The sequence below is a fragment of the Pagrus major genome, chromosome 9 (assembly GCF_040436345.1).
Source record: "Pagrus major chromosome 9, Pma_NU_1.0".
Classification (NCBI taxonomy): domain Eukaryota; kingdom Metazoa; phylum Chordata; class Actinopteri; order Spariformes; family Sparidae; genus Pagrus; species Pagrus major.
The window spans coordinates 3,085,618-3,157,706 of NC_133223.1; the positions used below are offsets into that span (position 1 = coordinate 3,085,618).

General features: G+C 40.6%; 3 protein-coding genes across 3 annotated transcripts; all 3 read left to right on the forward strand.

Moving 5' to 3' along the window:
* The first annotated feature begins 12,060 nt into the window (after window positions 1–12,060).
* On the forward strand, window positions 12,061–17,325 carry cnga4 (cyclic nucleotide gated channel subunit alpha 4). The gene is made up of 7 exons (XM_073474031.1): window positions 12,061–12,118; window positions 12,218–12,324; window positions 13,403–13,986; window positions 14,087–14,332; window positions 15,321–15,486; window positions 16,521–16,866; window positions 17,286–17,325. The coding sequence occupies exons 1-7, from the start codon at window positions 12,075–12,077 to the stop codon at window positions 17,323–17,325; spliced, it is 1,533 nt and encodes a 510-aa protein (XP_073330132.1). The 5' UTR covers window positions 12,061–12,074.
* Window positions 17,326–19,355: 2,030 nt separating this feature from the next.
* trappc10 (trafficking protein particle complex subunit 10) lies at window positions 19,356–47,837 on the forward strand. The gene is made up of 23 exons (XM_073473578.1): window positions 19,356–19,512; window positions 27,322–27,403; window positions 28,829–28,964; window positions 31,610–31,809; window positions 32,279–32,474; window positions 34,735–34,846; window positions 36,276–36,523; window positions 36,880–37,026; window positions 37,257–37,371; window positions 37,951–38,027; window positions 38,236–38,327; window positions 38,890–39,030; window positions 39,581–39,690; window positions 41,683–42,212; window positions 42,444–42,585; window positions 42,870–43,028; window positions 43,398–43,627; window positions 44,207–44,307; window positions 44,516–44,639; window positions 45,030–45,194; window positions 45,430–45,610; window positions 46,823–47,017; window positions 47,341–47,837. The coding sequence occupies exons 1-23, from the start codon at window positions 19,452–19,454 to the stop codon at window positions 47,586–47,588; spliced, it is 3,792 nt and encodes a 1,263-aa protein (XP_073329679.1). The 5' UTR covers window positions 19,356–19,451; the 3' UTR covers window positions 47,589–47,837.
* Window positions 47,838–52,490: 4,653 nt separating this feature from the next.
* gdf3 (growth differentiation factor 3) lies at window positions 52,491–57,156 on the forward strand. The gene is made up of 2 exons (XM_073474088.1): window positions 52,491–52,858; window positions 56,095–57,156. Exons 1-2 carry the CDS (start codon window positions 52,570–52,572, stop codon window positions 56,946–56,948), a joined length of 1,143 nt encoding a protein of 380 aa, XP_073330189.1. The 5' UTR covers window positions 52,491–52,569; the 3' UTR covers window positions 56,949–57,156.
* The last annotated feature ends 14,933 nt before the right edge of the window (window positions 57,157–72,089 follow it).

Consider the following 72,089-nt stretch of genomic DNA (forward strand, 5'->3'; position numbering starts at 1 on the left):
ATGTAGAGCTTGTGTCGAGCAATGTAGAGCTTGTGTCGAACAATGTAGAGCTTGTGTCGAACAATGTAGAGCTTGTGTCGAGCAATGTAGAGCTTTTGTCGAGCAATGTAGAGCTTGTGTCGAGCAATGTAGAGCTTGTGTCGAGCAAGGAAGAGCCAAGGAAATGCCCAAAAAAGCCTATTCGGGAGGCCCCTACAGACCTTGCCTATTTTGGAGGTCCCCTTAAGTGAAACTAAAATGGGCAACATTTGGTTTGCCTAATGCAATTTCTGCTTTTACTAATATTAGATTCATAAATTATTGTCTACCCTCCCAGATTGATGCAGGTACACCAACTCCTTAAGGATGACTGTCTTAGATCTTTTTTGCACAGTTAAGAGAAGAATTCATGTTTCTGAACACAGACTTTTTCAGATATTTTGAATTAAGAGACTTCTTAACAAAACATGGTATAAAGTTGTGAAGCCCACTCTGATTGAAGAGTTCTTGGAAAAAATACAGAGAACTGGGATAAGAAACTTATAAGTTTTATTTCTTGGTATGAATTTGAATAATACACTACAGGTAAAGGGAAGATGGTAAACTGAAATGAATCTGGACATACCACGGGACACGTGGGAAGAAATATGCAATGAAGCACATTTTATAACCAATTCAAATACAGTATATGGCAGGAATTGAAGTGGAAGGTAATCATGAGATTTTTCCGAACACCAGAAATAAAAAAAAATTTGGCACGACACATACAGGTAAATGTTGGAGACACTGCAGTACACAAATTGGTAACCATATTCACATATTTTGGCCATACCCGAAACTGAAAATATTCTGAAAGGAAGTGTTTGAAACACTTAAAGTATTTCACCAAAATATCACAACAGATCTGAAGGTGGTGCTACCGAGTCTAATACCAAAAGGCATTGATGGAAGAGCTAAAAGATAGCTTTTTTTTTTTGTAAACAGGGTGAAAACATACATTGGCAGCATATAGAAGTTATTTTACACCAACATATCCCATTAGACCCAAACGTCCCTTGCCAAATCCCATCAAAGACATCAGTTAGAAGGTCCACGTTGGCAAAAGGGAGGGTATGTCACATTATACTAGCTCCATTCACCCTCTAGTTCAGCTTGATTCTTGAAGTCAGAAATGAGGGGTTGCCAGTGATTGAAAAACTTTGCAGTTGAACCCCAAAGGGTGAACTTGATCTTCTCTAGGTCCACCTCAGAGACAATTTAAAATAATTTATTCCAATAGTCAGCCATCTTTGGCCATAGCCAAAACATGTGAGTAAGATCACAGGGTGATTGTGATTTACTGTAATGTACCCTGTGGAGTACCTTAAACTGAATAAGCTGGAGTTTTGCACAGAATGAGCAAGCATTTATTTCTTTTAATGCCCGCTCCCATAACAAGTCTGAAATACTTATAACTTTATGTTCGACCCACCCCCTCCAAATACCAGATGAATTCCCCTCGGCTTTTAATGCCACCGACAGAGGTTCAATGGCTATTGCAAAAAGGAGGGGAGAGATCAGACATCCTTGGCGCATTCCACGCGCGAGGGGGAAGAATGATGATTGAATTGAATTGGAAGACACGCAAGCTTGCGGGGAAGTGTATAATAACCGAACCCAGGAAATGAAAAACTCTCCAAAACCAAATCTTTTGAGGCAGGTGAACAGGTAGTCCCATTCCACTCGATCAAAAGCCTTCTCCGCGTCCAACGATATAACTTCTTCAGGGACCGGAGAGGATGATGAGGAGAGCATAACATTTAGGAGACGGCGTACATTTGAGAAGGAATGGAGGTTCTTGATGAATCCAGTTTGGTCCTCCGATATAATGCTGGGCATAACAGTCTCCAGCCTGCGGGCCAGGATTTTTGCTAGCACCTTCACATCTACATTGAGGAGAGAGATAGGCCGGTAAGAGGAGCATTTGTCAGGATCTTTATCCTTTTTCAGTATTAGTGATATAGACGCCTGAGTTAGGGTGGGGGGTAAATTACCATTTTGCAAGGAATAGTTAAACATGTCTAAAATTAAAGGGGTTAGTTGTTCTAAGAATTTCTTGAAAAATTCAATTGGGAAGCCATCTGGCCCCGGTGATTTGCCGCTTTGTAGCGACTTGATGGCTTCTGTGATCTCCGCTATCTGCAATGGGGCCTCCAAGCTATTTTTATGTTTAATGGGTATTTTAGGAATGTCAAGCTCTGAGAAAAAAATATGCATTGCAGAGGGGTCTTTTGGTTGTTCTGAACTATAGAGTTTGGAGTAAAAGGAAGCAAAGATCTTGCTGATTCCGGATGGGTCAGTGACAACTTCACTAGAGCTGTTCTGTATTTGGGATATCATCTGTGATGCTAGTCTGCTCTTAAGCTGGCTTGCTAGAAAACGCCCCGCTTTATTACCGTGTTCATCAATCATGCCTCGCGATTTCAATAGCAATTTCTCTGCCTCACAGGTTGAGAGAAGATTGAACTCTGTCTGTGTTACGTTACTGTATCATAATAACGAGACAGAGAGCGGCATGCAGTCAACTGTTTACTTCCGACTTGGTAGAACAGTACACCATGACGTCACGTCCGTATCACCTACATACCAACAACCAGCCCTCTGATTGGCCGAGGCATTAACATGCCCATAAAGTAACTGTTTAGATTAACCTTACACAACATCTCCCCCTTTTAAGTAAAGAACATTATCATTCAAACATTCTAAACAAATTCTTTTTTTTTTTCCTCATGTGAACATTAACAATCACAGTCCAGAACTCCTTTTAACTTGTCAAATCACAAATCCAATCTTCTAGGCGGACGTGAGTGTCTGCCTGAGCTTGTAACATATGTAGCATCTGGCTCTGCTACAGGTTGGTCTGCACTATCTGAGTCAGTGTCCTCTCTGTTGGTAGAATCAGGAAGTGGACACTGGGTTGCTCGCAGGTGTGTACGGTTTCTCCTCAACAGCCCATCCTCTGTTCTGACAAGGTATGATCTTGGGGCCGCAGTCTGCTGTACTACAGTCCCTTGAGAACTCTCTGTGGTGATCCATACACTCTGGCCTGGATGTAACTCCGGTTGATTGAGTGTTCTGTGGCGTTTGTTATAGTATTGCTCTTGTTTCTGTTTGTTTCTTGTCTCTGTGCTCCGGAGCTGTTTGATGTTTGGCCAGCGTGGACTCAGTGTTTTGGGCACCTGAGGGAGTGTGGTTCTTAACTGTCTCCCCATGAGTAGCTGGGCTGGAGAATATCCGTTCTCCAAAGGGGTGGCTCGATAGCTGAGTAGCGCTTTTGCATAGTCTCCTCCCTCTTTCCATAAGCCTTTGACAGTGGCAACTGCTCGTTCCGCTTCGCCATTGGCTTGTGGGTATCGCGGGCTGCTGGTCGTGTGAGTAAACCCATACTCACTGGCAAAGTCTGCGAAGAGAGAAGAAGCATACTGCGGCCCATTGTCTGACATGAGCACCACTGGAACTCCATGCCGGGCAAAGATGTTCTTCAGAGCCGATATGACTGTTTCTGCTGATGCGGCATGGAGGTGCGCAACTTCAATATAGCGAGAGAAATAGTCTATCACTACAAGGTAGGTCTTCTTGTCCCAGGTGAATAAATCCGTTCCGACACGTTGCCATGGTCTCTCCGGTATGGGGGTTGTCAACAGAGGCTCCCTCTGTGTGGTCCTGTGTTTGATGCATATGGGACAGTTTCCCACTTTTCTCTTTATTTCAGTTGAGAGCCCTGGCCACCAGACCGATTGACGGGCCCTGGCTCGGCACTTTCCTATCCCCTGGTGACCCTGGTGGAGGATGTCAAGCATCTCATCTTTTAAGGAGCTGGGGATGACGATCCTCTGTCCCTTTAAGAGAAGGTCTCCAGCCATGGACAGGTAATTTCTCACATACCAGTAGGGACCGATATCAGGTGGCAAGTGTGCTCTGTCAGGCCATTTTGTTTGACAGTACTGTCTCAATGTACTGCAGACTGGGTCATCTTTCTGCTTCTCTGCTAGCTGTCGCAGTCTTGCTTCAGTGGCTGGGAGAGACTGACTGATGGAGTCCACAAAGATTTGGACATCAGCCTCCAGCTCTTCCTCTTCCCGTGTCGCTGTGTGACCCACCGGAGCTCGTGACAGCGTGTCCGCCGTGATGAGCTGCTTTCCTGGCACGTGTACAATGTTGTATGTGAACTGCAACAGTCTTAGTCGAAATCTCAAGACACGAGGAGGAAGCTCATCCAGAGCTTTGGAACTCAGCAAAGGGACCAAGGGTTTGTGATCAGTCTCGATTGTGAAGCTCATACCTAGCAGATATGATTGCAGCCGTTCACATGCCCAGGTTGCTGCCAGTGCCTCCTTCTCAATTTGAGCATAATGTTTCTCAGCGTCAGATAGTTGTCTGGAGATAAACACCACTGGTTTCCAGTCGTCACTCTCTGGCTGTTTCTGGATCAAAACTGCTCCAATCCCGAACGACGATGCATCAGCCGACACACGCGTCTCTGCATATGGTGAGTATACAGCCAGGACTCTGGGTGAACTCAGTTCTGATTTTAGCTTCTGAAAAGCTTTCTGCTGTGGTGTTCCCCAGCACCATTCTGTTTTCTCTGACTGAAGAATCGTTAGGGGCTGTGCATATGAGGAGAGGTGAGGCAGGAACTTGCCCAGGTAGTTAGCCATGCCCATCACTCGTCTGACATCAGCAACGCAGGTGGGCTCTGGCATGTCCAGTATGGCTTTAACTTTACCCGGGTCGGGTTTCACTCCTTCTGTCGAGAGGCTGTGACCAAGAAACATGAGTTTACTTTTAGCGAATTCACACTTTTCCTTATTCAAAGTCAGCCCCTCCTCACTAAGTCTCATCAGCACCTGGTGCAGTCTTGTATCATGCTCATTCTGATCTTTGCCATACACCAAAATGTCGTCTGCATGACACACAACGCCCTCACAGCCCTCAAGAAGCTGTGTCATCCGACGCTGAAAGTGTTCTGGGGCTGAGGATATTCCAAACGGCAGCCTGTTGAAACAATAGCGGCCGAATGGAGTGATGAAAGTGGTCAGGAGAGCGCTGTCGTCGGTCAGGGGGATCTGCCAAAACCCTGACGTGGCATCTAATTTGGTGAAGATCTTTGCTCCTGTCAGCATCGCTAGTGAGTGATCCACATTTGGCAGGATATGTCTCTCCCGTTTGACCCACGCATTCAGGTGTGTCAGGTCTACACACAGTCTGAGTTTTTCCTTTGATTTTGGTTTCGGCACCACCACGAGGCCAGCACACCATGAAGTGGGTTGTGTGACTTTAGATATCACCCCCATAGCCTCCATCCGATCCAGTTCTGTCCTCACCTTGTCGCGTAGTGGGAGGGGAACTCGACGTGGGGCAGACAAAGCATATGGTGTGGCACCTGGTTTCAGTTCAATTTTGTACGGTGCTGACAGTTTCCCCAATCCTTTTAAAACTGTGGGGTAACACTTTATGAAATCTTCTCCCACTTGGACTGTGTGCACTCGCTTTACAAGAGTCAAAGCCTTAATGGCTGGAAGCCCCAATAGTGGTTTTGTTAGTTTGTTCACCACATAGATGTCTTGTTCAGTGTGTTTGTCTCTCACCTTCAGTTTTCCTCTGAAGTACCCTTTTACCTCCAAGGGCTGCCTGCCCGGGCCATACAGGGGTATCTTGGACAGCAGCAACGTCCCATGTTTATCTGTTGAGTAGTGGTGGGCCGGGATTGCTGTAACTCCTGCTCCAGTGTCTAATTTAAACTCTTTTGTTTCTCCATTTAATTCCAGATTTTCTGTCCATTCATTTTCCACACTGTCCATGTTGATGATCACTTCTCCGAGAAAGCTGAGGTCATACTCTGCAGAATCCTCTGTGATGTCATGGATGCCACCAGCTGAGCGACATTTCCGGGCAAATGTCCTTTTCTTTTGCATTTGCGGCATTCTGCATCTTTAGCCGGGCAATCCTTCCACTGGTGGCTTGTCGTATTTCCACATCGTCCACAGCCCGTGGCTCTGTCCTTATTTCCTGGTTTGAGACGTGCAGTGCGGTTGTGTCCGTCTTTTGGGCCCCACTGGGTCTTGGGCCGTGTATTCATTACATCTATATTTTCAGACTGTCTCTCGTTCATACTGCCACGCAGCACTGGCTGCTGCCTCTTTATTTCTTCACTGTGGCGCACTCTGGATATTGTCTTTTCCAGCGTGAGATCAGGGTCCATCTGTAATGACTCGGACAGCTTTGCATCTCGTAGTCCTACGACAGTCCTGTCTCTGATAAGCTCCTCTCTTAGCGCTCCAAACGCACAGTGTTCAGCGAGGCTATGGACCGCAGTGATGAATGATTCTGCACTTTCTCTTGGCTCTTGATTTCGTCTGTTAAATCGTGCACGCTCAAAAATGACATTTTTCTTGCTCACACAGTGGTTCTCAAAGGCTTGTTTCACATCTGTATATTTCTTTTTCTGCTCACTGCTTAATGGCAAAACACTCAATATGTCTTCAGCTTCATCTCCCAGAGTATACATCAGTGTATTTACTTGATACTCTTCAGACTGTTTATCCAGACCTGATGCTATTCTGAAACGTTCAAACCTTCTTATCCACTTTGGCCACTCATTTGCATTACTGAAGTCAAAGTTACCAGGTGGAGCCAGTTGGACACTGCTTGTTGGCACTGGAGGGGTGTCTGCCATCTTTATTTCACTCCGGTTTTATTTTAACTGCTCCTTTGTTTATTTTCCTCTTCTTCTTTTCTTTATCTGCTGCTTACTCGCCTGTTTACGTCTCTCCCGACGCACGTTCAGCTGGGTCCACTCTCCACTCTGTCCGTTTGACTGTTAGCCTAGCGTTAGCCGCTTTTGTTTTTGTTTTTGTAGCCGCTAGCGCTAACGTCGTCTTACGTTCGTCTGGACAACTTCACTCTTGGAGGCGCATTCCTCTCCAAACTTCTTACAGGTTCATTCTGACACCATGTTACGTTACTGTATCATAATAACGAGACAGAGAGCGGCATGCAGTCAACTGTTTACTTCCGACTTGGTAGAACAGTACACCATGACGTCACGTCCGTATCACCTACATACCAACAACCAGCCCTCTGATTGGCCGAGGCATTAACATGCCCATAAAGTAACTGTTTAGATTAACCTTACACAACAGTCTGTAACTCAATTTTCTCCTTAAACAACTCTGGGGATGGTGAAAGGGCATAGCGTTTGTCCAGGTCAGAGATAGCTTGTAGTAGTTCAGTATGCCACATTTTCTGTACCTTTTTAATATGTGCGGTGTAAGAGATGATCCTCCCCCGCAAAAAGACCTTAAGGGTCTCCCATAGTAGGCTAGGGCTGACACCTTCAGTTCTATTAGTTTCAAGAAAATAGGTAATTGATTCACTAACAACAGTACAAAATTCAGAGTCCGATAGGAGAGTGGGATCTAGTCTCCAACTCCGAAATTCCTTTGGCTGATTTTTGAAGGTGAAGTTGAGGCTGACAGGAGGGTGATCTGAATTAACCCTGGCCAGATATTCAACTGAGGTGACTGATGGAAGAAGGCTCTTATCAATGAAAAAATAGTCAATACGTGAGTGGGAGTTGTGAACGTGTGAGAAAAAGGAGAATTGTTTGTCGAATGGATTTAAAGCTCTCCAGGGGTCAATACAGCCACATTGGTTCATAAAGGATAGTAAGGTCTGAGCCATTTTAGAGCGTGGTGTAGTTTTTGGATTAGACTTATCGAGTTGGGGGTCTATCACTGAGTTAATATCTCCCCCAAATATTAAATAATGAGAATGCAATTTTGGTATCAAGGATAAGAGTTTCTTCATCAAAGCTTCGTCATCAAAGTTTGGGGCATATATGTTCACTAGAGCAACTGGAAATTGACAAAGTGTGCCAATTACAATGACATAGCACCCATTCGTGTCATAAACAGCTTCGGAAAATTTTTTCTTAACGAGAATTACTACACCTCTTGTTTTAGTGTTGAATTTGGAATGAAACGTTTCACTGATCCATGGCCTGCTAAGTCTGTGATGGTCTGTGACACGCAAATGTGTTTCCTGCAAGAAAACAATGTCAGCCTTGAGATCCTTAATATGGGAGAAGATCCTCGCCCTCTTGACAGGTCCATTAAGACCATCTACATTCCACGATATAAATCTAATTGGGCGTATATTACCTAGATTTGTGTTTTGGTTAGTAGCCATAATAACTACTTAAGGGGGAAATTTGACACCACTCTGCCTGTAGACCTCTTTAAACTTAAAGGTGACAGTAAGTGACAGCAATAACAGCAAAGAAAAGCAAATAATGAACAAAAAACAAGTAAACAAAAACAAACAAACAGAAAAACACACACATATATTTAGAATATAAAAAAGAGCGACAGCCAGCCCACCCACCCACCCACCCACCCAATGTCTGCTCTCAACAGGGCAGACTGCGGGTAACATTATCCACTTCAACTTCTAGAGGAACACAACCAACGAACTCACCCATCTCAGCCTAAACCACCTAAATTACCAAGATTAGTGGAAGCAGTGACATGAGCAGGGGTACTGTAGTCATCTGCTCTGAGACCCTGGAGATCTGGCCAAAACAGTATAGAGCAGTCAACAGTTTAACACAGCCAGATGTTAGTAAATACAAGATGACCGGAGCTAAGCAGAAGCTTACCCACCACTGCAGTGGCAGATAAACAATATTTAACTTAAAGATGTGGGTATTAGAGACTGAAGTCTTAATGTGTACCGCTGAGTTAGCCACTTATACTAAATTAAAAAGTAGAGAGAGACTATAACAGGCAACTGCATCAAGCTTTGAATGTTACCAGTAACTGCAGTTAGTTCTCACCATAAATGGATTGATTTCAGTCCCATTTATTGTCCAGCCAGGTGTTGTGTGAAAAACTTCTCAGCGTCCTCTGCGGTGTGGAATCGGAGCTCCCTCCAGCATGCTAGCTCCAGTCGCAGATTTACCTTTTTGAGAGGTTGCTTTGTTTTTTCCCGACATAGCTGGGACTATAACTGCCCTAATGTTTGCTCACTTCCCTGTGGCTGCAAATTTCAACACTTGATGGTATACTTTTGGACAAATATTTAACTATATTCAGAGCCACTCTCCGCACGTCCGTCCTAGTCAGTTGCCATACTGGAAGCCCTAAAAGATAGCTTTAACAAATATTGCTAACAGCAGCGATTAAATGTTTTACATTAAAATGCTCAAAACCTGACCCCCCAACATACAATATTTGGATGAAGAAGATTTGGACAATTTATCAGATGGAACAAATAATATACTCCTTGAGAATCCAAAAAGATATATTTATTAAAACATGGAGTCTTGCCCGGGTTATAATAGTACAGTGAGGTCATTTGAACACTTACACACCTTCTAAATCAAATATGTATTTTAGTCTCCCCTTTTCATTCTTCCTCTTTGTGTATATATACACATGCTCACATCACTTTGCTCTTTATTTGCTTCATTTATATTTATTATATTTTCCCTGATGTCTACCTGTGTTGTATTCCAACCATTTGAGTTAATACTTTCTGCTGAAGTTTTGTTTGTTTTATTTTCTTGTGTTTTATCCTTTCTATTTTCATTATATCGTTTGCTGTAGAATGAAAAAAAAAAAACAGCTGGGGAAATTGTGAATATGATTGTTTAAGTGGCGAAACTGCAATAAAACTTTAATTTTAAGGTGACTGGACCCTTGTTATATAGCCAACTGTAACTCTTTTCTTTTCTCTCTCTCTCTTTGTTTTTGGTAGTTTTCACAATTGAAAAAGAAACTATAAAGGAATATACAAAAGAACATGATAAAAAACAGTGCACCTTTTAAATCTTAGAAATAGGTTGTTGTCAGTTTGATTCTCATAAATTCCCTCAGGTTGAACAGCCTGGGTTGAAACTTTTTAACTTTTTTGTGCTTAGCGAATTAACAAATAAATGGGCCAATTAGCCTACTAAAAATGAGCAAAGGGCTGGAATTTGATTGTTAAAGTGCTGCCATTAACTCTCCAGGCTGAGATGAGATAACCCTAATGTCTTACTATTGACATCATCTGGGTTATTCTTTCAAACTTTAGAAAGCACTGTCCAGGGCCACAGAAGGTATCATGGATAGTACTACTAGACACAAACTGAACTTCATGTGTAAAATCAATGAAGTTCACTGCAAAAGTTAAAGTAAAAAATTAAAGTTCACTCTTGACCTTGGTAATAAGCCTAACTCTAAACTGTGTGACATGGTTGAAAGCAAAAAGTTAGTAAATTGACCTTGAGTTGGGATTGAAGTGTTTCCTGTTAATTGATAACATAGGCGTTAATGCTTTTTGCACTGTGATGCTTCAATCTCTTTGGTCAATACAGTTAATCTGGGCAGTTAGACTGATCCAGCTGTAAAACAATGGTAGCAGAAACACATATACAACAATATACAGTTAAAAAACAAGTTCTGCATTAAAAAATTCCCCTTTGTAAAAGAGGGCCGACCAGCTAAATTATACAAAAGCTTCAGTCTTGTAGCTAGTTGAGTATAGAATAGGTTCAGTGTCAAGGTGGATCGGATTTTAAGAACTTAACGTAGCCTTAATGTTGGATAGACTTAGGCCCCTATATTATATATCACAATACATGTCATAATGAAGCATCAGCCCAAATGAAAAAATGTGAATAGAAAAGAGCAAAATGAAAAAAGTTGCATTTTCAGTTTAGACGTAGGCTAATTAAAGTTTTTCATTTAAGGTAAATTTACCTTTTCAGTCTAGCACTTTAGTTTGTGTGAGGTTTTCCTTGTTTCCTTTCCAGGTTTTTCATATTTTAAACATTTTAATTTTGGTCAGATTTTTATTGGAATAAAAAGATACTAATTTATTTTTTCTGTTATTATTCAGGGATTTTCTCTCTAGTTCTGCTTTATACTCCAGTTAGTGTTTTCCAGGAGCCTCTGGGATGAAGGCGGACTGCTCTGGTTTTCAGGGGAAGAAGGGATCCCCAGGGGACACATTACATGTGTTGTGGTTTCCTTCCATAGATACCTGCATCACCAGGCAATGCCCTGGTAGACCTGGGTTGTTGTTATGTGAACCACGCAGTACTTCCTGATGCAAGTCAACAAGGTTGTTTGAGTTATTGTCCAAGAAAGTGCAACGTGCCTGCAGGAAGGAAAAAGAGCAAAGATCACCATCATTTAGAAACGTGTTAGTCTGAGGCTACACTTTGGAGGATGGATAAACACGGAGATGTTGGTATTAGAAATAACCAGTGGCAGCGACTGCTCTGGTGGCATCGGGGGCAGAAAGTAAATGTAGGAGAAGATGGAGTCAACGATAAAGGGAAACGTATCAGTTTGGATCATAAGCTAAAAGTTAAGTGAGTATTTGATGGTTGGACTATGCATTTTTACAAAAAGAAGAAAAAAAGACATATGATCTCTATGAATATTCTTTATCATTGAGTTGATTGGATATCTAGTGGGAGGCATTTAATGTTATTAAATTTAGTATGACAACATTTACCCATTTATTCAGACTTTATCACTTCTGATTTTATGAAAAACTGACAAACGTCTTGGATGAGAGAATGAATGTCTCAAGTCCAGCTATTGTACAGCACTAGAAAGCATTTTCATCCACAACAAGAGCTTTTCTCTTCAAATTGTACATTCTTGTATTTGCATTTCAATTTGTATATTGTTCAATTTAAAAAAAAAATCTGCAAAATCTTTGCAAAAAATTATCCTTTTTATGTTGCAATATAAGCATTCAGAATTAGTTGATGACAAGTTAAATCATGTTCATCCCATATAAGCTGATGCTTTACAACCGCATGGCCTATATCTTTCCAAAATATGTTTAGGTATTTAAGACATTATGCTGTGATATAGTTTTGTATCATTTAGCCATGAACAACAATTGTCCTCATATTACACTAACAACATATTGGCTGATCAAGTTATGAAACCTCATTTTCCCCCTTCTCCTCTCTTCATCATCATTTCCCTCCTAGCTGGAAAGAGTTGACAGTTGATCCAGCAGAACAGTTTTATTACGTCTGGATACAGCTCATGATCTTGCCTGTTGTCTACAACTCAGTGATCATCATTTTAAGGTACAAACATGGAATACGATGAATATAGGATAGTTATAAGCATATAACTTTTAATCACTTGGTATCCCTTAAAACCCAGTCTTATCTGTCATTTCTCAGGACGTGCTTCACTAAAATTGCACTGAGCTACCTGCCTGTGTGGCTTACACTGGACTATCTGTCAGACCTCATGTATATGGTTGACATGATCATCACTGTTCATACCGGTAAATATTTGATTTTGTACATTTTGATTGAGTCTGGAATATAATTCTTCAGATTTTAATTGGTTACGTACACACTATACAGAAACAAACATATATGATAAAGAGGCGGTAGAAAAATCTGACTCTTGACTATATAGACAAATTTTGTAATATACTAAATTTATCCTGAATAGTCCAATCAGAGCCTTCAACCAATTTTCATAGAAGTAACCCCTTTTTAATTGAGGTGAGATTTCTTTATACAAGGTCTAAAACGCAGTATGATGACATTATGTTAAAATGACACACGCACATTTAGACAACAACACTTTAAATTACAATGATATTTGAGTAATGCTAGTTATTATGGGGTTTGTCCTGTGGTACTGGGAAGTAATTTAGCCCTGCACAGCCTGATATGTTCTGTGAGTGTCGGCTAAAAGAAAAACAAGTGTTTATCCAAATGCACCTTTGGTATTTGTTTTAAAGTTCAGGCTAATTCAAACCCACAGGTACTGATAATTTTAAATTTATTTATATTTCATTGCAAAACACAAAGGATTTTCACTTATATGAACAGAAGTAAGATAATTTGCTCAAAGTTATTACCTGTGAACTAAATAATAATTTGAACAGTAACAAAATGTCAACCTAGTTTTAATGAATTGAACAGGCATCATCAGCCATATCATTGATGGGTTAATGCCACATTCATGTCACACTGGAGTTCAAAGTTGTAAATACCATTCATGTCACCATAAAAGTTGTACCTGAAAAAGCAAAAAGGCAAATATATAGTTCAGCAAAACTGATTAACAATCAATGGATACAGTTGCAGTATGTTAACCTACTCATGAGAAACTCAATCAATCAATCATCTCAAGTTGTCAGAAGGTGAGAAAGCTCACAAATCATAAACATGGGTATCTTTCCCATGACTACATTCCATTCATGATGTGAAAGCATTATTAAATCTTGCAAGTCAGACAGCTTTGATACGATGCTAATCGTTAGCTTCTAACTATGCTTTGACGAGGTAATTGTATCAGTGTATGAAGTGTACCCTGGGCTTTTTAAAACCTTGTCCTTCTCTCTCCAGGCTACTTGGATCAGGGCATCCTAGTCAAGGATCTAACTCAGCTGAAAAAGCACTACCTACACTCTAAACGTTTCTTAAGGGATTTGGCTTCCCTGATGCCCACTGACTTTCTCTACTTTGTCTTTGGCATCCAAACTCCACTGGTGAGGATCAATCGCCTACTGCGTATGCCACGACTCAATGAGGCCCTGGATCGCATGGAGACGAGAACCTCCTACCCAAACACCTTCCGCATCTCTAAGCTAATGATCTACATCTTTGTGTTGATCCACTGGAATGCCTGTCTCTACTTTGCACTGTCTAGCTACATTGGCTTTGGCAGTGATCGTTGGGTCTACCCCAACATCACCAACCCAGAGTTTGCCTCCATGCGTCGTCAGTACTTTTACTGCTTCTGGTTCTCTGCCCAGATTTTCACCACAGTAGGAGACACTCCGCTGCCAAAAAGGGAAGAGGAATACTTGTTTATGATTGCAGACCTGCTCATTGCCGTTTTGGTGTTTGCATCAATTGTTGGCAATGTTGGCAATGTCATCACAAGCCTGAGGGACCGTGATAATGTCTTCTTCCCCAACCATGAGCTGGTTAGTTGGAAGACTCTCAGAAAGAAGACTTCCCCATGAAAATTTCAGAAACTGAGAAAAAGTACAGTGATGGCTTAGATTCTTCCTTTTTCTATTTCAGGTGAAGGCATACCTGCGTAGCCATCACATCAGCAAGGAGCTTCGACATCGTATCGACAACTGGTACCAGCATCTTCACATCAACAAGAAAATCATGCGAGAGAATGAGATCCTCCAGCAGCTGCCTGTACACCTGAGGACTGAGATCGCAGTCAGCGTTCACCTTCCCACACTCTCAAAAGTCACCATCTTCCAGAGCTGTGAGAAAAGTCTACTGGAGGAGCTGGTGCTTAAACTAACACCTCAGGTCAGGGGAAAAAGATGGTGGTCAAAGGGTACAGGTGGCTCAAGGCAGGCACTGGGGTGTAGCAGTGTTCTGAAAGGTGTTCGGAACATAAATAGCACTACATTGATAAATCGTAAGGAGCTGTGTTGATGGTGGTGTGTAGCCATGAAGGTACAGATACGTGTGAGAACATTAAAATGTAATCCAGGAAGTCTACTTTGCATCAATGAGTTTGAAGGGTTATCAGACTAAAACAACCACAAAGCAGTCTATAATACAATAAGACTGTTTTAGACTTTTACAGTTCTGGACATCAATTATATCTTCCATTGTGGTTGTGATCTAAAGGGTAGAATTAATTACATTGTTAATGTTACACAATTATCTGTTATATATATTTTTTAAATATTTTTTGGGAGATACTTGCATTTTTTGAATAAATATATGGAACAATTTATGACAGGTAACTTTGTCCACTCAGATTAATTGTGATAGCTGTCATTTAATTCCTATACCTATAAGCCTATATTGATACTGACTGCAGTCCTGTTTAGGCTCCTTTGTGTAATTGAAAAGGTTAAAGACTGGAGAAAGAGAGAATCTGACTTCACCATTTGATTCATATGCTGTAGCAGTTTGAGCATAGGGTCATGATAATGTGATTCTTTGCTCAACCAGAATTGAGAAGATTTCAAGTAATTTGACTGTGTAGACCTACACCTAAGAGAAGTTCAATGTAGATTCAAAGGTGGGGCTTTGAACTTACATTGAACCTCTGTTAGGTGTAGGTCATTATCATTTGAATATTTTCAAATGATGCCTATGGTGTTCTTTAGATAAGAACTTTGTGAAAGCCAACTTGGCAAATTATTATTCAAGATCGGGAGTAAAGGCATGGAGATAGGATTGGACAGGATTAGCTAGTCCCTTCAGAAGCCACGTGGCAGGTTGTGATATAAATAGGAAATGTGTTAGGCTGTGGAGTTATCTCATACCTTTTGCCTTGCAGGTGTTCAGTCCAGGAGAGTTCGTCTGCAGGAAAGGGGATGTAGGCCATGAGATGTACATCATCAAAGAGGGAAAACTTGCAGTTGTTGCAGATGATGGGGTCACAGAGTTTGCTGTGCTGAGTGAAGGGAATTTCTTTGGGGAAATTAGTATTCTCAATATCAAAGGTAAGTAAAGTGTCAATTGCACATGTTCATGCTCTGTACTTATGAAGCAAAGCCCCCCGGAATTAAGAACCTACTGTGTAAAGATTGGTCCAGACTGGGACATTTGGTAGGTTGTTTTTTAGCTCAAATTTAGTTCAACTGACCTTAAATTTAGGGTCAGTTGGAGTCAAAAAATGTGCATGGAAAGATCCTGTGGATGAAGCTAATGCAAGGACATTGTCCTCTGAAATGGAACAGTGAGGCTAGAAAGCCAGAAAGTAGTGTACGATACCTTTAAAGTATGATGGAGTATGAAATAAGCAAAAATAACATTGATGCAGTGTGGTCACACTCTTATAGTTGGCACTCTTTTGCAAAAATCTGTGGGAATATCCATGACATGTGGAGTCCCACAATCAGATAAGACAGTTTTGTGGTTACTGCTTCCAAATGTAATAATTCAAATCTGGGCCAGAAACAATCTGTATTTATCTATGTGCTGGATGTATAGCGGGACATCATGCACTAATCCACATGTCTGTTATTGTGCCATTGTTAACCAGCTGGCCAATTTTCAACTAAAAGCAGCATAACATTGATTCAATAATATGATAACATCCGTTATTCACTGCAAAGCAAGAAAGCGCAAGCAATAATGTTAGAAAACTCATATTGCACATATTATTCATGCAGAGTAGCTTTAAACATTAAGACATAAAAAAAGTACATCATTAACATCTATAATATTAATCCTAAGAAAATGTTAACAGAAAGACTGTAAAAGACTGTAAAATAATACAGTCAAACTCAACACATAAACCATGCACTGCAGCGTTGAGAGACACAACTGTAATATTTTAATATTTATTATACTGCTGTGATATTTTTTTACATGTAAGACATGAATATTTCCTTAAAGTTCATGTTAATTCTGAAATGAGCTTTCATTGGATAATAGAACATGGTTAGGTAACATCAGACCCTTTGTATTGAAATTAATTTGTTTAAAAAAAAAAATCTCAGCAAAGTTTTAAAGAAACCTTGTTTCCTTTTAGGTAACAAATCAGGCAATCGTCGTACTGCCAACATCCGAAGCATTGGCCACTCTGACCTGTTCAGCCTGTCCAAAGAGGACCTGACAGATGTGCTATCTGAGTTTCCTGCAGCCAAAAGTCACCTGGAGGAGAAAGGCAGACAGATCCTCACTAAGATGGGCATGTTGGAGGAGAATGGGGAGGGAGAGGAGGAGGAAGCAGAGAAAGTTGATACCAAGATAAAAAGGCTGGAAAGCAAGTTGGAAATCCTGCAAACAAAACTAGCTCGACTTATGGTGGAATTAGAGTCCAGCAACCGCAAGATGCAGGCCAGGGTGGAGCAGCTGGAGTCGGAGGTGGCAGCGCTGTCTCAGCTGCTAGAATGTGGGGAAGAAGGAGAAAGAGCACAGGGAAGAGGTGAAGGGGTGGGAGGGGAGGTTGGATGGGAGCGAGAAGAGGCAGAAGGAGAGGAAGAGGAGGGTTCAGATGCAGAGGTACAAAAACAGAGACAGAGAGAAGATGGTAATGATGTGACCAAAGAAGGAGATGGAGAGAGCACTAAAAGTACAAAAGAGGACGTGGAAAGGATGGTAGAGGGAGATAAACCTGGGTCGAAAGATGTAGATGATCAGGAAAAGAAAAAAAATGAAGGAGAGAAAAAAGAGAAAGTAGATGACAGACTGGGAAAAGGAGATGGAGCTGAGATTGAACCTGAAGATGAGAAAGAAAGGAAAAGGGAATGGAGAGAATCTGAAGAGGAGAGAGGAAAGGCTGAAGAAGACTCAGAAAAAAGGAAGATGGAACAGAAAGAAAGGCTGAAAAATGAATAAAAAACATAAGAACTGAAAATGAGATTGAAGTTCTTACAATCCAAATGTACATCTTTGTCTGTAGGGGCTTGTCTGTGTTTTATTAATAAAATTATTGAAAACCTCAACATCCCATTGACACACTTTCTGCAATACATCTTTGTACCCCTGGATGGCAGCATTGAACCCCCACCATAGATTGATGTGAATCATACGGAAAAGAACAAGGTGCTGAAATGACATAATAGATGTTTTTGAATTTCTCATTTATTTACACCTTTTGATGTTGATTTGATAATATACTTCATAGACATTTTTGTAGGTTGAATGCTGGCAAATTGACTGCTTTTTAAATGAATTTAATTTGAATATAAATTTTACATGGTGGTTGTACCATATGAATATTGTAAGGGAAATTCTCCTTGTTGGAGTTTGAGAGTGCTAATTCTCTGAAGAATTACGGACTTGGTGTGATGAATCAGATCTCTTTAATATATGCAGCATGGAGAGAATATTCATCTTGAGTCTATTTTGGGCTTAAAAACATCTAAAAATATATTTTATTTAGTAAGAGCAGATGAAAATGTTTTATTGAAACATTGAATAAGCAGTATTTTGTGTTAATATTCATCATTGTTTTTTATGGTAAAATGGTCTTCAGTGTTTCCCCTGTTCTTTCACCTGCCCAGAGTGGAAAACATTTAGATCAGCACACAACTCTCCACTGAAAACTACTGAATTAAAGTTACTAGGGCTTAATAAGTTCTTACTGGGACAGTGACAAATTGCAATTACATTCTAGAACATTACAGCTATGAATTTTATATTGTTTATCTATATTTGTCTAAATCCGTCAATCATGTATTTTCTTTTAAACTGAATGTGTATTATACTATTCCCTGTACATTGAGAGCAAATTAAACACAGTCAGATTCCTTGTTTGTGTACACATACTTGGCCAATAAAGCTGATTCTGATTCTAATCATTTTGTTTTCTGGAAACAGTATTCAATGTGCAAAGAAATGCAATGCAATTATGTTTATAGATATAATTTTTTTGTAATCCCTTTACCCAGTTGCCATAATTACTGGGTACTGGGCATTTCAGCAGGCCGCAGATAGGCAATAAGGGATTTTTTTGATCACACTTCTATCAAAGGTCAACACTAGGGCTGCACGATATGGTCAAAAAGTGATATTGCGATTATTTTGACAGATATTGCAATTGTGATACAATTCATGATTATTATGGATGATAACATTTTACATCAAAATTTTCATTGTCATTGAAAAACAAGTAAAATCATGATGATGTGGCATTTCTCCCGGTCTCTGCCAAATGAACATGTTTTATTATATCTGGAGAACAAGCTTTGTAGGCCAGAGCATCTCTGTAGCACTACAAAATTTCATTAAAACACTGTTTTGTGGCATATTTTACCTTCAAAAAATAATTGCAGTTCTTTGGATATTGCACTTAGTCATATTGTGATTTAGATTATTTTGCGATTAATTGTGCAGCCCTAGTCAACACCAATTTTAAAATCTTTTCAAATAGTCTTACCTCTCTAAAGTGTAATTTAGAAAATGATTGATGTAGGGTAATTTAACACATATTTTCCTGTATTTTTACATGTCAGTCCCTCAAACATTATTAGATGAGGTCATGTCATGTGACACCAGTATGAACATTTTTGTTGCTGTGTTTTACTTTACATACATGTTGTAGGTAAAACCTCAATATCTAACAATGTATCACTGCCAGGAGCTATTCTTCTCTACGATGACTACTTTTACTTTTGGTAGTAGGCTACGAATGGCTAATAATACTTTTGAGATACTTAAATAAAAAATTGGAATACTGGACTTACAGTTGAACCTACTTTTACTGAAGTAGGCCTAACGGTTCTGAATACTTTTTCCATTTCTGTAAGAAACACCACCAGCTTACTTTTACCTCTAATACACCTGTAACGTGTCACAAAAAACACAGATTGGCCCTTTAATGACGCACAGTTTACGTACTTCCCGGAAGTGCAGAGGGGACATAGGCCCCATCGATACAACACAATTGCATACATAAGCACTTACTAAGAAACCTCTGTTTGTATGTCATTTTCATGGAGTACTACCGCTAACACATATGGAGTGTCAAGAGGAAAAGCCTATTATCTACACTATGGAAAACAAGCCGATTGTGACATGTGAGTGTTTCTTAAAATGAGACGTTGTTATTTTTTATGGTCTTGACAGTTAGCAAGCTAGCTATTTTCATTAGCTTGTTTTGGCTAAGCTAGCTGGTACCCTTATATATTAACAAGCCTCGAGACGCTGAGTATGTGTGTGTGTGTGCGCGCACGCCTGTGTACGTGTGTGTGTGTGTGTGTGTGTGGCGATTGGTGGTTGAATTTCTTCTTCTCAAGACTATAATATTTTCATACTTAGATACTGCACTGCTGTCGGTTCTAAATGTTATCGTGAAAACGGTATCTCCTTCCAGTTAGCTAGTAGCTACAATGATTAAAAGGCCTAATGTTGGCTAACGACAAGACGTCACGGCTAAGTGCAGCAGTTTTGGTAAGGATATCACCTTGTTCCCTACTGGACAGACAACAACTACCTCTGTTGGCACCTCAGACAGTAGTCGCTACGTGATGTATCGGCCCTCGGGGTCAGTTTGCCATTCATAAATCCCATAGAATCTTATGAAGGCTTCTTGGAGAGGTTATTTTAAGAACCGGATCTGGCAGTGGCGAGCACCTGCTCCATTTTTAGGACAGAGTGGTCCAAAAGTGCCCCATGACCGGAGTGGACAGAGGCACCGTAAAGTCGGAATATACAGGAAATCATAATTGTGACAGTTAACCAGCGGGATTTGTTGATGGAATCAAAAACTTAAGTCGCATGTTACCCCAAGTGGGATCCTGGGTTTCCTGAGGGGTTATCTGGTGTCCTAACTCGGGTGTATGTGTCTGAAATAATCTTGTTACATGTGTGACATTTGCATTGATGATTAGATTCAGAAATAGGCATCACTTACAAGTTCCGTAACAAACATGAGCGATTCTTAGGCTATACCCATGGTCCCCAAAGAGTCTGCAACCAGTGATGCCGAATTTGCCGAATTTCTTTAAATCCTGCATCATCTGACTTGAGCAAAGATAACAACTGATCAACTTAACATCTTTTCCTGTTGCAAACTTTGTTATGTCAAGTAAAAATTAAAAATTCCAATCTGCTACATTGCAGAGGAAATATATATTTTTTAAAACTAAAGGCAGAATAGTCTTTTTTTTTAAAAAAAAAAAAAAAAAGATTATGAACATGATGGATTAAGGTTTTATTGCATTGATAAGGAAACATTTTTCAAACAGTGACTTATTTCTGAAAATTCTCAACTGTTGAGTTATTAAATGAGAGACACAAACTAGGGCTGAGGTAAAAAAGAGTACTTGCATGTAAGAATATGCTGATTCTAATATTAGGGAGTGAAAAATTCTGATATCGACATATTGGCCATTATACACACATTTTTTTGCGACTATCCAAAAGTTTAATACTGCCACATGTCGGACAACATATACACCAATACAGATGTATCTGTGATAGGCCAATATCGGCTGATAATATCAGCTTCGGAATATATTGTAAGGTTCACTGTGTAAGTCACCAGTTGCCTCAAGTTGGATGCAAAAAACACCAGTCAGTCAGAGTTCTGTGAGGAAGGTTACAGATGTTAGGTGTCTATGAATGACTATGAATGACCTCTCTTTATGTTCTCTCTTTATGTTAATGCTGATTGCGCTGGGAGATCATTGATTTAAATCACCTGCAGCTTATTCGAAAGACATTAGCATACACTGAAACATTGTTTATGACTAAAGAGCTTTCATCATTAATTATGAGTATGCAACTCTCTGCTCCTTCTGGTTTTACTGGGGATGAGCAGTGTTGTATATTTACTTTAAAGGTTGAGTCACACAATCACAGACATCAAACAAATGTTAACTTTGCAGGGTTGTATTTGATAGCAGTTTTTGATAGCCTTTGTGAGCATCCAAAGTTCAGTTTTGTTTGTAATATACAGGAGCTTTGAGACCCTGGAAAGATTAATGAGATAAACTAACCCGCACATTAACTAAATGTGTATGTTGCTGGATTTTGACAATGGCATTCAGCTTCCAGTTTCACATCAGAACACAGAATCACTCAGGACCAAACAAATTGAAAAGACCACCAAATTACAGTGTTTGCTGGAAGCCATGAGCTATGAAGGAGATCAATTCATATTTTTTTCAATCAATCAATCAATCAATCAATCAATCAAAGCTTTATTGTCATTTAGCTGTTCCAACAAAAGCAGTGCAGCAAAAATGAGATTGCGTTTCTCCGGGATCCCACAAAAGAACACAATAAATACACACAATATATTACAATAATAATTTAAAATTAAAACTCTGACTAAGGCTCATGAAGTGCAGTAGTGCACATGCTCCAGATCAGCAGTTCAACAATCTAACAGCTTGTGGAAGGAAGCTGTTGATTAGTCTGTTTGTTCGGCCTCCGGAACCGTTTTCCTGATGGGTGCAGTTCAAAGAATGTGTGGAGAGGGTGGAAGGGATCCCTGACATGTTCAGTGCCCTGCTCCTGCAGCGGCTTAGGAAGAGTTCTTGGACAGAGGGAAGGGAAACTCCGATGACCCTCTCAGCTCCTCTAACTATTCTCTGCAGGGCTTTTTTGTCTGACATACTGCAGCTGGAGTACCATGTTGAGATACAATATGTCAGAACACTCTCCACCACACCACTATAGAAGGTCCTGAGGATGCTGATGGGGAGAGAGGCTTGTTTCAGCTTCCTCAGGAAGTACAGTCTCTGCTGGGCCCGTTTCGTGATCCCTGAGGTGTTCTTATTCCAGCTTAGGTCCTGCGAGATCTGCACTCCGAGGAACTTGATGTTCTCCACTCTCTCCTGTGTGGAGCGTTCTCGGGCTGAGACCTCCGGAAGTTGATAGTCATCTCCTTCGTTTTGTCCGTATTGAGCACCAGATTATTTTCTCTGCACCAATCCTCTATGTGTTTAACTTCTTCTCTGTACATTGATTCCTCATTTCTATGAATGAGTCCCCCCACTGTGGTGTTGATGATGATCTGGTTCCCCTCGTTTTCTGGATGCACAGTCGTGTGTTAGCAGTGAAAACAACAATGGACTGAGTACACAGCCTTGAGGAGATCCAGTGCTCAGCGTGATGGAGTTGGAGGTGTTATTTCCAACACGGACAGACAGAGGTCTCTCCGTGTTGGAGACAGGGAGGTGTGGCGGTGTTCAGGCCAAGTAGGAGGAGTTTCTCCATTAGTCTCTGGGGGATGATGGTATTAAATGCTGAGCTGAAATCAAGGTACAGGATTCTGGCGTAGGTGTCTTTCTGGTCCAGATGGGTGATGACTGAGTGCAAAGTGGTGGATATTGCATCCTCTGTGGAGCGGTTGGGACGATAAGCAAACTGGTGTGGGTCATGTGGTGCAGTAAGGCTAGCTGTGATGTGTGGTTTGACAAGCCACTCAAAATACTTCATCACAATTGGTGTCAGTGCGACGGGGCGGTAGTCATTCAGACAGGATACAACTGATTTCTTTGCTACTGGTATTATAGTGGGTGTTTTGAAGCATCTGGGGACTGAGGGAGATGTTGAAGATGTCAGTCAGGACATCTGCTAGCTCACCAGCGCAGGTTTTGAGCACACGTCCCGGGATGTTATCTGGGCCTCTCGCTTTCCATGGGTTGAGCCTGGTTAGGGCCCTGCGTGTGTCTGCTGCGTTGATGTTGAGGGCTGGCCTGATAGATGGAAGAGAAGGACAAGCCCACCCTCTGGTTGTCTGGTTTGGTGCTTCAAAGCATGCAAAGAAGTTGTTGAGCCTCTCCGGAAAAGAAGCATCATCGTCGTTGACCCCCTGCCTGGACTTGTAATCTGTCAGCGCTTGGACTCCCTGCCACACCTGCCTGGTGTTTCCTGTGTCATAGAGGTGTCCCTGGATTTTCTCTGCATAGGTGCCTTTTGCAGCCTTGATTCCCTTTGAGAGTGCAGACCTGGCTGAGCGGAGAGCAGTCATATCCCCTGCGCTGAAGGCTGCATCACGGGCTGTCAGCAGTGAGCGCACCTCTGTAGTCATCCAGGGTTTTCAGTTGCCACGTGCAGTGAAGGTCTTAATTACAGTGACATCCTCTGTGCACTTTGCAATGTAGCTGGTTACCGCCTCAGCATACTATTCAATGTCTATCTGATCTCCCTGCGAGGCTGCTGTCTTAAAAACATCACAGTCGGTGTGCATGAAACAGTCCTGAAGTGCTGAGTCTGCCCCCTCAGGCCAGGTCCTGATTTGTTTTTTCACTGGCCTGCTGCGCTTCAGTAGTGGTTTGTAAGCAAGCACCAGCTTAACAGATAGATGATCAGAAGGGCCGAGGTGGGAGCAGGGCGTTGCTTTGTATGCATCTGGGGAGTTTGTATAAGACAGCTCCAACATGTTCTCTCCTCTGGTTTTAAAGTCCACAACTTGCTTGAACTTGGGGAAAACAGCCTTTAAACTGGTGTGGTTGAAATCCTCTGTCACCACTACAAAGCTGTCAGGAGCTCACTGATGGCATCATGTAGCCCTCCAAGTGCCTCGTTAGCATTAGCTTTGGCATTTTCGCTACGAGCTATGTAAACAACGGCTACAATCACTATGGTGGAATCCCTCGGCAGATAGAATGGCCGGCATTTCATGACGAGGAACTCCGCCAGCTGAGAGCAGTGTTTAGTGGTGGCGTTTACACACCAGTCTTTGTTGATATAGATGCACAGACCCCTCCTTGACTTTTACCAGAGGTAGCTGCATCTCTGTCTGCCCGGAAAGTCGTCATCCCCTCCAGCTGTAGGGCTGCGTCTGGGATATTGTCCTGGAACCATGTTTTCGTGAAAGCAAACGCACAGCAATCTTTCCACTCTCTGTGGGTTTCTCTCAACTGACGTAGCTCATCCAGCTTGTTGTAGGAGCAACTGCTCTGCTGGTCTGGAGGGGTGGGCCTTTAGCCTACCATGGATACCGGCTCTCTTCCCCCTCTTTTGTTTACGTTCGCACCGCTTCTGCCTTCTCTTCTTACAGTTGGCTGGCTTCAATAAGATCCCGTGCTGGCGTAATTTGTCCAAATCGCAACCAAGCGTCATAGTTTTAGCAGCCTGCGATACCCTGATTTTTAGTAAAGTCTCTCGGCAGTAAATTTTGCAGACTGAACATCTGGGATAGATAGGACACCCAAAACTTTCACTCTCGCTGATCCCTAGAGGGCCCGCTGCATCCATGTGTGCCGACGCCATAGCAACAGTTAGAAGTATTTTGTTACTTTATTGATTGTATATGTCTCACATCTTTATTTTATGGTATATGATGCACTAGTTCAATGGCAAACAGCAAAACTCGACATCCAGTGAAGTGTTGAATCTGTCCAGGTGTTGACAGTGGGCAGCAAGGATAATTGATTTACAATGCAGTCAGACTGTCAGCACAGGGAGAAGTGTTGGCCCAACTCCAGCACACTTGGATTCAAGTAAAGCTCACCATGAGATTTAAGTACTGATGTTTTTCTTGAAGAATGTTTGAGTCTGTTTACATTAACACGATAAACAGTGTAGGACTAGCAGTCCCTTGTAATCTCTGGGGGTGTTTATAAAAAGGGCTTTATATATGGTTTGTTGGATGTAGTCCAGTTTCAGTCTAGTTGCCTCATTTCAAGTCATTGTTTATCAATATGCACACAGCTACCATGAATGACATTGGGCACTGGCTGTGAAATTGAGTTCAATTACTGTAGATTTTACCAGTCATAAGGGGAGAAGTGAGGGTCTGGTACATGGGACTGCTGATGATTTGGAAGATGGATGCACTCACTGACTTATTTACACAAATTCAAACAAATGGCAAAGCTGTCACAATACTTGAGGGCTGCTCTCCATAATGAGCAGCATGAGATGAGCTGACGGGTGGATTTTTACTTAGAAGCAAACAAGGGTTGATGTTTGTCTTTTCAGTAGGAATGACTGATACCCTGATTTTGAGGCGTCTATGCAGTATAGAAGGGCTAAATAATATTGGAAAAACTGACATTGTGATATTTTGGTTTACTGCAATATATATTGCTATGTAGGAAAGAAATACTCCATTTGGAAATAATTAAACATTCTGGGATGACTGGGGTGATTTTGTAGGGGAGTGCATTTTATCATACTAACAAAGTAGGCCCTTTTTTACTTACTTTTTGTTGTCCTTGACGTAGAGACACATATTTTCTGCTTTTTGACAGTGGAGCCATTTATAGCTGTTGGTTTGTGTGTGTTAAAATGGCTTTGACACTTTGTGCACTTGGGTGCTTAATATACGTAGAAATCAAATGGTGGTGAAACAGGGTCCAAGGATACTGCATTTTGTGCAGATTGTAATGCCCTCTTGGGCACACTTGTGATTCTTGGATGTAAATATCATGATGTTATGTTTGATTCCTGTGTCTTAAAAAAGATTGACCAAGATGATACATCACAGATGTTGAAATTTATCACACCACACATATTTCTCAACATTTTTAAACAGCTGTGCAGATAACTGTTCAACTCAACATGAAGCTCCCTAAAGAAAAGCATGAAAATGTGGTCTGACATATGAATTAATTGCAATACAGAGCTAATTTCCAAAGCTTTTTGGAAGCAGGAATTTACCACTCAGTCAACAGAAAAGACAGAAATGACCCGGTACTCTCAATGTTGTTTAGTTAATTAGTCTGGAGGCTTTATTCTGTTGTTAATGATAAAACATTTTAAGCAAGACTGTTTCTGGTCAAGGTGCAAATGTGCCCACATTGTTACTGGGGTAGTCAGTAGTAGAGTTTATGATATGAATTCCTGGATATGAAATACTCACGGCAGACATGGCACAAATGCAGAATATTCCTATTATTTAATCTTTAGAAATGCTTTCAGTTTGAGCATTTACTTTTCAGCTTTTGCATTTTAAATGTAACTTTATTTATAGGTATTTATATATTTTACATTTTAAGTTTGTTTTTTGAATATTCCTAGCTGTGTAGAAAAATAATAATCTGGCAGTCTTCCGTTCCAATGACTTCTACAACTCTCATTTTTCTGTGATGGAATGAGAGGAACACAAACTAGTTTGTCACAAAAACATTCATGAAGTTTGGTTCAATAAGGAATTTATTATAAGTCTTCTAAAAAAGTGACCAAATCTGCTGGATCACAAATATACATGTTGCGCCTTGTATGATCAATTTTGGTGATTATAGAAAGTTGTGTCAATCAAATTTGCTTTATTGCATGGCCTCTAAACATTTTCTGAGTGTTTATGATTAATAGAAGCTGATGACGTCTCTGGGCCAATTTAAGTAGGGCTTGTTTGATACACACGTTAGACTTAGCCACAAAAACTACAATGGGAAAGTCTAAGGAGCTCATCTTTGTCTGAAAGAACGCATTATTGATTTAAACAGGTCAGGAAAGTCAGTTGGAGCCATTTCAAAGCAGTTACAGGTCTCAAGTTCAACTGTGCAAACAATTCTTAGTATAAAGTGCATGGCACAGTTGTGTCACTGCCACCATCAGGAAGAAAACACAAACTATCACCTGCTGCTGACAGAAAACTGGTCAGGATGGTCAAGAGGCAACCAAAAACCACCAAAAGGTAAGTCTGCAATGAATTAGAAGCTGCCGGAGGACAGGTGACAGTCACCACAGTCAAGCATGGGCTGAGAGTACCGTATCCTTCATGTCCCTTTATGCTAAAACTTTGAGTAGTCAAATGTGAAGAACTTCAGTCACTATAACAAGTCCAGAGAATGTATCATTTTCACCCACATTTATTTTTGAGGGCGTGAGAAGGTAGATACTAGATTTGAATTTTCATGTGAGCTATTTGAATTCTTAATTTGACCAAATTTGTAACCATCTTTATGCTGCTCCTTTCATCACAGGTGCTGGAGACCAGAGCTTGTTTACATCTCTATATACCTCATTGGCCCAACAACTTCCCAGGGAGCCAATGGAGTGGAGGAGGTGAGTACTGCCCTGGTGAATGCATTTTATGAAAACATTGTCATAAATATAATTTTAAAGCTGTTGATTTTTGTTGCCGCTGTGTCAGTACGGTCGATGGTCATTTTGGAGGATATAGTTAATGGGCTCCCATTAATGCAAAGGCCCTTTGCTGCGTGTCACCAGCACAACGGGGCGCCGTTGTGCTGGTGGCCGGGGCCGCTGCAGCGAGGACAAAGCCTCAGGGATGCCTGCTCTACCAACTGAGCTAATGGGTGCTCCGTTGTGCTGTTTTTATATGATGTCTGTATTGATATTCCATTTAACATTCTAATTTATTTGTACTAAGAAATTCAATGAAGCATATCAGAGATGTCTATCAGAGTTTTGATATGTGACATATTTTGATCACTGTTCGTCACCTGTGTTGTGGTGAGATCAACAACGGTGAATGAACACAGCCCCAGGGGTTCTAGTACTGAGAGATGTAATGTCATATTCTGGGATCTATAAGATTTGTTAAGTTGCTGATCAATCAAGGGATGTAATTGATTTTGAACTGATGAAGTTAGAATGCTGCAAAAGCCTGTATTTGATAAAAGCCTGTCTCAAATAAAGTTCTTGCTCACGCAGGGGTTTGATAGAGGATGGTATTAGTCAAAACTATGACAATAAAGTGATCTTCAACGCCTGACTAATTCACAGATGTGTTTTAGTCCAATCCTTGATTTCTAAGGGGTGCTCACTACAGGTTGCAGACCAAAATGCCTCTGGGCTCAATTAGATAGACCTACAACCAGTTAGAGCAACAAAACGCGGATGTAGCGCTGACAAACCAGGAACAACAAACCAGGAACGACCCTGACTCATCCAAGTCAGGGTCGTTCCTGGTTAGTTTTTAAACAGGTACCAGCTTGTATTACAGTACACAAAAATGTGTTTCTTTAAACATTTAACAAGTAAAAAATGACAGAGTGACAGAATCTTGAATCATATTTCATCAAAAATGCCTAATTTGGGAGTTTGTGAGTTTTGTGAGCCTGGACGGGCCTGCAGACTGGATGCTAGATGACCAGTATCACTCCTGTCAGTCATCGTGTCAAACCTGCTCCATATTAGATAAAGGGTTATGATTGGCCCAGTACCTGATCAGATTGGATGCAAATCTTCCTAAATGGGAGGGGGTCCAAACCAGACATCTGCCAAAGCAAATGAGCTTGACAGATCCGCCTGGTTCCCAGGCAAGGAATATTCCTTTAAACACTGAGAAAGCTGCTGATCCAGTGATATATAAAGGAGTCAGTGTTTCTGTTTATCCAAGAGTATGACTGTGTTTCTGGGGTTAAATGTAATATAGCCATATGTTGTCATAATGCAATAAAAATAATATTCATTGTAAAGATAATTTAGCTGAATCTATAAAGCTCCGCTTTGTTCTCTGTGCAGGACGTACGGCCGTGCGCCAAAAATGATCCACCTTGAAGCTAATTTTGTCCAGTTTAAAGAGGAGCTGCTCCCCAAGGAGGGCAACAAGGCTCTGCTCACCTTCCCCTTCCTCCACATCTACTGGACTGACTGTTGTGTGAGTAGTTTAACACACACATACACGCACATACCCTAACAACCTCAGTCATTAAGTCACTCAATAATTTAATTAACATCACTGGGAAACATTTATTGATGCATTTTGCATGATCAGACTGTATCAATATACAGGCAGGCTTGTTTTAAAATTATGCAAGACACAGCAAAGACAATCTTCTTTTGTATAATAGAGGCTTTTATAGAACAGAAAAGGAAGCCTTTTTTACCCTCAGGTGCACAAAAACTACACTTGCGGAACTTTTTAAAATACAAAAATGCAAACAAATTAGTGGTTGTCAGTTGCAAGAGGCATGGTTGGAAAAAAAAAATGACTGACTGACTGATGAATTTACGGGATTGGTCAAGGCAGTCAAGTAGTGTTTTGCTAGAGTTTTCAAGTTGTGGCAGTTACACAAAATCAGTAATTTAATGTTACTGCTACCTGACTTTTTCTGTCTAGAAAGTCATAAAAGCAGAGTCTTGGTGGAATTTATTTCTTCCATGTGTTCTTGAAGATAGGCAATGTCTGCATGTCTACCCTTTAAGAGTAGATGAGTACTTAGGGGCATCCTGTTTGGGAAAAATAGGTCACAGACAGCTCTGTATGCAAGATATGCAAACTCATATCACTCATGTTAAATTTATAGGATATGCAAGTTCAGTCAGTTAACAACACTCAGAAAATAGCATTTTCAAATGTAAGTTGTATTTTTTAAGAGCTCAGTTCTGTGGAAAAACATCAGATTTGTGTGTCTGAGAGGAGAAAAGAATATACTTTCAAATCTATCTGTATTGTTGTGCACATGGCCTTACTTGCACTTTTAGGACCCTGCTGTCCCCAGTCTAAACTGAACTTGACATCTGCTTTGCAAGGGTGCTTAGGGAAAGCAGTCGGGAGAATAACAGGAAGGGAAGCAGGAACCTGCTGCTGCTGACTGAGCAGCTGGTTAGTTTAAGGAAATGCTGTCATCAGCTTGTGACTCATGACAATTACTATGGACTGGACCTTAAGTGGTGTAGTAGTAGTGACTGAAACATTTTCAATTTTATACTGCTTGAAAATTTCCTTTTCAAAGTGTCACTGACAGCAAACTTTTTATAGTGTATATATATTAAATATGCTCTAGTTAACAGTGCTCTTACCTCCCTGGAGGAAAAATAAGGAGCTTTTCATTGCAAAAAAGTGAGAAATCTTTGTGCTTAATTCATGCAGAAACACAGGCCTATAGGTGGTGCAGGATGTATTAGATTGTCCAGTTTTCAGTTCCTTTATCATTAGCACTTCATTGCACAGGTTAATAAACTGTGATGTCATAGTTGCAGCAGTACAGTGTACTTCTCTTTAAAGGGGGAGGGTGTAAATAAAGAGGTGAACTGTAAAAAGGTACAGGTTGTCCTGCTGGACAAGCCATAACAGAGCCAGATGGAGATTCAGGAAAATGTTGGTCCAACCCAGTCTTGGCAGGTGTCTTTTTAGTATAAGCAGACAGAATGTGGCAGTAAGTTAGAGCTGCAGCCTCCCATACATTCTCTACAAGGAGCAGTAAATCTTTTGCATACAGAATGACAATGTGGCAGGTGGTGAAGACAGGTGGGCTGTGTGGTGGAGCTGTGACCTGGACAAAACCACAGTACACCAACTCATCAAAACTGTATATAAATAGTGTAAATTACGCAAAATTATTTTACTCTGTTGGCATGCACCTGCACCAACCTGTTTAACATGAGAACAAAAAACTGCAGCATCTAAAGGAAGTAAACAGTAGAGATAGTGGAGTGGCACCCTGGTAAAGTTGGGTCGTTCTTTGAGAGGACAGTCAGACAGAGGTCAGTTTACCTGAAAACACCTGTATGTTTTCCATTGGTGTGCACAGGTGTTATTTGAGAATCCGTTCAAACCTTCAGTTGCACAGTTAGATAAATACTTAGCATAGCAACATAGCAAAACTGTTAAGGGCTAAATGAACCCATTTCTGTTAGCATGTGATTGGGTATGCAGTGCCATTCAGCTACTCAAGATTCACAACCAGAAATGATTTGAATAACTTCACTTCCAAAACCTTGTGCAACACCAGTGCTTCACTTCCTCTCCCTCCCAATAGACACTGTTACATAATAAGTGACTGGACATTTTATATTCCGCCTCTACGAAGATCCAGCCCATTTAAAAGACTAAATTTAGCAGTCTCCAGTTTAATTAGTTTAGTTATCAAACAATGTAAACGTGCTGGCCTGCATTCTTTTCATAGTTTCAGTTTTCTGATATCATCTGATGTGGCGACTTCCTCCTTAACCAATGAACATCAACAGGAGTTTTACCTGACTCCAAAAAATCAGGGACGTTTTGTAAAACAAATGAAAACAGAATGCAATATTTTGCAAAACCTTTTTTTTTAAACCTCTATTCAATTCAATACAGTACGAAGATGTTTAAACTGATAAACTTCATTGTTTTTTGTAAATTTGCACTCATTCAGAATTTGATCCATTCTGTTTTTATTAACCTTTTACACAATATCCCTGCTTTTTAGGAATCATGGTTGTATCGTTTTCATGTTTTAACATAATGCTGGGGGCATTGAGGCAATCAGAAGAAGAATGATTTTTCTGCCTAAATAATTAATGTTTTTTACTGTACTTTAGGATACAGAGGTGTATAAAGGCTCAGTGAAGGAGGACATGATGCGATGGCAGAACAGCTTGCGGGCTCACGCCTCAGCAGACTGGGTAATCATCGTCGTGGAGACCAATGACAATAAGAAGAAGAACAAGACCAACATCCTGCCTCGGTCATCCATCGTGGACAAAATCCGGAGTGACTTTTGCAACAAACAGAATGACAGGTGAGGACCGTCCTCCCCATGAATGAGTTGAGTTGGGTGAAATAGGCAGAAGACGACGAGAATTGCTAGCGGACTGACTTCCCTCACAAGACATTGTCAATCCCTTGTTCCTCCTGTTGCTACAGTAGTAGAGGAAGTTGGGGATTGACTGACCCAAAATTATGTTTTACTTTAATCTTTTAATCTAACAAACAAAAAGTGCCAGAATATTATCTGGTTTCAGCTTTCCTCTGTTGAAATAATTTAATGAAATAGAATATTTGTATTTTGTACTATTGATCAGACAAAACAAGCTGTTTTATAGATTAAATAATACAGCAGTTACTGTAAAAAAAATGGGCTTGAAGTAATCATTGATTGCTGCTCTTTTCGTATCACAGCGTGCAACATAATCAGTACCCCTGAATATAAGAAATTGTATTGATTTAACCTCCCGTGAGTAAATTAAGATCAATGTCTTTTGATGCAGGTGTGTGGTGCTGTCTGATCCTCTGAAGGATTCATCTCGGTCTCAGGAATCCTGGAATTCGTTGCTGCTCAAGCTGCGAACTCTCCTTCTTATGTCCTTCACCAAGAACCTGGGCCGCTTTGAAGACGACATGCGTACACTCAGAGAGAAACGCACTCAGCCTGGCTGGAGCTTCTGTGAATACTTCATGGTCCAGGTACCTAGAAAAAAACAGGCATGTGGGCTTAAATTTTGCTAGTGGATCTGAATGAACTGAAAGGGCATAAAAAACCTGCATGACCCATCACCTAAAACGGTGATTCTCAACCTTTTTTGGGCCAGCGCCCCCCTATCCGTCATCCAGGTCGCTTAACTGGATGATGGATCAAATAAAATGTAGGCTGAATGTGTTCCTTGAATGTTGATGATCAATCTGTTAATAATTATATATTTTTTTTTATCAAATTCAAAACTGTGTCATTGAATGCCAAATGACAGATATAATTCATCTGGACAGGAATTAGTTAAGTTGTTATTACGTTCACAAGTTACATTCACAGATTTCTTTTTATTTGATTTTACTCATGATCTTGACAGCGGTAGCCTAAAAAATATGTATTGCTGAGATCAACTTAATTTAATTATCTAATTATCTAATCCATTAAAATCCATTAAAAAAATCAATTTAAGCTCAACTATTCTCCATTTTGAGTTTAAAATTATTTATTTCCATTGCCATTTGCAATTCAATCTTTACAAATGTTTCCAGATTAAGCAAGTCCATTTCAGCTTTTTAAATGTTACTTTTTTTTTTACTCACCTTAGCCTACATTACAGATTATCATTTTACATTTTAAATTAGCTTTTTCAATCGACTTTTTGTTTTAAGTATTTGGGGAGTTAAATAATTGTAGTTTTTAAATTAACTTTATAAATTGTATTTATTTTACTTTTAGTTGTCTATTTGGACTGAATTTTAATAATGGCCAAAAATGTCCATACAGTGGATGCTCCGCGCGCTATGAGACTGGAATAGTGAATTTCTGAACAACCATTTCTGACTGAATGTATGAAAGTACCATATTATAATGCTAAACAATCATCAGATTTATGGTTACTCCTAATCTTTAACCCATGTTTGTATAGTTAACAACGTAACACACCTGAGGTGGATTAGGAAATCAGAGATGAACTATGAGCTTGGCAGTCTGCGGCATTTCTATGCCTGTACGCAAGTGAAGGCTGAGAGAGCTGGCCCACCCCTTGCACAGCGCACTAATGACAGGCTCATGAGGAGGAGAAATCTCTCTTCTGGAGTGAAAGTGGCAAAACGCAGCAAAAAACTAAGTGCTATATCGTAGGCAACTGGACGTGTTTCAGTTTCTTGAAGATGTTTCACCTCTCATCCAAGAGGCTTCTTCAGTTCTAACTAACTGGAAGGGAGTTGCAGGCTTTTAAACTATGCGTGGGAGTGTCCTTCCAGTCAGTTAGAACTGAAGAAGCCTCTGGGTGAGAGGTGAAACGTCTTCAAGAAACTGAAACACGTCCAGTTGCCTACGATACAGCACTTAGAATTACCATGACCTGGATGACTGATAACCTTCACCCAATAAAAACATTGAATAAATGTTTTGAAATCTAAGGGGGAACTCCGCCCCCCCTTGCAAGTAGATGTAAATTTCAACCTGTCTTAGTGTGCAGCGCTTAAGTACTCCAACATGGTGCCGGATTTCTGGTGTATGACTATTTTAGATTGAAAAAATATCCACATGGGATTTGTTTTTGACGTGGTTTAACAAATCATCTTCAGTGAAGCGAAGGGTAGTTCCACCTGCCAATGGTATGAGGCCAACCAACAAGTGCTAGCCAATCAGAGGCAGGGTAGGGCAGGTCTCGTCAAGAAATGTGAGTGCGGTGTGGTAGCCCTGCAACTCTGCTCATATAGAAGAAACGTTTATTAAACCTGGGTAAGATACAGCCTTACTTGTGAAAGGAGTTAAGAACAAATAGCGCTGGGCATGGATGGAGGAAAATAGTGGATAATAGTGGAGCTGAGAAGTGGTCCAGCACTTGGTGCCACAAATTGAGGGAGCTGGGTGCTTGCTTCTGCAGCGTGTGTTCAAATAAGCTAATGTACGGCAGCAGCGGGAGGAGAGTGCTCGCTCGTCATAAATTATATGCCAGTCACAAAAGTTTGGTCTGTGCACTCTGTCATACAAGTACAACATCGGAAACAACCGCGAAAAAATACATGTGTGCACGTTCATAGCAGAAGGAAGCACTTCAAAGTTGTCAACTTGTCACTTTAAAGTTATAGCAGTATTGTTTACAGCTGCCATTCACATGCATACTGCAATGTACATATTTCTATAGAGAAGTAAATTTGCAAAGCACATACTGAGACATTTTACTGTGCAAATGTCTTCAAATGTTGCATAGTTCAAGTCTCACATGTGAGTATGTGTGTGATTTTGCAGGAGGAGCTGGCGTTTGTTTTTGAGATGCTGCAACAGTTTGAAGATGCCTTGGTCCAATATGATGAACTAGATGCTCTTTTTACCCAATACGTCCTTAACTTTGGAGCTGGAGGTAAGTAATCATCACTTAGTACTAGGGCTGGGCGATATGGCCAAAACTGTTATTACGATATGTTTTTTTATATTGATTGATGTCGATAATTATCACGATATACAGTATATTTAACAATAATAATGTTGAATTGACAGTTTTAAGAGTATTTTCCTTAGGACAGAACCCAAAACAAACCAGAAGGTTAATTATGGTTTATAAAATACAATTATTTATTGTCAGAATGAATAAGTGACAAACATTCAACAGAACCAACCAACCAAATGGCTTTATGTTAAACACTGAATAAATAAAATGATGAATGTGTACAACAAATTGCTTGTTTCAAACGTGTCTCAAACATTTTAGAGGTAGTATACTGAACTGAACATTATTAAAGAAAATAAAATAAAAAGGTCACTGTTGAGGATGATTATGCTACTGTATTCTTTGAATATTGCACATTCTTGAGCTTGCAGGTAGTTGTTCAGTTCAGCTTTAATGCCTCTTGTTCTGTAAGACCTAGTGTGGTTCGGACGTGCAACCAGACCACAGATCAGCGGTGACATATCTGAGCTGCTCCTCTAACTTTACCCTACACTCTGCGTAGAGCTGATTTTTCAACCGTGCTTATAGGCATCATATCTTTAGCGATACAGTATGTAACTGCGCTGGTTCTTTGTGTCGCTTCAGTTTCTTTTCTTATGGGGTAATGGCTGAAAAAGCAGCAGCAACTGTTGGTTGTCGAACTGAAGTTTGACTAGTAGAAGCAGTGAGGCTGGGGTGTTGGCTACTTGAGGGGAGGCTGACGCTAGCATGATAGCGCTAACTCATACTTTCGGAGTACTGTTTGGGATGGTACCTTTTGAGATGATGGACGAGGTAGGTGGTGTTTCCAGTTCTGCTGAGGACTGGTCGCCGACACATTTTGCACCTAATGGTGGTCTGTGCTTTGTCAGACTTCAGGTAGCCGAACTATTTCCAAATAACCAAAGTGGTATGACCTTTCTTCGGTACAATTTCTTCGTCTTTGTCAGTTTCCTCGCACTCTGTTTCGCTAGTCGGACCGCTCATTGTCTTATGTCGGCTAGACACACAGGTGGTCACCGTCATTCTGAGTAGTTGTGAGTGGGAGGGGCCGGAAACATGTATCAACCACATGCATTTGTTTCTCTGCTGTGTGATTGGCTGTTGATGTGGTGTTTTCTAGGTAAAGGAAAACAGACTCAAAAATAACTATATCGAAAATAAATGTCAGAAATTTATCATCGTTATCGTGGAAAATTTTATCATGAAAATTATCGAGATCGTTTTATCTCCCAGCCCTACTTAGTACTATTATTCGTTTCAGTATGGCAGTCCTCTTGAGAAAAATAATCATTTCTCTTTCCAGGATCAAAGGACCAGTCTACTTTTGATTTTGGGCTGACTGTTTTGTATGTGACCACAGATACAGCTAACTGGCTGGGCTCATTCTGCGCCCCAGTGCGCAGCTGGAGTGGCTTGCTGCTTCGGCGGCCTATAGACATGGAGAAGAGGGATGGGATCCAGCGTGGGGAAGCCAGCCTGTTAGATCTGAGAAGCTACTTGTTCTCCCGCCAGTGCACCTTACTCATCTTCCTCCAAAGGCCCTGGGAGGTCACCCAGAGAGCCCTGGAGCTGCTGCACAACTGTGTCCAGGAGCTACGGCTGCTGGAGGTAAACCAACTTCTACTGTACCCTTTCTTTCATATACATATTTTTTCTGCACAGCCAATTATGGATAAAGCAAAATTTTAATGGGTCAATTTTGGATTGAAGTATGCCCTCCTCTTCATCAAAAATTAATTGTCTCTAATAGAGACTACATAATTTAATCTCTTAGGAAAGATGATTGAAAAGTATTCATCTCATGAATGTTTACATTTTACTAGACACGAGGTCAGGAGTCGCCCAGTTAAATGAGAATCATCATTAGCCACACTGTAATGTTTGGACAACAAACCTACATTGAAAACCTAAATGAACTGAATCTCTTTCCTCATCATAATACTGTATGTTGTTCTTTTATTCAGGTGACTGTTCTGGAAGGGGCGCTTGACTGCTGGGTGTTTCTCAGCTGCTTGGAGGTTCTGCACAGGATTGAGGGCTGCTGTGATCAGGCCCAGCTAGCTGCAAACTGCTCCCACACTGTCGGCCTGTGGGCTTATGCCACTGACAAGGTAACCAAAAATACTCGGATCACTTGTGTTACTTCCAGGTAGTCCACTGACGGTATCATGACGATATCATGTGTCCTGATACCGTCAGTGGACTACGGCTTAGTTTTTCGTAAGTTAAAGTTAAGGATTTTTTGATTTTATTTTGACATAGGAGTCTAACAGTAGTTCTCTCATAATAAAAGTGTTTTCAGATCAAATTCTTAATTCTTGATCTTGTCTCATTTCTCCAGCTGAAATCTCTTGGGGAGCTCTGTGGCCTGGTGTCAGAGAAGGGACCCACATCTGAGGACCTGAACAGGACTGTGGATCTGCTGGCTGGACTGGGGGATGAGAGGCCTGAGACTGGTGAGACTCAAATCTTGTAATTTATGACATTATGTTTACATCATGTTATTTAGGGACTGACACCAAGCTATCAGTCGGGAATGTTTGAGCCATGTGTGGTTGTCTTTGCTTGTAGTTTTTGTGTCCTGAACCTTCTCGGCTTTGATTGGCCCTCATCAGCAGCAGTTCAGCTGATTCAGGACTGACTGCAGGTCTGACAGATTGATCTGTGTTTTCACCCCTGTAGAGCAGTTGCTTCTTACTTTGCTTCCTCTTTTTTCAATAAACAAATAAACAGCACCAGCACAGCACCAGTTCCAACGTCTTATCAGACATATACAGTATATTCTTAAGTGTATCTTTCAGCAGACATAAAGCAGTGCCTTTTAATGTTTTGTATTTTTTTTTTTTAAGTCAGCTTCGTGTGTCAGGGCCTTTCAGGTTGGAATTCCTTTTCACTGAAAAAGGTGTCAGCGTGTTCAGTCAATCATGTTGACTCAGGCGCAATGTTCTTCATTACACCTTAGTCAATTTTGAATTGGCTGACTCTTATTTGAAAGACATTAATTATCTGTCTGTGTCTTCTGTTTTCCTCCACAGTCAACAGTTTGCAGAGCCCTTACAAAAAGCTGAAAGAAGCCTTGTCGTCCGTGGAAGCTTTTGAAAGGCACTATCTCGTAAGTTAGTTTCTTGTGTTGCATACTGTATCAGTAGTTGGCAAATCAGGAAGTGAACACACTTTTTCTTAGTTCCTAAAATCATTTTTTTCTGATGTATTTTCATAAAACCTCAGTAGAAACAGTTCAGTTGATTATCTTTTTCTCTCCTCTGCACTCTCACCCTCTTCCTCCACCAACACCACCTTGTTGGCCACACTTACATCAGGAACTCTCTCATGCTGCTATGGAGATGTACAGGGCCATCGGCCGGCTGAGGTCTGCCAGACTGGTGGGAAAAAGCCTGGCTGAATTCTACATGTAAGGAAAATCTGCAAGGTCAATGAACTGTTTCAAAGGCCCTGCACATTCACATTAGTATTGCAGAACTGCCAATCAGTCACTGCTTGTAAATACCCACGCACTGCTGAGGAGAAGTCTAATCGGGCAGGATAAATAAAAACTCTAATATGGTACAATGGGTGTGATGGGGTTTTAAAATCAATATGAAGCCATAAAAGTGCAGCTGAAAACCCCTCACATTTCTCAGAGATCCAACTAATCATGCTGTGACAGGTTTCCTCTTGCTCTGTTTAGTAGGCTTGGGCCCTTATTAGATATTATCGAATATCACAATATTTAGGCAGGAAAATATAGTGATATAAAATTTTGGATTTTTTGCCCACGCCTAGTATTGGGCGTTATTGGCCAATCTCTGATGTCATCAGTCACCATCTCTATCGGCATTTACTTTGGTCATTAAATTAAAGTTTATTTCCTTTCCAAGTAGCATTAAAAAGATTTGTAGACAAGCATACATTCTGTTGGTAACCTCTGTTTTTATAGATGTGAAAACGAGGTGATGTATTTGTGTGTTTGTTAGGAGGAAGGGGGACCCTGAGCGGGCAGAAACCTTCTTACAGGAAGCTCTGAAGTCGTATGTGTCAGAGGGATGGAGCCTCCCTGTCACTCACACCAGGAAACAGATCGCTGAGTGTCAGAAACTGCTGGGCAGAACTGATGAGTATCCTTTCAATCACAAACTTCAACTCCAGCAAATATTGTTTTGCTTAAATTGTGCAAATTGGGCCTGTATGCTCCAAAGCTAATTTAGTGGGATGGTTTTGGTGTTGTTTGATAAACAGTTACACAATTTGCAATACAAGGAGAGATTCATGAATCAATTAAACAATTCCACACCCTATGTATATTCTTATTTTTGATGTATTAACTTCCTAAAAGTAGTTTTATAATCAAAGTGTAATAGAAGCCACTACATCAATTTAAGACAATTATTAAAATTTAATTTAAAATAGTTTTGTGTCACACAAAGTTGTTCAAATAGTCAAGGCTTGTATACAAAGTTTTATAGAGCTGTACATTAGAGAGGAAATGCGGTAATCAGAAATATTTTTGAGTTTTGAGCATCTTTCCAGTCAGGGTTTGAATAGGTTGGCCTATTGATGATACAAAATCTTATCTGACATGCTCGAACGTCCGAAAGTTAAAAAATGGTTCCTGTGTTGACCAGCACCCATGCACTAGTGTTTGGTTTCCTTTACAAGCCACTGCAGCTACTTGCAGACCAGTGCCTTGTTGGCTGGTGATGTGAACCTGACCACTGAGGAGAGGAAGCACTTTTGTCAAGAAATTCTGACCTTTGCCGACAAGTCTGGAGACCCATGTAAGTGATCATAACAGATACAAGCTTTAACTTTACAACAGAAAACTATAAGGGACGGGCATCCTGTGCACTATTTCTACTATTACCTCACTGAATAATTGATCAATATTTGTCTGTTGTTTTGTCTGTCATCATTTTCAGTTAAATGTTAACCACTGTTATAAAGCAGCATGTGAAGTCAATTGAACGGCAGGCTGCAACAATACGAACAATACTTGCATGCTTTTTTCCGCAAATGCATTTTAAAAATGCTTAATAATGCAAACAGCCCGTCTATTTTTCTTTAGTACTGTGGTTCTCAATCCGGTCAAATAAAATGTAGGCAAATTGTTTTCCCTGAATGTTGATGATTAATGTTGTGGGTAAACACACCGACCTCTTCAGCCTTTCTCCCAGTCTTCTGCTACTCCTGTTGCTGCCATGCCGCTGCTTCGCCACCAGGCCTGTCCGCTCTACCTAATGAGCCTAGAGATACTGCAGCAACGACAGCCAATCGTGGTGTGTTTACCAGGGAACTATGTCTCACAGTCCACTACATCAGCTCCACTACTGGCTGTTTAAACAGCCACAAGAAAAACACAAGAACAACTCAAAAACACCAGACAACCACTGAACATACAGTTAGGAAATAGTATGCTAGATAACTCATTATTGTCTCTTCTGTAGTCTAATTGAATTGTAAATTCATTGTAGACCACTGCCTCCCTCCTTCTCTCTGGATGTACATTGGACTACCAGGTCACCCTTGGGGTGTGGACACAGGAGGACATCCAAGAACAGGCCCTCACCCATTGGCATGGGTCTCACTGATCTCCCTCACTCTTGTCCAGTAAACTACAAGGTCCACAAAAATCTCTGTCAGCGTAACTGACATGTTATTATTTCTGTATGTTCAGTGGCCATCTGGTACTAATGGGTTGTGCTTGTGTTTTTCTCGTTGTTGTTTAAAATAAACACGCAGCGGTGGAACTGATGCAGCAGACTGTGAGCCATAGTTGCCCCGGTAAACACCCAATCACAACTAGCTATTGCAGCTGCAGTGTCTCTGGGCTGGTTAGCGGACAGATCGGGTAGTGGAACAGCGGCAGGGCAGCCCGCCTGCCCATGCTACCTAACAAGCCCACAGACACTCCGACAGTGATAAGTGACCCCGACAGGAGCTGCAGAAGACTGGGAGAGAGGCTGAAGAGATTGCGGTGTTTACCTGTAAAACTACAGCTTATAAACTGTCAAAAACCAGAGCTACTCTGTGTGTCTGAATGATAGGTGTTAAGCTGCTTTCTTGCAAAGTTCAACAACCGAATATTCCAATTGTTAATTGTAACCACGGCAATAACACAGCATTCACAGTGTATCATTGGGAAAAGTTAATGCTTTCAAGAGGAAGAACCTCTCTACTCACAGAAAACGCCATGTTGGTGAAATTTTATAGATGATACATTGACGTCCGTTCCTGTGCAGGAAGCATGAAGCTGTGCTGCAGAGAACTGACAGCAACACTGAAGTAAAAAGAGTCGTTTTGCTATGAAATGATACACTAACAGTTATTCTTTATAATATTGCCACATTCTTGGAAGAATCAATTGGAGTGCAAATTTCACCTCTTCTTGTTGTGAATTCCTGGTGTAAACTTGCTAACCCCCCCTAATTTCACTCCAATGTCCCCCTTCCAAAAGTATTGCTTCCAGCGTGCCCCCGACATTTTCTGAATGTTCCCTGGGGGGGGGGGGGCGGTAACGCCCCATTCAGAAACGCTGCTTTAGCAGGTGCCCGCACCACATAAGTCTTTATGCACTTTAAAGTGTCTCAATATTAAAATTGTTGGAGGAAAACATCACTCCACTTTATGCTGGGGCATTTTCCAACTTTGTCCATTGTTTCTTATATCAGCTCATCTCATAGTACGTTATAAATAAGAACATCATTAATTAGCTGTAAACACCTGCAGTAGTCTGTACTTCATTAACACCACATTGTTTTCTTCCTCCTCAGCTCACAAAGTGACCCTCAGTATGGGTGTATTCACTCAGCTCACACGGCTACAGTTCTGTCCGGCCACAGCCTCAGTGCACTCTGGAGCTGTCCTGCAGGTGGAGCTCACTCTACGATGTTTGATGCCTGTGTCAGTGCGCATACAGCAACTAGCTGCCAGTATTCACTTTGACCTGGAACGCGGAGGGACTAATGGAAGGTCTAAGGTAGCTCAGAGACAAACAAACCCAGGGACAGTAGAGTTTCTCCAGGCTGATTCCTCAGCAGCCCCCCCCTTCTCAGCTGCTGGTCCTCCTTTAGAGCTGGATGAGATTCAGGACAGGAGTCCTTCAGACAATTCTCTCAACTCTGCAGGAGTGGTGTGTAAAAACACTCATCTGGTCATGCGCCGCCATGACAGCAACTCACCACTGGACACGCTCAACTGTGTCAGCCCTCCTGCTGTTGCCATGAAGGAAGGAGGACAGATGCTGAAAGTGCAGGATGTAACATTAGAGCCTGGGAATAACAGCATCATATTCACAGCTCCTGTAAGAGACACTTTGCTGCTGCTTCAAATGACATAACAAAAATGTGACCTTCAGAGAGGGTTAACTAGTTTTAGTGTTTGACATTCAGAAAGAGGTTGGAAATATATCTGTTTGTTTTTAATGTTTTTCATTCTCATTTTTTCTCTCAACCTTTGCTTATCTGTTTCATAAAACTTATTCTCTAACTTTTATGCTCTGTCACTCTCATCTTTTCTCTGTTTGTCTCTGTAGAGTGGACAACCAGGTACTTACACATTGCGTCAGCTGTATGCCACAGTGGGTCAGGTGCAGTTTGTGCTGCCTCATATCTACCCATCGGTCCAGTATGAAGTCTATTCTCAGGAGCCCCAGCTCACCGTGGAGCCTCTCTCAGGTCTGAATCTTTTATATTTTGGGTGACAGGAATGCTTCAAATCAGAGGTCCTGGTATCAGTCACAAGTTTGCTTGCTTCATTTCATGAAACACTAAAATAACACATATGTTTTTACTTAAGCACATTCATTTATCTTGACAGGAAGACATTCTTAAAATTAGTTCTTATAAATCAATAAAATGTAATGCTTGTTTTAGTAGCTGCAAAAACATTTATGATTGTACTTAAACCACATTGCATCACATGTGTAAGTGTTGCTCACTGTAGTTGTGTTTGTTTCCAGAGCCGCTTTTGGCCGGTCTCCCTCAGATGGTGAAGTTCACTCTGTTGACAGGTCACTACGCTGTGAAGAAAGGAGACGCTCTGCAGCTCAGCAACACAGACACCATGCCCATCTTGCCCTCCACCAGCTGCACCGCCTGCATTAGCAACCCTGCTGCTGGTCGGTACACAGTTACCTAGAAATAGACCATTATTTCAGTTTTGGGTTTAGTTCACATTCATTATTTTCAATAATAAATTTAAATTGATTTTTTACTCTCTACTTTCATTCTTTCTAAACACTATGTTTGAAATCTGGTTACCTACCAACATGCCCACAGAATCTGGTTTCTCAAGCATAAATCTACCTCTGTTAACTGGTTTACTCAGCTGAATGAAGCCATGTCTCCTGTTTGCATAATTTTCATTAATGTCCATTAAATCAGGCTCCTGCAGAAAGCTGACCACAGCCAAGTATTTGCATGCCTCTAAACATACTGACTTACATATGTACAGGTTTAAAGTTCTTTTGCAACCTTCCTGTGTTCAGAATTGGTGGGTGAAAGCGTCCTGTCCATCCAGTCTTCTGAGAAGGTGACCAGCATCAGCCTGCCCCCCACCCCTCCTTACCACACTCTGGAGTTCCAGCTGGAGGTTCTTTGTGTCATCCCGTCTGGAACCGACCGGCCTGCCAATGAGAGGCTGACTAACGGGGAGGTCCGCCACCGACCACGCAGCTACAGTCACCCTGACACACCCATGACCGCCATCGACCAGAGGGTGAGGGTCTCAAACAAATGCACAGTTTTAGTTGCAATTTATCTTATCTCATTATGTTTACAACTGTGATTTAAAAGCGTAGGAGGTATCTATACAGTATATTGTATCAATGCATTGAATTTAAAAAATTTTTAGAGCTGCAATGATTTGTCAATAATGGATCAGTCTATTGATAGAGAATCAGTCTGCAACTATTTTGATTATCGATTTATCATTAAGTCCTTTTTCAAGTAAACTGACAATGTGATTTTTATTTTTTCCAGATTCTTAAAAATGAGAATTTGTTGCTTTTCTTAGTTTTACTTTATAGAATATTGAATATTTTTGGGTTTAGAACTGTTGGACGACCAAAACAAGACATTTGATCAAGTCAGTTTGGGCTTTAGAATATTATAAAATACATTTTTCACAGTTTTCACATTTTACAGGCCAAACAATTAATTGAAAACATGATCTACAGGTTAATCTGTAACAAAAATAATCATTAGTTGCATCCTTCAAAATTTTAGATGGATAATCACTCCTTGTAACCTGGGTAATTAGCTGTCTGACTGTCACATGATACTTGTCTGTCCTCAGATGTCTATTGACTGTCCGTGGTCAATCTACTCCACACTGCTTGCTCTCACCTTCTACATCCCCTTCAAGACCAAACACTCACTGCTTTCTGCTGGTAACAGGTGAGCCTCCATTCTCCAAGCAAAGTCTGTGTCACAAATAAGAACAATCAGGTTTACAGTACCACTGATATTCTTTCCTAATCATGTTTCCAAGATGGTGCCATCTTGTAATGTTGAACTAACAATGTTTCTGTCATTCTTTACCATATGCATCCTCCAACCCACTCATACACACTTCTGACCTGCAAGTTTCTTTCCTGACCTGCAGGAAGTACATCCAGGTGTGTGTGCAAAATGTGTCAGATGTAAACTTCACACTGGCACAAGTGAAGCTGACAGAGAAGCAGCACGCATTACTGGAGCTGCAATCCCTCAACACTAAAACGCAACAGGTGAGCAGAAAAAAAAACTACACACATATCAAGTGTCTACAGGGTGGATCAGTGGAGAGTTTCCACTATTTGAAAGAATAGTTTTGTGTTTGAAAAATATATACATTTTATAATATTTATGGCCAATTATGGGAAATTAGTAGAGATGAGAAAGATGAGTTCTAAGCCTTCCATCTAGAAAGAGCTGAGCCTGAAGATTAAGCTCTCAATTTACCAGTTGATTTATGTTGCACGCTTCATTTATGGTCAAGAACTCTGGGAAGAGGCCAGCTGGGGTGGTTCAGGCATCTGATTAGAATACTTCCGTGTGGAGGTATTCTTAAAGTCTGTCAGTATACATCTCAAAACTACATCGTCCATGAATATATCTTTTATCTGGTGTGCGTATAGCTTTTGTGCAGTAAGCACAGTGTGTTCTGCGTGTGGGAGGTGAGGTGGAAGGACGACCTGCCCTCCTGTCTCCAGTGTGTTTTTTCTGCTGACTTCTCTCCGTTCAACCAAGACATCTCTTCCTTCAAACCCTTCTACTACCAGTTCCAGCTCGAGAGAGTCACTGTAAGTCGATGTCAACTTTGATTTGGTTCCTTTTACCCTTCAGAGTTTGAGTGGAGCTGTAATTGTGTTGTCAGTAGCTCAAATATCAAACAGGAAAAATGGCAAATGGTGCAGTAAAGCTATTGTTGAATGAAAACATGCAGAAACTATTATTATTTGAGTTCTAGTTGTCTAAGCTCTCTTACAACAATAAGAGAAGTTCTCTGCATAAATAACCTCTCTTTGATGTTGTCAGACGTTGTACAGTGTGCGAGCTGAGATCTTGCCTCCTGCTGGTGAGCAGTACTGCCGCTCCGGTTTGCTTTGTGGGCTGGAGGTGTGTATAACACGACTGACTGAACCTGCAGAGGGGGAGATCGCAGAGGACAGCAAGACTGACACTGATAGCCTCAAAACCACAAAACTCATGTATGAAGGTATGTGAAGAGAACACCTTATTGTCTGGGTTTGCTGAAAGGATGAACAAAAACTGAGATGAATGAAAAATTCATTATTGATTCAGTAACGTATATTTACAGCGTTTCAAAGGTGAATGAAAACAATTTTTTTGTTGCTAAGCATTACTTTAAGCTCTGGTCATTTGTGATATAGATTAAATGATAAAATGAAAAGGTATAAAAGGAATCATCATATGACAAACTTTAAGATAAAAGTAACATATTCAAACAACTAATACCAAAAAATGTGTTGTTCAACTTTTTTTCTGGTTATGAAACGGTCTCAACTTAATACAACTTAATGCCTGTCATTGGGATGAATAGGTCATAAAATGAAATTGCCTTTTTTTATGGCGTAGTCCTGAAGATGAATTGTGGAGTTTCACAGCCTGAGGAGAGAAGCTGCTCTGTATAGTGATACAGTACGACACAAGTACACTGTTTCGCTTTTGCCCACAGGCGCTGCAGGACTAAACAAAAAATAAAAAGTTTGTTGTTGCAGCTTTAACCAAAAAACATATGAATTGGTTTGCTGATTAAGGGATTAGTCAACTGACATAAAATTAATTAGCCACTGTAAATAATAGTAACAATTAATAATCACTGAATCACTTCTATGTATTTTTACTTGTAGCAGCTTTATTTTTCTGCAATAAGCCCTTTGTTCTCCTTTGACTCTTTCACTTTATCTGACATTCAGTAGACTAAATAATCTGCTAGATGAAAAATAGTTCAAAGGTTAATCATTAAAGAATATAAGGAAATTGTCATTTGCAGACAAAATTCAAAATAAGAAAAGGCTTAACATTGAGAGTTTTTATCAATTTTCACAGAAGCCCAAATATTTCTAGGAAGAGGAGATTGGTCACTTTGTTGATTAACTTGTTTTCTTTAAGTTTGTATATGTTCATATTTAGAGTCATTATAGAAGGATCACCAACTGTAGAAGTGGCAAAACACCCGTTCTCTGTGCAGCTGGATTGTTTATATACATTGTTTATTTATTTATATGTGTGTGTCCGTGTGTGTGTGTGTCCGTGTGTGTGTGTCTGTGTGTCTGTGTGTCCGTGTGTGTGTGTGTGTGTGTGTGTCCGTGTCCGTGTGTGTGTGTGTGTGTGTGTGTGTGTGTGTCCGTGTGTGTGTGTGTGTGTCCGTCCGTCCGTGTGTGTCCGTGTGTGTGTCCGTCCACAGTGGCTGACAGCAGCAGTAACTGGGCGGTGTGTGGGAAGAGTTCAGGGATGGTGTCGATGCCTATGGCGGCCAGAGCCACCCACAAGGTGCAGATTGAGGTGATGCCTCTGTTTGCAGGACACCTGCCCTTCCCCAAGATTAAAGTGCTAAAGTACTTGCCTCACACTGCAGCAGTGGCCATCCAACCAGATCCTGGTAAGACCCCCCAAAAGTGAAACCACAGATGTATCTTTGTGAAGGAACAAAGACTTTAACTACCTAGAAAACAAAGGAGATGCACCCTTGTTGATTTTTCCATCATCTCATGGCATGTAGCATAGAAAGCAGGGGAAACCATTTGAATTTTTTGCCATTTTATAAACTAAACAATTAACTGATTAATCAGCAGTTTTAATTGATATTGAAAATAATATTTAGTTGCAGCCCTAAGGACAACACAAGAAAACTTTAAAAATTGTTATTATCACAGCAAATGGCCTTCTGACGACATCCTGATCTTTGTTCCTTGCCGTCCTCAGACAGCTGTGTGGAGAATGACAGTCTGTCCTTGCTGGACAAGACACTGGATGACCAGGCGGACACGGCGAGCATCCGAAGCCGGGGCAGCGTGCACTCTGTGGGCAGTGGCGACCAGCAGCAGAAAGGCGTGGCCATGCCGCGTCTGGAGCCTTTCAGCCCAGGACAGGTGTTCAACCACAGCAACACGCAGCAGGTCCTGGTGCTGCCCGCCACCGACGACCACATCATGGAGGTCAACGCCACATGACCCTGGCGGCAAGACCAGCTGCCCCCCTTCTTATAGAACTGACCCCAGGCCCTGGACAGACTCTGCGGAACATTAGCTCTGGGGCAAATCTGGTCCATGAGTCCATGTCAAAGACCACTTCAGGTTGCCAGTATGGACCCACCCCTAAGCATGAAACGTTCACATCATTGGAGACATTAGGGACTAGACACAGTGACGAGCCAATGACATCTGCTGATACAATTTAAATAAAGATTTTTCTTTGCCATACTTTGTACATAGCTCATTGGTTGGATTTATAGTTATATAAATATATAAATGCATAAATGGACTGATCGATCAGATCGGCGCCTGTCATGCTCCCTCAAACTGAAGAATAACAGGCCTGATTGTCCCGTGATGCACCAAAGCCCTAGATGTGTGTATGTCTCGATCAGCTACTCAAGTACTGTAATTTTGACTGAGTGTGTGCTTAGCTGCAAGTGCTGTTCCTGTGCCTCTCCGGCTGTCATTACTTTTTACATTTGAGCCTTTACTGTGATGATTACGTTCAAGTTACTGAAATAAGCGGCTGTTTTCTTCAGAAATATTACACAAAACAAAACCAGGTGGATTGACAAACTTCAGTGGACCTTTGGAGACATATCCATAATCCTCAAAGACTCTTCTTTCCTTCAGATGCAAAAAATATTCTCTCTGGTGTAGAATAATTTTCCTGATCAGATAATATTAGCATGATGATTCTATGATGTGTTGGCTGACACTGACCCATAGTAGCCCAAAGTGCTCCTCCAGCACAATTTAAAATACAGTGAAACGAGAGAGTATTGATATTGGTGCTGAGTGGAGTCAGTCCTATGTACAGTCGTGTTCAGATATGTAGATATGTAATTTATGACCCCATAATTGCCTTATCTGTTGAAGGAAACATTTTATCTGATCTCCTCATATACCTTTCCTCCAGATACTTTCATTTGTTGTTCTTAACATCTTTGTTTGGGTCACATGACAGAAATGCACCTTAATAAACAGGTCAAAGTTCTGCTGGAATATTTTTGCCATCAGCAGGATAGAACAGGAAGGTAGACTGTCTTTAGTGTCAGTCTATGCAAATGTTTATTAGTTTTTGGTCCCCAAATGATCTCAAGCCCAGCATTTAGACAGTTGTAACGCCAAGTGAAAAGAGTTCCAATTGGATTAAATTCTGAAACATTTTAAACGTAAAAATGCTACATTTAAGCTAATTTCGTATTTGTCAGTCTATTAATCAAACAATAGATCCAAAGTTTATTTGCCTACTTTATTGATAAATACAGCCTCAGCCAATAATAACTGGATTGTTGGCTCCATTTCTTTTATAGACAAAAAGGACAAAAATTATAGATGTTTTTATGTTAAATTCATTCATAAACTAATTTCTGTTGTGAGGTTTTGTATGGATAAATCAATGGAAAATCTAAAAACTTGAATGCAAACATCAGCACTAAATTCTCAGAATTAACAGCATTGATGACATGAGAGGCTAAGTCTGTGTGTTGTGTGCATCTGTTCAGCTGTAGTTCTGTGTATGTGTGCGGATCTATGTGTATGTGTGTATGATGAGGTGAGACTTTTAAACAAGGATCAGCCAGTGCACATAATTGTCTATCTATTGTCTTATCTATCAATGGATTGTTTATATACATTGTTTATTTATTTATTTGTGTGTGTGTGTGAGTGTGTGTGAGTGTGTGTGTGTGTGTGTGTGTGAGTGAGAGTGTATGAGAGTGTATGAGAGTGTGTGAGAGTGTGAGGGGTGTGTGTGCGTCACCAAATCTGTGTCCGAGCTATGCACACATACCGTAAGGGGTTGAATAGGTAAATGAAATAAGTCATGATTGGATTTATTCATTCATATATTTGAAAGGATGACTGTCAGCTACTTCGGCCCCCCTCCCCCAACCCTACCTTCCCCTGACGCACACACACAGTAACTACAGCCTCCTGCTTCTCTTTGACCACTGTACATACTGATCTGTAAATAATGATTCAAATCAAAATCATCTTTGATTGCCAACTATATTAAAAAATAATTGCAACTGACAGTGTGTGGTGTTTATAACAGCATGTTCTCTTCACACAAGAGAGATGAGGCTGCAACTAACGATTATTTTCATTGTCGAGTAATCTGCTGAATATTTTCTCTGTGACGCGATTACTAGTTTGGCTTATAAAATGTCAGAAAATGGTGAACAGCTTCCACGCTTCTGGTTTCAGACTGTCCACCAGGGTTTAAACCTGGCTGCAAGAATTTGCTCCCATTCAGCCTCAAGAGCATTAGGGAGGTCCAGCACTGATGGTCTGGCTTATTATCAGATCCAATATTCAGCATATTTCGGCAGAATCAGTATTTTTTGACATATTGCCAATAAAACAAATTAATTTAAAAATGTGCTACTTTGGCTCCGATGCAGAACTCTTTTTCTGTAGTCGCCATTCTGTGGTCTTACTCCATGTCCTGCCGTGACAATGTCTGACTGGATGTTACTTGTGATATGTAACCAATCAACTTTGAATCTGCAAAGAAGCTACTAACTAAAGTTATCAAATAAACTTATTGGAGTGGAATAATAGAACAACAAGTAAGAGGGAATGGAAAACTCATGTAAATACAAGTACCTTAAAATTGTACTGTAGTAGTACAGTTCTTGATTAAATTGTACTTAGTAATCAGTCTCCTTGATTACTAATAATCAAAATCAACCCTGAAAAAAAGATCGGTTGATCTCTAGGATTGAGATCAGACCTGAGTTTGTGTGCTGCATTGTTATAAAGAAAAGGACAAACATGAATAGTTTACACAAAGTTTTAAGAATACTATTGTTTGAAATATTGTATGCTGTAAGTATGTTGTCATGGGTTCAAACGTTTGGCCAAAAAACAAGACAGAATATACAGAATAAATTGAGAGTTTAAAAATAAATCTGAGCACAACTACAGAAGGAGATGAATTATCTCTGGCAGTTCAGTGAAAAATCAGTTGTTTAAGTCCAAGTGTCTTATATTCAGAAAAGCTTCAACAGAAATTGTCTAGCTTCAGTTTTAGCATTATGTGGTGTGTGTAGGAATCAGTTAGTATCTTTTTATGTGGTTATTAAGGAGAACAGTGACAACACTGACTTGTAAAGACTGAGCTGAATACTGAAATCTGTTGCTCCCAGCATGGGGGTCGGGACCCTCTGAGGGGTCAAAAATAATGTGAAATTTAATAGTGAAATAATATATGTTTTTACTACCTCATATACAACAAGATCAATACTTCAGTGGTAATGCAGTGCTTCTTCAGTGGTTCTCTGGGTGGTTGAGGTGCTATATAGCACCGCTGCTGCACAAAGAACCTGTTAAACCCCTGTATGTTTAGTCGGGGGGAGGGATTTAATAAACTAGACTAAAAAACAGTATATTTCCCAAAGACACATTGTTTAGAACCATTATTTTTGAAGCCATATCGTGATAGCCACAGTTGTAATGGTTCTATATTACATTATTATTACATTATATTATTACCTGTGATTATGAGCCGAAGAACAACTTTTAGTGCTATTTAGCCCAATTTTTGTTTAGTGTCCAGGCATCTGTTAATCCTCCAAACAACACTTTCTGAAACTCTTCAGTTGAAGCATTAACTATGATAAGGTGTCACAACCCAAAATGTACCCAGAATGGACACCAGATGGCGTTCTAGGCTTACAGCTGGAGTAAATGAAGTCGTGGCAGTTAAAACACTGCAGAGCAGACCATACAGCTTTGGGTGGGAATATGCTCCTGATTTAAAAAACAAAACAAAACGGTATATACACTACTGTATATAATCAAGACTCAATCTTCTTTTCCTCATTATTTTTAATTTATCTGTTAATGAGGGGTTAGAGGGGTGAAACAGCCACTGTACTTAGATATAAAATGCAGGTGAAAGGGAGGAGAGAAAGATTTCAGCCAAACTCTGGTACTGCATGTTGTTGTATGTTGTGGTTGAAATTATTCAAAAGATTTGATTGCCACAACATTTGGGGGAAACATATTAGTGGCCTAATAAGATGAATCCTGAAAAAAGAGACAGAGAGGCCCTAAGACTATCCTAAGTAATCATGACCACAAATCTATATTGATGCTGCTTTTAACATTGTTACATGCAGTGATGAAATGTAACTCAGTACATTCACTCAAGTACTGTACTTAAGCACAACTTTGATGTACTTGTACTTTACTTGGGTATTTCCATTTTCTGCTATTTTATACTTCTACTCCAATACATTGTGGAGGCAAATATTGTACTTTTTACTCCACTACATGTATTTGATTACTTTAGATACTAGTTACTAAAGTAGCCAAAGTAGCACATTTGTATGTAATCAGAAAATTGTTAAATATCAGGTCTGATAATCTGTCGACCCACAGTATACTGTGTATAATTAACTTTTAACTGTACTTTTGAATTTTAAGTACATTTTTACATTTAAGACTCTTACTCAAGTACTTTTCATATGGGTGACTTTCACCTTTACCAAAGTAATATTTTAACACAGTATGACTTTTGGGTACTTCTACAATACTGGTTACATGTATCTGTAACCCGTATTTGTAATTATACGTATTATATTAAATGAAATTGAGTTCTTTGACGTGATTAAATTATTTATGGTATGTTATGAGATAGCATGTTAATGTAATATTTTGGTGCATTTTTTAATCCTTTACACAGCTTTAACACACACATATATATATACATACCTTGTTAACTCCAGAGCAGAGTGTTGTTTGATAGTTTAAAAGTGTGTTTGTTGATTTGTGAGGAGCTGACCCGCCCCCCTCACCTTATCTTTGTCTATCTGGCCGCTCCTGATTAGCATAATTACGGTATGCAGCTGCTTCCCAGGAGCTTTCACATGTTGAAACACACGTCCTGTGCTCTTTGGGAGCAGCGCTACAGGTGAGGAGCCAACACAGTTGTATACGACCTAAAATGAGGCCAAAAATGACTCTCCTGCCGCTACTTGCGACATGTGTCCTCGGTTTGTGTGCCCTCTCACATGTGGAGGAGATGAAGGGCCAGGAGCGACTCTTTCTCGGCTCCCTGGGGCTCTCCGAGCGGCCACGGCCCGCAGGGAGTCAACAGCCCTGGCGCCACGTCCCCTTCGCGCTCTGGAGGATGTTCCGGAGGTCAGGGAACATCCAGGGCCAGGAGAGCGACCCCTGCACGGTGTCCGAGTACGGAGTCCGCGGCAACATCATCCGATACGTGCAGGACCAAGGTAGTGCCATTAAATTTAGTGTCTACAGAGTACAGTAGGGTTAGGTAGGTGTATGTCCTTTAACCCCAAACTTTGACTGATTTTGAGTTGCAAATAAAGGCAGAAATCAAATATTCTTTAAAATCTTTTATGCTTGTTAGATCCCGTTCTTTAATTTTCCACAGTCCATCTCTAAATAATAAATGTAATTAATGTATTCAGATAAAAATCAGAGAAACACCTTAAAAAATGTTGGTCCTATTTAGGACTATCAGAACAATTAATCGAAATATCATTTAAATGGCAATATGGCACCCAATATGACAAGTGCAATATCCAAATCACAAGAGCTGCTTTTTTTAAAAATAAAAGTAAAATGTTTGACAAAATGTGTGTAAAAAGTACCCAAAAGTCATACTTGCGTATACATACAAATAAAGAGGCCCACTAGGTTAAAATATTACTTTGGTAATAATGAAAGTCACCCACATGAATAGTATTTGAGTAAAATTCTCTGATAAGTATCTGATATTAAAACTATCAAAGGATCAAGTAAAAGTAAGTTCTATATACTGTATCTAGTGTATTCTATGGGTTGTCCAGTTACCCGCCTGGCCGATTGTCAGATCCAATAATCAGCTTTTTTCTGATTATTGGAATCAGGGTTTTGTAAATCTGATGGCCGATAAAATTCATTTAAATTTGGACAACTTTGGCTCTGATGCAGAATGCATTCTGCAGAGTCACTACTAACTAAAGTTATCAAAATATGTAGAGCAGATGTACAAGTACCTCAAAATGGTACTTAAGTACTGTACTTGAGTAAATGTACTTGCTGCAGAGGTGCCCTGGCCTCTAAATCTTGTTCTCCAGTTGTAAGAATACATGTTTTTTAGATGCAGACGTGGCGCCAACAAATGTCATCATTTGTTGTCAACTGTCATGATTTTAATTAGGTTTTCAGTAAAAAAGATCATTCATACTAATCATGAATCATATCGCAATCACAATATTTGTCAAAACTACAAAAAATGCATTTCCTGCGAAAATACAGTGTGAATGCTGACGGCTGAAGTGATTTTGGAAAAACTGCTGACTAAACTGGAAAATAATTGCCTGAAATGCATAAATCTATAAGAATTAATGGTCAAGAATTTGCAGGAAAAGCTGAATTTTTCAAAAGCTGAAAAGGCAGAAAGCTGAAGAGTAATAGGCTGAATGGGCTAAAAAAGCTGAATATTGATAGTTGAACAGTTTCTCTAGCTGAACATAAAGCTGAATATTTGAAAAAACTGAAAAGGCTGAAAAGCTGAAAAGTAATAGGCTGAAAGAGCTTTAAAAGCTTAACGTTTTGATAGTTGAACGGTTTCTATAGCTGGAGCAGTAGCAGAACCAAAGTTGAAAAATTCCCCATAAGAATGAATGGGAAAACACCTCCCAAACTCATGCGAGTCTAGAGAAAAGTGTAATGGTTATGGCCATAATATTATATATTGAGTAACAGGAGACATTGTTGAACCCTGTGATGTGTTTTTTATTTCTGTAGAGTGAAAAATGAGGGTACGAGAGCGAGAGACAAAACCGGCACCGTCTGCTCCACTCCAGAAATTTAGGCTCAAAGTTAACACTGCGGCTTATGGTGGAGTTGCTGGAGTGCTTGTTGCTCGAGGGCCTCTACAGCCAAAAGTTTAGGTCCTACATCTGAAATAAGACCATCATCTGAAAGCCAACAAGACTTCCTACATTTCCATGTATATATTGTCTATGTGAAGTAAAAGATGTGGGACCCAAATCAAGCTGAAGATAATTTTTGCTCAAGTTTTTGCAGCTGCTCTCCACTCTAGCGATGATGTCACACACTCTAGCTCACGCAATACACACCCATTATAAAACCAGAAGACCAGTTAAAAATCCTTAAAACTAAAACTGTGATTATTTCAAAACCGTAAAAGACTTTAAAATGCTGAATACATGACCAATAGTTCAAGGTCTTGTTACTTGGAGAAAGTTGGAATGGTGTCTGGAGCTCAAAGTATGAGGAACAACAAGAGGTTGAAAGTCAATGAGTTTTGAGGAGGATTTGAAGATTTTCCTATTTCCTTTTATATTTTATATTTATTTTTTTTGAAAAAGCTGAATATTTGAAAAAGCTGAAAAGCTAAAAAGCTGAAAAGTACAAGGCTGAAAGAGCTTAAAAAGCTGAACATTTTGATAGTTGAACGGTTTCTATAGCTCAAAATTTGTAGGAGTAGAAGCGAGACAAAATGAGGGGACAGCATTCACACTAATGAATTCCAGAAGGACAATAATTTATTAGTGTGAATGCTTGCAGGAGAGCAGAGGAGAGGAGGGGAGGAGAGGGAAGAGAAGAAAGAAATCAGATTTATGCTTGCAGCATTCACACTAATAATAAATTCCAGAAGGACAATAATTGCAATTTGTTTAGTTTTTTTTTTATCCATTTTATGCAACCACAGTCTTATTCCGTTCCAAAAGTATATTACAAACATATTAATCAGTTTTGGTTAAAGTTGAATAAATGGCGTGTGTGAAACTGCATTATATCAACAGCTTTAAGAACTGCAGATATTTTTGCACATAGTGTGAGGAGACAGTTTTGAGGTAACTTAGATCCATTTTAATCAATTTTTATTAAGTTTTAAGAAAACAGTAAATACCTGGTGGAGTTGTGTTGCATAGCACCAAAATTCCCTTCCATTAGACAAATTAGAATTCAAGGTTTTAGGTCTGTAATATAACATTGAAGTTTTGTCAATTTGTTATAATAATCATATATATAAATAGGGTAATTCACATACTCTGTTTGTCCTGTGGTTCTGTACTGTACCTGTCTGCAAAGCTTGGCTCATATTTATTCATAAAAAAGCACGTAGAGTCAAAAAAGACAAATAATGACTAAGATTTGCACACAGGTGTGAGGCAGAGAATGTACACTATTATTTATTTATTTTAAGTATATCATGGCACAGCAATCAAAACACATTGTTCACAAAATGTCTTTTAAAACCTCTGTTTCAAAGGGGGGTTGCACTAAATCGTCCTGCAAATATGCCTCTTCAAAAATGTGTTGAGTGCCACCACAGTGTGTGTTTGAGTGAGAAGTCATGACAAATTATTCTTCTTCATGATTTAGGTTCTCATGCACCTGGGCTCCACTTCAATAAAACCCCTGATAAATCCTTTAAAAATTGTAATGTCCTTGTTTAAATGCTCATCTACTTGCTGATGTGTTGCAGGCCGGCTGGTGTCTGGCTGGAGCAGCAACTGTCAGGCCTGTCTGGAGAAGCAGCTTTTCTTCAACATGTCCGTCTTGCAGCCTGTGGAGCTGCTGTCCCTGGCTCAGCTTGAGGTGAAGTTCCACTGGAAGCCCTTCAGATCTGCAGAGCTCCTGCAGGGACCCCGAGCCCTTAGTGTGTCCTTGTATAAAGTGATTCGAGCCACACTGAGGGGAGCCAATCCCCAGGCCAACCGCAGACTCCTGCTGTCCAAGTCGGTCCAGCTGCAGCCTGAACTCACCTCCATCACCATGGACCTCACCTCCCTGGCAGAGAGCTGGCGCAAACTGGGACGCAACTACGGTTTGGTTTTAGAGCTGCTGCCTCTTAGCGCAGATCCAGAGGAACTTCTCCCTTTTCAACCAGGGAACTCTCTCCCGTTGGATCCTACCTTCACGCTGCCACTGATCCAGGCCTCACTGGTGGCCGTGTCCCTCAACCCCCACCAGTGTCGCTCCAGACAGAGAAGAAGCACCGTCCACCTCCCCGTGACACCTAGCAATGTGTGTAAGGCTCGCCGCCTCTACATCGACTTCAAAGACGTGGGCTGGCAGGACTGGATCATTGCTCCACAGGGCTACATGGCCAACTACTGCCACGGTGAGTGCCCGTTCCCACTCAGTGAGAGTCTGAACGGCACCAACCACGCCATCCTGCAGACGCTGGTGCACTCCCTGGACCCGCATGGCACCCCACAACCCTGCTGCGTCCCCATCCGTCTATCCCCTATCTCCATGCTCTACTACGACAACAACGACAATGTGGTGCTCCGGCATTATCAGGATATGGTGGTGGATGAGTGTGGATGTCGATGAAGCTAGTAGACACTTCTGATTGGCCCTTGACTATCAAATATCCACCAGTTCTTTTTAAACTTCCTGGTCCAAAGTTTCAATTTGATGATGTGACTTAATGCTTTTTGATGATTTGACAGATCAAGTTTTCAATGTATATTGTTATTTGCAGTCGTTGATTTAAATTTTTTTTTAAAATAAAAATTAGATTTGTTTGGTTCCACAGAAATGGTGACATATTTTAATATGAAGGCTGGTGTTAATAAAAATTGGAAGTAAGGGGGTCCCTCAAATGCTTGGTGGAAACGAGTAATGCTGCTGAGTGATTACTTCAAAATAAAATTTATCAAGATAGGAATACAATACATTTTGGCCAGTAGTTTAAGACAACTACGCTGGCTAAAATATACAGTCGCTTTATAGTCTGCTCTTCTCTACTGTAAGATGGGGTACAAATCAGCCAAGAAATATGATTGTAGCATTAATTATTTCAGGTTTTACAACCATGTAAAAAAAGTCCTATGCAGGATACTGTACTGCAGGGTACAATGCTAAAACATTACTTACAATAAGAAATTGGGCTAGACTGTGACCCTCCTTCATAGATCAAATTTGATCAATTTGCTGTGAGAATTGCAGAACTAGGGCTGCAACAAATGATTTTTGGGAATTCCATAGTGATTTGGTGGATTTTCTAGTTTAAGATAACATGATATAAGAATCGCTGAAACATTCCTCATCCAAGCATTTTTCTCTTGCCATTCCTGCTAAGTTTTGGAAGCTAATAATCACAGCTTATTGTAAAAATCAACAGCTTAAACCTTCATATTGATAAAAAAAAATACACATCACAAGATTTAGATTAGCCATACGTATGTGCAGACAGAGTACGTCTTAGCCTTTTCATGTCACACTGTTTTCCAGGTTTAAATGTTCCATTGAAGGAGACCAGCTACTCTGTTATCTACTAAAGGAGAAATTTACTTTCTTATCTCACTTTCCTGCCTGATAACACCCCCACCACCCATCACCTCTACCACCACCTTCACTGAGCCAGACATACCACACAACTGGTTGATAACAACCAGTCGCCACAGCAACCACAAGAGGCTGTCATGTTGTAGTAATTAGTGTGAGAGAGATGTAGAGAGTTTGGGGTGTGAAGCGAAATGGGCTGAACCCAAATTTCTGCCCTCTGGACTAGGGTGCTGAGCCCTCACAGGTTTCAGTTGTACGTACAGTGACATGTTCACTGTCATGACATCAAGTCTGCAAATGCGTGAGACTGCAAGGCTAATACAAGCCAGTGATAGACAGCCCTAAAGATTATGCATTCGATAGGGTAAAACATTTTTTTTTATTTATAATTTTTTTGTATTACAAGTTTTTAGCATTTTTCTTTTTGTTTGAATATGCAAATGATACATTATCTGATTTAAAAAAATGTTATGGGAGCAAACAGCCCAAAAATCTCAAAAAGAACTAACCCATGAAAAACGAAAACTTTTGCCTGTAATGTTTGGCCTTAATTTTAGAAATTTAGTTTGGACAGTTCACTGAATTGAATTCAGTATATATTATTGTGCTTGTTTTAACACTGACTGACTGACTGACTCAAATATTGACATAAATGTTCAAGACAGAGGGCAACATTTTATTGCTACAATATGTCACATGGATGACATGAGTATACTTTGATACAAGTTTCCCTAAAATTATAATTATTTCAGACATTTTAGTATCTTTGTGATTCGAGTAGAAGTTAGAATTAAAGTTCTGCCATATTTGAACAATTCCAGGCCCCTTATATTTGGAAAAATCCAACCACCCGTACATAGGTCCTTCAGTGTGTCTGTGGTTGAATTGTTAATCTTATGCTCATTTGGATCCATGAGAAATCATGCAAATTAAAGCTGGGGTTGGTAATTCTGTTAAGCATTTTTTATTATGTTTGTATAAAATCTCTTAACATCCAGACAGCAATCTAAATATAAAATGCTTTGGGGGGGGGGAAGAAATCCATGGTTTGTGGCAACACAGGGCTGTAATAACTTCATCCAATCAATTTTAGCGCCGAAGATATTGTATGGACAGCCTACCTGTCTATCAATCTGTTCTTACCTGCCCACCCTGCGCTCACTCTGCCCATCACTCACTGCACGTGACTGGAGTCTACATCACACTGCTGGAGCTGTGGCGGAGTGAGCTCGTTGTTTACAGACAAGAATGGCAGAGAAAGTACAGACACACTTTTAATTAGCAGCTGTACCTACAGCAGCTAGCACTGCCAAACAGAGCAAGAAAAGACAGACCGAACTGGAGAAGGCTACAAAAGAAGTTGGAGAGCTCAAGAGGTGAAAGGAGAGTTAACATTGGAGTGACTTGTAGGAGATACACTAATAATAAATGTAATTTATTAATCACTGGCGATTAATAAAACACTCGTTAATGGGGCACCACCTCCGTTGTTTTGTCTATTTGAATAATCCGGAGGTAATTAATCAAATTCGACTGGACAAGTTTAACTTGTATCAATTCTAATCAATTTCAGATCAATTTATTCAATCTCATAAATGAAGTAGTGAATTCTACACATATCCATCGGTTCTCCACATTAAAACAAACCTGCACAGACAACGACATACGGTTAAATATGTTTATTGACTAAATAATTCAGATTAAATAAATGAAATGGCAATTTAAATGAATAACAACAGGTAACAGGAAATGTGGAATAACTAAGTAATGGGTTGTTAGTGGAATATGGGCTGATGGTGAGATCACGAGTTAGGTTGAAGCATTTAAATATTACGGGAGTAATTTTTAATACTAACGAGACCCTAACCGAATTTCTCTTAAACTAAAAGATCAGAATCAGAGCCATAGACACCATCTCATGTATCATGTGTGGATCCAGCTGTTGCGAGTGATGGAGAGCCTACTTCCGCCATTGTTTGCCCTCTCCGCGGCGGCGGATTTCCTCGGGTGATTTGCGGCTCTAGCTGGCAGTCCCGGTCCAATGGCCGAGGGTCAGCTCATCCGGTATCAGCCGGTTGAGCACCTCGGTCCGCTGTCTTAGGAAGAGGGCAGCTGGTCCCGTACCGACCCGGTGAGATCTTGGCTCAATGCCCAGCGGGATGGTACCGCTAGCGAGCGTTTGGGGGCTTGTCAAAGAGTCTGTCTTTCGTTGGAAACCGCTTGCACGGTCTGGGACACAGCAAGTTGCTGTAGTGTCGTGATGATGATTGTGATAAAGATGTTTTCCTTCGTTTCTTCGAGTGGTTCTCAGGCTCTGACTTTGTAAACTAAATCTAACTTCTTGAATAAAATAACTGAGGATGATACGTTGATCAGGCGGATCTTCCGTTGTTAGTTAATGCAAGATAATCTAAATTAAGTTCACTTCTTCAAAAGCAGGTTACGATACTTAACTGTATAAAACAAATTAAAACAGAACTTCGTTCTGGTACAAACTTAATAAAAGAAGCTAATCAATACTGCGAAAAATATAAAAGTGAGAAAAATCAACACGTGAGCACTTCTGCTGAGATCGCTGTCTTGGAGCGTGTTTCAAAGTAAAGAGCTTCAAAAATAAGTTACAAAAGAAAAACTTAAAACAAAAGAAAACTTAAAAAAAAAGACAACTGAAAAACAAAAACTGAACCGAGAGAAGCGATGTCTCCCTGTCTTATTATCTCCAAATGGCAGGCGTTTCTGGGCGGGGCTTGCTGGCTTTTGTCTCCAAGATTTAGTGGAGGTGTGAAGATTCACAGAAACTCACTAAACTAAACTTATAGTTTTAAACGTTTCAAAACCGTGCTTCACCTTTCACAGAATCTCACCATGGCTCAATAGATGTACTTTGTCTATCATGAAAAGGATTATGACGTGATTAAAATCACTTATACATATTTCTCCTAGTTCTAGCTTAATACTTGTTAAACAAAGACATATCAGAGACATTTACTGGTTATAACCATAAACATATTAAACAAAATATTTCTCGTCCAACTGTACCAGGACTCACCATCAGGAGGTGCTGTGGTTCCACCGAACACAGTACAGATTAAACATTAAAACTTGATCTCAGTCAATCTTAATCGTAGAGAAACGGGAAAAAGATCAGTTTTATGAACTTCTTTTACTGTTCCTTAATTTGTTAGAATTAAGAGGGTGAGATACTGACTTAATGGTTAATTAGAATTGGTCTGAAATCTGGAAGAATACAGAGGCCATTTGAATGGAATGTCCCACAGATAGTGAGACCAGATGTGTCGTAAATAACAGAAGACAGAGTAATAGCATAGAACACAAGTCAGAAGGTGTCTGGTGTCCACTCTGGAGAGTGTGTTTGTGAATCAGAAGTCAGAGAGACAGAGAGGGTGAGAGAGAGAGAGGCATCAGACGTGTTACTTAATTTGTGTAATGTAAAGACATTAGTATTAACACAGTCTCTGATGACCAGATAGCTCCGGTCCCTTCTGATGTGGAGAGAGTAGGTAACTCCATGCTCACTCAGACTGACCTGTGAGGGAAGAATTTATCTGTTTGGAGGGGAGAGAAAGTTCAAAAATGGGAGTTTAGTTGTAAATTAATTAAAACTGTCCTCATCTGCAGTCTTTATGGTCCAGGAAAACACTGTCCTCTCTGCCAGGAGATAAGGTGGCAGACTGGAAGGCGCCTCCTTCCTGTAAATCGTCTTCATCCAGATGAAAAGAGTTAACAAGAACAACAGGGCCTCAATGTAATGCAGAGACGATGGACATGTATTCCTACAGGCTGTTCAACGATGGAGACAACTGATGGAGTCGAAGGCCTGAAAACGGACGCCATGGTAGCTGTGTCTCTGTTGGACAGGTAATGAGCTGCTTTGTTTTGGTTGGGGGAAATGTATTATTACTCTGCATTATGTAGTCAACGTAGCTAACGTTAGCTCCTTATGTTGCTGTCGTATGCATTAGCCCAACACTAACATCGTAAACAACATCAGCTTGTAGCTAAAGTTAGCTAGATAGCTATGATAGACTACTGACATATAAGACATATTTACATGTTACGTCACCGTTTACACGCAGGCCAACGTTTACATGTACTGTGGATCTAATCCATATAGCAGTGTTCACACATGCACTGCTACCCTGGGCTGTTTGGACATTAGCCAGACGAGCTGTATGTGAGAGGTGGACTAATTCTTGTGTGCTATACGTGTGAAAGGCCAAGTCCACTGTTCAGAGGGAAGATTGCATACATCTGTGAATATGGTTTGCATTGTATTTGTTAGCAGATGTTGTTAGATGGTATGTGACGTTCATTCATCTAGACTTTGAACTGGACGTTTTATAAATGTGGCGATGTATCCTATTTCTGTGTCCTATTCATAGTTTTCAGTCATGTGACCCGTGCGCTGACACAGAGGGAAAAACTGTAGACCAAGATGGCGGCTCATACCGGACTTCCCGTAGAGACACGGCAAAAGCTGGTAAATTTCCCCTCGCACAGTTATTTAGATCACCTGTCAACCATAGAAAAGGAACGATATGGACATAAAGTGTTGGGCACTTGCAATCCATAAACAGCACTCGCTGCAGTATTTCAGCCGTTAAAACCCACCAGGTCCCTGCCAGAGCTCGACTTCGGTGACATTTACGTGTACCTTGTGGAGAATCCCGCACCTATACTGCTGCCAGGATGAAAGCTTATAAAAGTACGGACAGTTATATGTGTTTTCGATCTGGATGGGTAAATAATGCCGCCGTTTGGGAGGTGAAGAGCAATAAGTTCTACATTGTAAAAGCAAAGGTGAGTACTAATTAACTAACACTAGATATTGAACATTATTGTATTAATATTATTATTGTATATGTACCCTGGACATCACCAAAAAATCACCAACAAAGTTTATCAGTCTAAACACAAGCTTAAAGGTGTAAAGGGATTTCCAAATAATTGCATTTTGTGTTTATTTGCGGCTGACGCAGCATCCCAACTCCTCAGCTAACTAGCTAACTTTTATTCATTAAGACCACTGCAGTTGGTCGCCTCGATATACGACAACAACCCATGTCAAACTGATTACAAACAGATGTGACTTATGGCTAAAAAAATACGATAATTAATAAAGGTATATACTTATGTTTACTTGAGCTTAACTTTGATGAAGTGTTCGCTGCAAATACGTGTGTATTTGGACGGCTGCCATTGTTTGCCCTCCCCGGGGACAGAGCTACGTCTTATGGCACAAATCCACCATCTCCTCCTCTCTGGGTTTTCTTTTTCTGACGGAATTCGGTAGAAGCATAGCTCAGGCTTGTCTCCTCATCTGTTAGTGCATCTTATAGCACAACAACTATCCGGCATTTTGGCAAAACAAAACTGGTTCCAAACAATATTTATCACTTGCTTCCTATGCTGGCTGGCAGCGGGAAATTATCTTTTGCCCTCCAAGGGAGCGTTCCCCTGGGAGCGTGACATCATGTGAAAACTATGAATAGTTATGAGAGTCAGTTCACAGCAGAACCGTATTTCTGTAGTCTTTCTGACAGGTGAGTGTAACTTGACGCTGGTAGCAACATGGATCAGACCACTGTTATTCACATAATATGTATCTCTGATGGATCTCTAGGGATACAATACAAAAAGGAATGGCATCATTTCATTAGCTGCACCGGAAAATGCTTTAAGTACTGGTACAGTCACATGTTAGCCTACCGCTTGAGACTATTACATATTAGTAAAACATTTTTTAAGAAAGGAGACTGTGCATTTAAATTCATGATCTGACTGTCAGCTGACGACAGCAGAATGTGGGAAACATTGACCATAATTGCTGCACACAATGCACCTACCAACTGCTTCAAAATAATCACTTGCCACCCATCACATAAGCTTCCCAGGAGTCTAACCCCAGACTTCTATTTTTTTACGTTTTTTACATAGTAACAGTCCTGTGCTGTCTTTTTTTTAACCTTTTTATGCTCCATAAACACATTGAAATGTGAGCTTGTACACACTAATCTCTACACTCCTTCCTGTATATAGTTGTTTATGCTAATTGTACTGTATATTGTCGAAACGATAAAAGGTATACTATTTTTGTTGTTATTTATTTACATGTGTTCCAAAAAATTCAATAAACAAGAGTTACCTAATTCAGTTGTTATTATTAGTGCATCATGTAAAGTGTAAGAACTGTAATGGTTTGGTGTTTATGCTGGAAGTGTAAAGAAAAGGCATTTATCATTTTCAAGACTTTATTCAAACAGTTTAGAGATAATGCAAAACAAGGAGTAAATACAGAACAACAAATAAATAGGTGTCAGGCAGAGTTCAGCACTTGATGTGATTGCTCCAAACGTAGTCCTTGAATTCTGGCCTGTAAATTAATAGATGAGCAACATGATAAGATATTTTAATGGAACAGAGCTCGACTGTCCTCTCTGTCCATCTATTCATGCTTTTGACTTGAAGTACCAGCCCTTTCTCTTTCTTTACATTTTTCTACTGACTGTGTTTATTGTTATGCACCAAAACACAAATCCAATTTGTAAAAAACTACTTGGCAAAAAATGTGATTCTGATTAGGGCGCTTGTGTGTTCTGTCGTCCTCTCTGATGTGATGATGTGCTTCGCTCTGGCGTGTCTTCTTCGTCATCAGAGTCAATGATGTTCTCATTGTGGAAGCTCTAACATGCAAAACATCATATCATCATGAGTCCAATACAATGTTCATGTTCGTCTGTGAATCACTGAGGGTAACATAAAAAACACGTAGCAGGCCCACTACTAATCTTGATGTTTTAGCTTTGCCATATCTAACGTTACCATAGCCAGCTGCTGCTAGCTAACCAGCAATGAGTTACAACATCAAAATACACTTTTAAAACAATTTCTCAATGCTAACAAAGCTAGCTTGACAGCTATCAGTGTTAGCAATAGCTATGTTGTTTTTTTACGTTCAATATGATAATATTAGGTGTTTACTTACAGGTGAATGAGACATGAGGTAGTTACTTGTTGTTAGATGTTGTGATGAAAACGATGCACTGATACACTCTTATCACCCACCTACAATGCTGTACTTAGTTCCCTCCTCAGACAGCTTAACAACCATTCACACCTGGGCTCACCTAGCCCTAGCAACCCACACGAAGGCCAGTTGGGTCCAAGACCCACAGGTGGCCCGAATGACTCTGAAACTCAGAGCTCACACGAGTCCTTAACGACTCTGTAAGGACACTCCCACACAGAGTTTAACAGCCTGCAACTCCCCTCCAGTTAGTAAGAGCTGAAGAAGCCTCTTGGATGAGAGGTGAAACGTCTTCAAGAAACTGAAACACGTCCAGTTGCCTACGATACAGCACTTAGAATTGTAGAGGAACTTTCCTAGGTGGACCACAGGAGGGAGCCACATCCCTACATTTATGAGCTAAAGATTTCAATTCAGTAAAAAGTGAAGCTGATGAGCCTCATAAAACTATCACATTTAAAGACAATACATTTTTAAAAAACCCTATTTCTTATTTATAGTAAACAGTGCAGTGTCCATTAAAAACATGCTGAACAGGCACTGCACATAAGATGCATTGTTATTCACTGAACTATTCAGCATTACATTAGAATTTATGATCCACCTTGAACAGACTTTAGCATTGGGCCGACACGTCTACCCCTGAACGCCACACCCAAAGAAAGTTACAAAGCAGCAAAATCAGCAGCCTGGTCGTAAACATTCTGTTTTTATAGATAAACAGTACACTAAAATATTATTCAAAAACATTTGAAGCAACAAAGGCAGTATAGCGAGGCTGTACAGCATTTTAACATTCGTTCAAGAGAAAGCATTTGAGAACTTCAAAGGGAAAAAAGCTGTTAACAACTCGTATACTGTGCATCTGAAAAAACAAACCTGCTTTTTGTAAGATGTCAGAGACCAAAAAGGTTAGAAAACCATTGAGTCAAACTAAAAATATGAGTTTAGAAAGCGAAGCGCGCATCGGCATAAATGGGAGGAACTAGGAGCTACTCCGAGTTGCTGCCCGGACAATAAAACGTGTGACACACAACATCTGACTAACTAAAGGATCGAAGGAAAAGTGCTGTTGAACCGTAAGGGAATCCTGTGCAAACTGGGCAAGACATCTACGATCACCAGAGAGGCAGCCGTTAAGACAGCCAGCGCATAGAGTGCGATCATGGACTGTACAATGAAATGTTTGTGCAGGCGCTAGCCGCTAGTTGTAGCCACCGGGTCGCTCGGCAGCGCATAGTGAATAGTTAACCCCTTAAATGCCAGCGTGTTTTATGCTTGCTCTTTCTGTTAGTAAATATGTTTACGTTTACAGACATGATTTAAAATAATGATTTGAATATTATATTATTTAAATGAATAATAAATGGAAAATATTCAGAAAAGACTTGTATTAAGTTCATAGCATCCCCTTTATGTGTAGATAGTGGATAACTTTATTTTACACTATTTAGAGGAAGATTAGGGAAAGATTGTGTGTAAGTGTTATGTTCTGATTTGCATTTATTTATTCAGATTGTATTGTAAATTATGTTTCTTGTTTCTTGCACCAAAAGGTTTTTCACCTAATCATCTAACCAACAACTGAAAAATAAAAGAAGGAAAAAGAAAATGAAAGTTTGGTCATTGAGTGGAAGCCAGTTAAAACTCTGAGTAGATGTCCCTCTCTTTCAAGTGGAGACTGCACAAAAAGTAGATAACTTGACAACAAATGTGTTGTTTTTAAAAGCTTGTTGACCTATCTATTGTGTACAATCTTCATTTTAAAAGTAACAAACTGTCAGAGACATTCATTTTTTATTGTCCTCTCAGCAGTTTTTCAATTTCAGTCATTTCCAATGAAAACATTTTATCGCAGGCAATCAAAACAGCCCAAAAGATCTTCAATGACAATCTAAAATCACACAAAATTTGAATATCTTTGATGATCAATCTGTTGAAAATTTGCAAATATTTCAAACATACAGCTATTAACAATCTAAAATGCAAAAAGAAAAAAAAATACATTTAAGCACACTCTGATGCACATTAGTCCAAGCCAAATGTTTGGCATCTTTTGTCTGCAAGTTCAACATTGTTTAGGGGATGAAATGTGGGAAATGTGTAGCGCCCACAGTCATACTAATAAATCCTGCCTGTACGCACAACACTCCAGTTTTCAATTATTGGACTAAAACTATGGAACAGCTTGAATGATGCAGAAGAGCTTTAAAATTCACTAGGTGGTTATGATGGTTATTGCTTAGGTTGTGCATTTATTTAATTATTGCAGGACATATTTGTTTTTATATGTGTGTGTGTGTGTGTGTGTGTGTATGTATGTATGTATGTATGTGTGTGTGTATATATAAATATAAATAAAACAAATGGAATATTTTAAATTTTAATACATTAAATTGACTGTTTTCTTATGCACTTTTCTTTTGTTGGTTTGTTTATGGTCTTGAAAAAACAAACAAAAATAAACAAAACCCAAAAATGTACATGGTCAAAATAAGGATTTCAATCAATTAGTTGGCAAAGTATGTTCAGTTTTTCAGCAAAATGTGCCCTTGGAAACTGGGGCTGTGTCCAAATTCAGGGGCTGCAGCCTTCAAGGACGCGGCCTTTGCGGCCCACGGAGGCCGGGTCCTTCGGAGAGACCTTGAAGGCCACGTCCACCGTTGTTAAATGGGACGGTCCAGCCTTCGGAGTATTTCCTGGTTGCGTCACCAGGTGTTCATGCATTAAAGTCTGTTTTGGTTCAAATCTATGAAACGTGTACATTTATTTATGTGTGAACAATGTGTCAAATCTAAATTGAATTATCAACATTACAAAATAAACATTAACCCATTGGTGAATAACAACTATATTTACCATAGCAGTACCAGCGTCACGTATTTTAACTGAAAGTTAAACTTCGGAGGTTTTATAGTCTCTTGAAGTTTAACATATCTGGCGTTGGATGTTCAAATGAGTAAAAACCGAGTATGAACCCATTACTTAAATTTAAATGTCATGTCTGCGCCACTTGATGTCGGCATTTTCTCTTGCTTCCTCTTCTGTTTCGGGACTGAGCAGCGGTGCGCAAAGGATCTTGGGATATGTGAGGCCGCGAAGGATAGTAACGATGCGTCCTCCTAAACGAGGGTGGGGAAGGCTGCATTTGTGGGCTGCATGTGGAGCAGCCTTCGAATTTGGACAGCCTTCGCGCAGCGTTGTGACGTAATTGGCCTTCAAATGCGCCCTTCGTGGGCTGCAGCCCCTGAATTTGGACACAGCCACAGTGGTAGAGACCTGGTCTGTCATGGATTGGCAGCATGAAAAGTGACCCAAGAACCTTCGGTTCCTATAAAGTTAACTGTCTGTGTTACGGTGCTCATTACACCTTCCATTTTCAGGGCTATACCACACATTGGGCAGCAACATTCTCTTATATTTTCTCTTACTTTAATGTCAAGAGGATAAATAAGAGAAGTCAACTCCAGATGCACCAAACGTTCTTACCATCCAAATCTGCTCTAACCCAGGTGTGCTGAATGATGAATCCCACTTGATCGTAAATTGGAGGCATGTGGCCGATTGTTTGTAATTAGAATGGGTAATGCACACTAAACACCATATAAGGGTAGGTGTAGTGCTGTGTGCAAATGGCGGACACTGTCACAGCAATTGGAGAGATGCCACCAAAAAAGGGTAGTAAGGAGAAGAACGTCAGCAGCAGTAAAACTGAGTTATTGTTAAATCAAATAAAACAATGTAACCATGCCATCCATCTCCACCAGCTACTTGAGCCAGATGCATCCCTGGGGAACTATTCTGCAGCACAAAGGAGTCATGTGCTCCCCTTGGTCAATGGGCCACAACATTCAGAAATTAATAGAGTGAAACAGCTTTCGGTTGAGGAATGGGAATGGATCGGGAGAGGGTGCTTCGATCCGTATGTGTGTGCAATCTACAGCACCAATGATATTTGGCAATCCAGCTACAGCAAAAAAATTGTTCTTAATCTCTACCTGCTGGTTAGCAGTGTACAGGAACGATATATGTAGCGGACCCTTGGCGTCAATAAATGAAGCGGAGAGATTCAAACGGGTGCTTAAATTTTATTATCTGCTGTAGCACTGTGAAAACTATGAAAGAGAAATACAGAAAAAAAAGAAAGATTAGATTAAATACATAAACATTTAATTTACAATTTCCAAACCCTCATTCAATAGAAAAATAAAGATACATTTATTGGAAAACGTTTAAAATCATTATTAACTCGATCGACCATGTCAAAACAGTATTGGCGGCATCCCTCAAAATAAATAAATAAGTAGTAGCCCAAAATTCGAGTCCACATACCTCGTTCCACTATACCAAGGGAGCTAATTGTTTGTTATGTTGAAGGTGCCGTCTGGAGAACCATCCTCCTAATAACAATAAAACAAACTTAAAACAGACCGCAGCAACCTAATCAACATAAGATGGTACATGATTGCATTACGTGGTTAAAGGCAAACTTACTCGGAGAACCACGCATAATCCAAACAAAGAGACTGCAGCACAGACGCCGCACCAACCCAGCAGAGACAAAGGGGAAAAGTGATGGAGATGCGCACAGGTGGGGCTTATGGGGCTCATAGTCTCCTCCTTTTTATACCTTGCTACCCTCACCAAGACTGGCCACTAGATGGCAGTCCACAGTCCTTTACTAGCTCAACAGACACAACACAGAGAGAGACTGAGGTGACAGCCTAAAACAATTTACTGTTATTCACACTCCCACCAATCATGTTATGATGAATTTACTACCACAAGAATCATACATGATTTTTAAATAATAAGTGACAAATCATAAGCTCAGGTTCATAATTTCTGACATCCTTGTATTGAACCACAAATGTTAACAGGTTGGCCTAATAATAGCAAACACCAAGTCACTCATTCTCTAAAAGGAGCACCAGCTTCTGAATGGGTCTTTCAATAATTGAAAGTTTCCCTGAGGATTTTCGATCTCCCACTTGCACTTTGACCTTACGAAAGAGAGTATAAGTCCCTACCTTATGTCAAATTTGACAGGTATTGTTCTAGTTTGATTGATGGATGAGGGGGCGTGTCAATAGGTCAAGGGGTCATGGGAAAAGGGAAGGGGTGGGGGGCGTGGGAAAAACAGGGGAGGGGTGGGGAAAGGGTGATGATGGGGGGGGAAAGTGGGAGCGCAGGGATGATGGGGATCATAATATTCATAGTATTCATAGTATACAAAGTATTGAGAAAAAGAACTTGCCATGTCTGAGTTCAATTACTGGGGAAAACCTGATTTTTCAGGCGGGGAACTTGTTCCTGACACATCGGATGAAGAAATCAAGGGTTTGCGGTTGAGGATGGAAAATGCCTTCAAACCATCCTTGATTAGTGAAACTCCTGTTTCCCTCTATAGAGATAGTTTATCAACTTTGGATATCCACATGGACGCTCCGCGAAAAAGTATAGTGTTTCTGAGCCGCACTCAGATGCCCCCGGCCGAGTCCTTGGCGGAGAAATGGTCCTTGGAAGATTATGGCATGGAGGGATCCTTTGGATACGTTTTCAAATATGAGACGGGTGATCTCTGCTTATACCAACTGAAAGAGAGTGGGGAGTCAAACTCCATCTATGATGCTACATCGTTGTCCTCCGTCGATTGGGGTGTGTTGAGTATGGCGGTGCCAGAGTTCCTGTGGTGCGATCCTTCTCCAGTCTGTAAGCGTGTAAAGTCCACAGGGGTGTTGAGTACTTTCCCGACGTCGACTGAGCTGAGGGGGAGAAGAATTCTTTTCAGCACTACGTGGGAGACAAAATCTGCGGCTTCATGTCATTGGTTTTTCCGTGCCAGTCTCTGTGCTCCTAATATCACCGGTCCAGTACACTTTGACTACGCATCCCGGTGGACTGTGCCGGATGTCTTTGTCCTGGAGACTTTCAACTCCGATTGTGGGGTGTTTACACCGGTGCTGGTCATGCCCATAGCCGCGTGGAGAGAGTATATGGGGAAAATGAAGGAGAAAATTGACAACCTCTTCCGTAGCTGCCGTAATTGGAAGAATATGCTTGTGGTGAAAAGAAAGTTATCCTTTGAGGACACACCCCTGCCAGGCACTGAGACCACACCTCCTGCTACAACTTCAACCAATCCCCTTTGAGAACACACCCCCGCTTCGTTTTAGGCGGTCCACCAGACATTGAGAACACACCCCCTTGTTGCAGTTTGAACCAATCCGTTGACTCCCCCTTTGAGGACACACCCCCCGGTCTTTGAGAACACACACCCCCCTAACCTCTCTCATTACTATATCAAGGCCTGGATTTTCACAGGGTAATAACTTTTTTTTTTGGCACAATAAACAAGATGGCAAACAAGACAACCAGACGCATAAAGACCAACCTTCTACCACGTTTCGACGAACTTTCATCACCCGAGAGGAGGTGTTTCAGCTCCCCTGAATTGTCGTCTTTGCTGGAAGAGAGCGATGGAGAGACGGCTACAGACTTGTCATGCTATAGACGTACCAGACGGGCGTTGAAAATCAGCAGAGGGGTACTCAGATTGTGAGAGCCGAGGATCTGTAGGAGTTGAAGGAGAAGGAGAATGAGCGGGAGGTCCAGGAGAATATGGAGGAGAATATGGAGGAGGATGACGAGGAGGAGAAGGAGAATATGGAGGAGAAGGAGGAGGAGGAGGAGGAGGAGGAGGAGGCTGTGGAGGAGGAGGATGAGGGGTGTTGTATGATAACACCGCCGCCGTCTCCGCCACCCTCTTCACCCTCTTCACCCCCATACTCTGAAACCTCAGACCCCTCAGACCCTGTGAACTGGACCGAGTCTCAAGTAAGCAAGTGGCTGAAATCTGTCGGTGCGGGAGAGGCGGACTTAAAAAAACTTCATGAACAGGAGTTAGATGGAAAAGTTCTCGAAACCATTGACGAGGGCTTTCTGTGTGGAAGAATCAGCATGAAAGTGTCACCCGCTTATCTGCTGATTCGAAAGAGAGACATACTCTTTTTCAAATCGCGGCAAAAGTCATACTGGAAGTCACCCATCATGGAAGGCGACGGTTTGTTATCGTTGTTTTTCGTCAACACTGTGAGAATGGCCCTGATTCATTTGCTCAACCTTGCTCTCAACAA

Bases quoted from the DNA above. Each gene is read 5' to 3' on its own strand.
- cnga4 (XM_073474031.1), top strand. From the start codon at position 12,075: ATGATCTTGCCTGTTGTCTACAACTCAGTGATCATCATTTTAAG. The intron at 13,987-14,086 runs GTTAGTTGGAAG...TTTCTATTTCAG, and splicing joins TCTTCCCCAACCATGAGCTG to GTGAAGGCATACCTGCGTAG. The intron at 14,333-15,320 runs GTCAGGGGAAAA...TTTGCCTTGCAG, and splicing joins TGCTTAAACTAACACCTCAG to GTGTTCAGTCCAGGAGAGTT.
- trappc10 (XM_073473578.1), top strand. From the start codon at position 19,452: ATGGAGTGTCAAGAGGAAAAGCCTATTATCTACACTATGGAAAACAAG. The intron at 36,524-36,879 runs GTAAACCAACTT...TCTTTTATTCAG, and splicing joins AGGAGCTACGGCTGCTGGAG to GTGACTGTTCTGGAAGGGGC. The intron at 45,611-46,822 runs GTATGTGAAGAG...GTCCGTCCACAG, and splicing joins CACAAAACTCATGTATGAAG to TGGCTGACAGCAGCAGTAAC.
- gdf3 (XM_073474088.1), top strand. From the start codon at position 52,570: ATGAGGCCAAAAATGACTCTCCTGCCGCTACTTGCGACATGTGTCCTC. The intron at 52,859-56,094 runs GTAGTGCCATTA...GATGTGTTGCAG, and splicing joins CCGATACGTGCAGGACCAAG to GCCGGCTGGTGTCTGGCTGG.